This window comes from Erigeron canadensis, chromosome 2, assembly GCF_010389155.1.
Source record: "Erigeron canadensis isolate Cc75 chromosome 2, C_canadensis_v1, whole genome shotgun sequence".
In the NCBI taxonomy this organism is placed as follows: Eukaryota; Viridiplantae; Streptophyta; class Magnoliopsida; order Asterales; family Asteraceae; genus Erigeron; species Erigeron canadensis.
The window spans coordinates 32484705-32541636 of record NC_057762.1 but is presented as its reverse complement, the minus strand read 5'-3'; the positions used below and the strand labels follow the sequence as shown (position 1 = coordinate 32541636).

The window sequence follows — 56932 nt, the reverse complement described above, 5'->3', positions numbered from 1 at the left end:
TAATGAATTTCGTGTTGCTTATTTAAATAGAAATAGTAACAAAATTATTATTTTGAATTTATTTCTTGTAATAGATGTACTATAGAGTCTAGGGGGGGTGTGCGAAGATCTTATCTTCGAGATGAATGATCAATGTTGGCTGAAGAGCGTATGCAGGAACTCGATCACCTTATACTTATTCAACGCATTCGTAGGATGAAAGATTGCGCTGATAGTATTTTTCTTAAGTATCATTTGTCTTAAATACGAGTATCATGTTATTCGATTACTTTGGTATTGGTATAAGTAATAAGGTACAGTCTACTGTTATTTTTGGTGTTAATAGTGGTGATTAAATAAACTATGTTTCAATTGGATTATTATAGAACTGTGTTTTTTATGGCTTATTACAAGCATTAAACTTTCGTTTTATACTTTGTTTAATAACGATACAGTACATTATTGTTAGTATCAAAGTGGTTTAGTATATCATGTTATGTTATGCCTCACCATAATCATGGGTGAGGTGCACTAAACTTATATAAATACCATTAAAAATTATTTAGTCGATATCTTTGTTAGCTATCACTAAACGAGATGTTTGTAACTCCCATATTCCTATCATTCACCAGTACTTGTGTACTTAAAGTTTCTTGAGTCATATAGTGTAGTTATACCACCGGAAACATATTGACATCAAACAACGTATGGTAGGATCTTCTTAGTTGATTGTCTACTTGTATGTTGTTTTCGATAATAACGAAATGAGACGTAAATGGTATCCGCTGCAACGCGTGGGTACCATGCTAGTAATTCCTAATAAAGATAAGAATAGGGATTAAGAATTTCAACATCTTTTTTCTTCCAAAAATACCATTACTTCAAATTAAAACCCCTAATGACCTCTTTCCCCCGTTTCTGACTAATCGTAACACACATCCGACTCTTCATCACCACCGCCTTCCATCTCTACCTAAGACCTTCTATCAACACCGCCTTCCATCTCTACTACCGCAATCAACACCATCACGCGCCACCTTCCATCTCCACCCTCGCCGTTTAATATTGTGATCACCTTTTAAGCCGCTATAACGCGCGAGCACCAGGCTAGTATAATATAATTGGTCTAGTTTCTTATAGTTCAAATATAAAGTTCGAGGAGGTTCCACTAGCTTAGAAGGTTAGAATGTGTTTAATACCATGTACTAATTCTCGTGGGTGATGCATGGTTACCTTTTGTACCAATCGCGGTATTTGCGATAATTGTTTCGAAAATTACCAAAATGTGATACCGATCTCATTTCCATATAAGTTGGTATTGGTAAAAATTTCTACGGTCGTGATCCCAATTTCAAAAACCATCAAAAAGGTGCCATTTGAAGCTCGTTATGGGTTTTATTTACTTTTGGTAGCGTTTAAGTTGAGCTCTTCAGGAGACTTAAAAGTTTGAAGCTCATTCAAACTAAATCAAGCTGCTATTGGGTATGAGTTCTTCCTTAGAAGTTTAAAGCTTGAAATTCTTAAAACTTGTAATTTTTAAAACTGGTTGAAAGCTTGTCACTAAACATACCGTAATATATAGAAAAGGTTAGAGAAGCCCAAGTATATGGCCTTCTCTTGTAAGAGTGGAAGTGTGCGCAAGTTGGCAAAAAAGTATCCCAGTATTTTAATCTTCCTCATTTCGGCCCACAAAAAATAACCCAAGCCCATCAAGAGTTAATAACCATTAATTATCGGGCATAAAGATAATGAATCAAATGGGATATGTTTAATTTTTTTTTAATTAGTATGTCGTTTATCGATCTTGAGGATAAGTTTGGAATAATAACTAGGTTTCAATATAATCAATAAAAATTTTGTTAATACATATTATTTTTTCTTTACTGACTGAAAGACTATTTTGGACTAGAAATTTCCTTGTATTATTTTTCAATAAAGATCTCTAGGAAAAACCGTTAAAAAGGATTGAACATGTGGGAGGATCAGAATAAATTCTGCTTTCATTTCCTACCTACTTAGTTATTTGTTCGTTTATTATCTGATTTGGTTCAAAAAGGGATTCAAATCTTTTGTTTTAAATTTAAAATAAATTTAGTCTGGTATATTGATATATTCGATTAAATATGTTTCTGTTATGAAGTTTAATCTTCAATAAAAGTAAATATTTCACATCATGCAATATATGACAATTCAAGAAACACATGCATATATCTTACAAAATGAATTAAGTCAAACCATAAATCGTTTAACAAATCAAAAGACGTACAAGATAATAACTAAAACCTTCACTTAAGATTAATTTTAGAAAAAAGGATATATAAAATAAATTAAGTATGTAAAGCTAGCCTATATATCGATACATTTATCCGTTTATTATAATAATTAGAAATATCAATATCAACATCAATAGGTACGTATATTATGAAAGAAAAAAAAAAATCAAAGTGAATGGTGGATATTGGTGGATGAGCTTCAAACTCGATGAGTGGTTCCAATCCTTTCTCACTAGATTTTAACACCCTCATTCCATCTCTTTTTCAACCCAATCTCCTTCTCCTTCCCCACCATATCACCACCACCACACCACACAACCATTCTAGCTCAAGCCATCAATAATGGCAGCCTTCACAAACCTCATAATCAAACCCCCTCAAAATCTTTGCTCCACAACCAAACTCAACAATTTTTCTTCCCATTACAACCCTAAACTCCAATCATTCTTTCCTATAAAACCTCAAAAATCTATCTTACCACCACCACTTTTTATAGCAAATGCCACTGGTAGCGGCGCTGCTACCAGTACTGGCAGCGCTGCAGCCAGTGGAACTGCAAAGACAAAAAAAGAAGAAGACAAAGTTGTACGTGTCCACACTATGGTCGAATTCGACCAAGCTTTACGTGATGCTAAACAAAAATTGGTAGTGGTTGAATTTGCGGCAACTACTAGTAAACAAAGCAGCGATATGTATCCGTTTATGGTGCAGTTAAGCCGGACATGCAGTGACGTGGTGTTTTTGTTGGTTGTGGGTGATGAATCTGATGATACGAAAGAGCTCTGTGAGAGGGAGAAGATTGACAAGGTGCCTCACTTTAGCTTTTATAAGAATATGGAGAAGATTCATGAAGAAGAAGGGATTGGGCCAGATATGCTAATGGGTGATGTTTTGTATTATGGCGATAATCACTCCGGCGTTGTAAGTTTTCCAACCATGCATCAATATATCCTCTTTATTTATGACATATGTGTTTTCCATTAATTGTTGGCCGGTTTAACGTTATTTTTAACTTGTAAAACAAAAGATGGAATTCGACAAGTTCGTGGGATTTTAATCCTGAAATATTTCTCCATCTCTTAAATCTGACGCGAATGACTAAAATTGGGAGGATCCCACACTTCCATTTTTATAGTGAGGTGTTTCTGATATCTCTATTCGACGTACTCATCCTAAAATAGAAATAAGATCGAGCTATATATTTGGATAGACCATAGTTTGGTTTTGGATGTGTGCTACAACATTAATTACCAAGGTTTCATTAGAAGTTTTTTGTTTTAAACTTTCAAATTCTTTTTTAAATTTGACCTTAAATAATTTAATGTGTATTAAACAATAACTTATGAAAGTTATATGAATTGATTGTGTTTTAAAAAGTGTTATTTTTTGATATAAATTTATTAACTTTTATATAACGCAAAATAAAAAAGAATTACAAGTCAAAGGTTAACAACGACAAAGATTTTGAATATCTAAAGTAAGATACTTTTAATGAGCGGAAGGAATAGTATATGTTACATGTAGTTAATTAGTAGTTTATCATTCAGTTATTTAGCTATTTATCTGGCCAACAACAACAAATATATAGCTGGTGGTTAGCTAGGTGATCGAGTTGATTTAAGATCCCCCTCATGGGTAGAATAATCAGAAAAATGGTCGGCAATAGTTATAAGATACCTCATTAGACTTATGTGAGTAAAAAGAGTCGTCATGCCGAGTAATTAGAGTAGGAACAACACTACCTACTATACGGATAAAGAGTTATAAGTAGGGAGTTAGAATGTGTTAAGTTCCTTCAAATTAACGTAAATTCTTATTTAAGTTTTCAATTTAAATGTTAGATCAATTATTTCTTTCAATTGGCCCGTTTTAATGTCAAATCTTAACTGTGTCCTGCTCAGAAGCGTACTAAAGGGGGGCAAGGGGGTCAAATGTCTCCCTCAAAATTTAAATTTTGTCATGTATTTTTAAAATTTTCATAGATTTTTAATATTTTTCTATAGATTTTTAATATTTTGCCCCCATTTAGATTTATTTTTTATGAAATTTTTAATTTTGCCCTCCTTTAAAATTTTTTTCTGGTACCGCCTCTGATCGTATATGTCCCTGCTTGTGTATACATACTTTTACACAGAAACTAAAGATGGGTGTGTTTGTAACACTTATCTACCTCTAAATATGATGGAGGGGCAATATATAACAGAATAACTCATTCCAATGGTTTTATATTTAAGGAGTTTTTCCGAGAAAATCAACTTTCCTATTTATTCTCTAAAACTGTTTTTTAAAATTAATTTATTATCTAGTTTATTACAAAATGTAAAAGTAAGTAATCGTTCAGTGCCGCCTTCTGCGGGTTTTGAGCCCCAATAGGTGTATGGGGGAGGTTTAGATGTAGGCAGACCTTACCTCTACCAAAGTAGAGAGGCTGCTTCCAGTTTCTATCTAAATGGTAGAAAAGGCCCTCCAACCTTTCCAGTATCTACCACCGATCAAACCATGCTGCTTTTTAGTTTATTGCAAAATGGTGAAGTAGTAATATAGGTATGAAGTAAATATAAAGTAAAGTTTTTAAATTAGTAATAGATGCTACTCGTATTATTTTAGAGGAAGAACATATACTATGAAAATACCATTTTCCTTCTATTTTTAGAAATAGAGGTAGTATGGTTGGAAATGACTTTAAAAACTTGAAAATACATAAACCATAACTCAAAGTCTAAGTTTGCTTTCTAAAGCTGTTATTTAGCAATTAAAGATGACGTTTAGGATTCCATTAACAGAAAATTAGCAACGTGCAAAAAGGGGGTTTGTTGTGGCGATATTGTGGTGGTGGGGAGATTATTGGTGATAGAGGCTATGTCGAGTGGTGTAGATAATTGATATAAAAGTAATTAATTTAAAGGGTTAATGAATACATATTTTAAAAGATAAATGATTGATAGTGTAATTTAATCATTAATGTTAGGGGATTGTATATATGAAAAAATTTTAAAGGGTGTGAGATGAAAATACTATATAATATAAATAAAGAAAGACATTTTAAACATTTCTTCATGTAACTATTAATAAGGGGTGTTATTTTTAATAATTAGTATAACCTTAAAAAAATAATAAAAAAAACTTAATATATGTTGCAAACCTTAATTAACCTGTTTAAGCATCTAAAGTTGGCACATTCTTGTTTCAACGGCTGCTAAATTGAACCCAAACCTTATGAAAGATCACCCGGCCAAGACCAATATATATGGTAATTCCTGAAGACCATTAGAAGAATATACATGTTAGTATTTTACTCAAAGTTTTGCTTCTTTTTGAATCAAATGTTTAGAACCTTTATTTAAGAAGTTGAATTTTGTATTGCGATGCACGGACTTAACATATTCATCTTGTACATTAATTTTTAGGTACAACTCCATAACAGGGAAGATGTCGAGAAGCTAATTGGCGATCACAAGGCGGATGGCAAACTTCTTGTGCTTGACGTTGGCCTAAAACATTGTGGCCCGTGTGTGAAGGTGTACCCTACCGTGCTAAAACTATCGAAACAGATGGATAACGCTGTTTTTGCAAGGATGAATGGTGACGAGAACGCTAGTTGTATGCAATTCTTGAAAGACATGGACGTGGTTGAGGTTCCGACCTTTTTGTTCATTAGAGATGGGGAGATATGTGGGAGGTACGTCGGGTCAGGTAAAGGTGAGCTTATCGGAGAAATTCTTAGATACCAAGGAGTTCGGGTCACTTATTAACTAGTTGGATACATCCATATTTGAAGAAAAACGAACCAAAGTCGAGATTGTTTACGCATAGACATTAAAAGGATTGTATATGTATGGTAAAAAATTTCTAGTTACAACGTTATACATTATAATGTTGTTTGAATCTTCATGGCGAGAGGATCCATCGATCTGTCAATGTATTTAGTAGACTTTCGTTTTAAAATGAAGTGTGTACCAGTTATATAAAAGATAACTATCCAATATTAAAGTAATATGGGCATCCAATCCAATATCCATATATTATTTACTCTAAACTTCGGTAATCTAAGTAAACCTGCTATGCGGGACCTGAGGGAGTTTACTCCAAAGTCTCGAGTTCGAGCCTTGGTAGGTTCTCTTTGACGGTATTTTCCAATAAAGGAGGTGGTATGGTGAGAAAGACTATTTAAAATCCGCTTAGTGCGGGACTCTTTCGTTGTGCGATTAGGACACATCATACGCGTCTGAGGTAAAATTCACTTGTAAAAAAAATAAAAATTATCTATAATATAACTAAAAGAGGGGGTTGGGGGTACACTTGGCACCCTTAATCCCCCTCATTTATCCTAATACATTCTCTTTATTAATCCTCTATTTTTTTTAAATATTAATCTAAATTAATTTACACTTTTTGGTTTTCCTATCACCAATTTATACTTTCACCCCAATCTAAAATAGTTGATTTACACTTTTTGGTTTTCTATCACCAATTTACACTTTAACCCAATTTAAAAATAATTAACTTACACTTTTTGATTGTCCATCAACAATTTACACTTAAACTCAATTTAAAAATAATTAATTATACTTTTTGGTTTTCCATCACCAATTTACACTTAAAAATAATTAATTTACAGTTTTTGGTTTTCCATCATCAATTTACAAATTCACCTAATTTAAAAATAGTTAACTTAGCTTTCGTATTAATTAAGTTGTTTTTAAGGAATTTAATTCTTTTATACACTTTTTGTTTCTGTTTTGTTAAGCTTAATCTAAATCGTTTTTTCTAAAATTGTTGGTTGTGTTTGTAATAAGTTTAGATATAACAAACTGCGGATTTTTTTATTTAACTAAGGTTGAAAAAAAAAGGTAAATTGAAATCAATATTTATATGGAGTTATTTTTCATATATATATATATATTTTTTGCTTTCGTATTGATTAAGTTGTGACATTAGTTATATTGATGGTTACTCGAATCATACTCTACTGTGTAAAATTTAAAATCGTCTAAGTTGTGCATCTCTTTTTCTTTCTTATCAAACAACTGTTTTTTATGGATATTAATATATTTTGAGACTACCCGTCCAATACCGTCCATTGGACGGGTTTGAACACTAGTAATAATAATAAATTTGAAAATATCAATTACCGGATTGAAGTTAACTTAATTATACATAAAAACAATCATAATAAAAATGGTATAAGGCCTGGTTGAGTCGTGAAGGGTTGACAACTGGTTAGGCCAGTTTGCCCAAAAACACCGCCGCCGACATGAATGGCTGGCTGGCTGGTTGAATTAAACGGGTTGAAGCCATGCGACAGGTCGGAGCTTTTTGTGGTCAAAAGTGACCGTGGGGGTATATATATATAGTCGTTATCCGACCGTTTGAATAATAATAAAAAAAATTCTCCTCTTTTATTTTCTATATATACACACCATAGTTTTTAAACTCACAACTACAAACAATTAAAACATATACATAATTTTACACATACTTTTGATTTAAAACCTTCAACATAAATACCTCACTTTTATTACAAAATGGATTCATTTTTCTCCTCGTCCTCATATTGTGTACCACATACTCTAACCTTCTCATAAACGGGGAGTACTTTTGAGTTATTCCAAAGGGTGTTAGACGTGTTTGAAGACACCAGAAGCTCTACCGACACCTGTAGGTACATCGATCGAAACCGGACCGAAGCTCACGAAACACTAATGCGTGACTATTTTGTTCAAAACTCAAAGTTCGACGAGCCATTTTTCCGTCATCGTTTTTGCATGAGCTAAATGTTGTTTTTCAAAATAGTTGGTGATATCGAAGCTAGGTTCGAGTACTTTCAAGAGCGATACGACGGTCAGGGGAATAAAAGGATGTTGAGCGGGCTTTTGGTGTTCTCAAGGGGAAATGGAAGATTTTGGAGCGTCCTTACCGGTCCACGACAAAGTAGAAGATTGGGAAAATCGTTGCCACATGTTGTATATTGCACAACATGATCATAAAAGACGACCCCGGGGGGGGGGGGGATATCACCAGTTCGTCTTATGGATCCACCTGCCCCTATAGTTTATAACCGGAATGTGTGTTGCGGGAGTTACATGATGAAGAAGTCCATCATCGCCTCCAGTATGATCTGACAACGTATATATCGGCTATGGACTTAGCATACATTTATGAATCAGCGTCGCAGCCACCACCGATCGCTACTAGAAAACTGAGTATTAGCGACGACGAAATTCGTAAGAAATTTGTAGGAAAAAGGTATCACCGACTCATTTCCGACGAAAAACACTCCTCGGAAACAATTTCCGACAAAACTTTCCGACAAATTTTTTATTTTCCTACGAAAAAGTTCGTCGGAAAATTGTGATTATCAACTTTCCAATAATTGCTAGAAAAGTCTAATGGCAACGATTTAACTACAATCTTTTTTGTAGGAAATTTGAAGCAAAATTCTTTAATGTTACGAGTATATTTCCCACAAATTTAGGAATGAATATTTTATTTAATTAATAAAAACTATCATTTATTCTATTCCTAAACCATGGTCAAATAATTATTAAAAAATAACAAAATAAAAAATAGAATCAAATAAGTAATTATACTTAAAATTTAGATTAAATCAACATAGATAATCTTTAGAAATTTTTTCTAATAATAATCATTAGAATACAAGATTACAAATGAAATTTTATAACATAAAAAAAATATACATTCTAAATCTAAATCAGTTTGTAAATATATGCAACTACATCCAACTAGCTTTTATTTCTTCATTTTCCGTCTATACCTCTAGATTCATTTTTTCATATCTGAAATTGAAGAAAAACATGAAACCATATGTTTGATCAAATAATCGCGCTATGACTCAACCGGAGGTGTGAGTAGGGTTGGTGGTGTTTTCTGGCGATTCCCTTACGGTCAGAGGGTCCGAGAGGCCACTTTACGCCTTGTTGTTTGTCTAAATCGATTTGTTCGACTTAGGGTTTAAGGGATTGTTTAGGGTTTATTCAGAGATGGAATAAACTATGAGTGAGGATTTTTTGATTATTGCGTGTTGTTTATATCCTGCCGTGAGGCTCTTCCTTTATTTATATAGAGGGTAGATAGTTTGGAGAGGAGGGTAAGAGAATTACGGTAAATCTATTCCTCCTTTGTAAATATCTTGTTTCCTTCTTGAGGAGATTTGTGGTAATCTTGTTACCAAGTCGTGTCTGAGTATATCGGAGTTTCAATATATGTTTAATAAGATAATCGTGGAAAAGATCTTTATCCGATCTCCCTCCTATATCTCCTCGGAGCTAGGTATTTGTTACCTTTGGGGCTCCAGGGTAATCATATTGATCGGAGGTTGAGCTCCGTTATAGGTATAAGTGTTTTTACATGTACGAAGGTGGCTTCGTATTCTGCTTCGGGTACGGAGCTAAAGCTCCGTATGGGTATATCATCAAGCCCCTCAGTCTGATGGGAGATGCTATTTTTAGGATATCGATGAAGACCTCCGAATCTGCTGATAATGTGGTCACCTCTCCGAAGCATTATTTTAGGGGTAAATACATCATTTTACTCTCCCGCGTATCTTGTAACACCCCAACTAAGGCGGAACAATGAGATGTACAGAAAGTCGAGTATCCAAAACAAAGGATTATAAATAACATTCACCATAGTTTCATTTGATAAAAAAATTTACAGTTGTACAAGCATGTGAATCAATTTCCAAGTACAATGCGTCCACCGTACTTGAATATTAAGTTCACGAAACAAATAACAAACACATGAAGTAGTGTACTACAATGATCAAGGCGGATTCCATTGCCTATCACAAGGTTTGATCTTTGACTCCAAAGGGCAATGCAAATATTCATGAAGCATATAAATCCTCAATGCTTAAGCTTATTCCCTGAAAAGCATGAAGAAAAAGTGTCAACTACGAAAACGTAGTTGGTGAGTGCATAGGTTTCTATATAAATCTTGGTACATCACCATTTTAATACTTAGAAAAACTGATTACTATTACATTTCGAAATATCCAAACCATATGATCGACAAAATTTTCATATCATGTTATCAAGTTTCCAAATACCATAATGTCATATCAAGACTTGGAGAATCTATAGTAAAATTTCAGGTTCTCATTTGTCAAATCATCATGAGAGAAAAAGTATATAAATCGATTAATCGTATATCATACCAAAATCATTCGATTACCAAAATCATTTCAATATCACCAATTTCAATGTATATTTCCAATTCCTCCTTTGATAATCGTTTGTTCAACTCAATTTTAACCAAAGTAAATAAATCCTTGTCATATGACCACAAGGGTCTAATTTCATTTTCTTAGATGAGTAAATGCTTGAGCCACTACTACTACCATTTTATTCAAGTCCGATTACAATCCAATAATTCAATTCATAGCACAAGCTGTCAATCAAGTGCCGTAATAATAATGACAATAATGATAATGGGTCGTGCCATGGAGACGCCCGATTATCTTTAGGTAGTTAGAACACCCGGGGGCCAGACTAGAAGTGGAGGTTGTCACGAAGGCAACCAACCTTCCAACGGTACGCTTTGGGTGGGCGGACGAAACCTAGTTGCGCAACTAACTAACTACAGGCCTCCACTTTCGGAGTAAAGAGTAGTGTACCGAACGCCGCGGTTTGACAGAACTCAAGCTCATCACATAAATCCTTTATTATCATTTCATACTCATATATCAAGAATCATTTCATATAACAAACTCTCTTTCAAGAAACATTGCATATATAGAAAGTAGTTTCATTTATCATGCTTTTCACCCCGAAAGTAAAACACATAAAAGAGTTTGAAAGGGGGCTATGACTCACCTTGATATACCGCATATTATATTCACTTATCCATAATGGGTACTTCCCATCAATCGCTCCATCATACATCCGTCACGTTTCTCAATCACATTTGAAAGCCAAGACTATCCCTACGATAGGACTAATACACGTAAGTTCCTATCTTAAGCCATCACTTAGAAATGCCACTTTCATTATGTTGCTATCAACTGTGGAATCCAAATATATTGCCAACATTCGCATTGTTTTGGTTGTAGCGATTGATGGTGTAAAAGGTTACTTTAATGACATGCGTAGTTATAAGTTGTTAGATTTTTGGTAACTTGGCTTCATTTGTGGTTTCACTTGGCACCTTAGGTCATCATGTAGAAATATCTTATTAAGTTATGTTATCCTTATCCATCATTTGTTGTGTAACCGATTTTAGCGTGAATTAACATTTGTGATATCAATATATATCTTGGTTAACATAATTACTTACGTCAATCTCACTTAATTATCTTTGTTTTATTTTGATTACACTTATCTCATGAAATTCGTTTAAGTGTTATGGGCCATTATCAATTGGGCCTTAGGTGTCATGGAATTTTAAATGTTTTGGGCTTACATTAGTTATTGGGCTTTACCTTATTTGGGTTAGGTGCATAATGGATCATAGTGGTTATTGGGCTGTAAGGCTTGTTGGGCCAAGTGGGCCTACTGATTTGTGTTCCATATGGGTTCATTATTTGGGCCGGGTTAGCCCATTATGGTTCTTAGTTCCTTACATAGCCCATTATGCCATTTATAAGATTACTTACAAATTTTCTGTTTTATACTTCATTTTTAAGAAATGTTATCTACTATTTTGGGGTCAAGACGAATTATTTGGACCTTCATGATTTTTACAAAGTGACTTATATGTATCTAGTATTTTTGTAAATTTTTGGTGAATTTTTAGATGATGTTTGGTGTCCTTAAAAATTATCCAAACACAAACTATCCCGAATAGGCACTGCTTGCGACATCAGAAGTTTTATAAAAGTTCTTGATGTTCTGATTGTTAGAAAAATCCCATGATTTTATTTTAAGTTCACGACACATTGAAATTACTTTCCACCAAGTATGATCTCCTGGAACCTTATGGATTAGGAGATAAAAATTGTTAAAGTTCATAAAATATTCAGACAAATTACAGTTTTGACCAGTTTGAGTAGAAAAATCATATCTTTTGTTTGGTTCAGTATTTTTGAGTAATTCCAATTGGAGATTAAACTTAACTCATTTATCTACAACTTTTATTTTGAAAGTTTTGTTTGAAAATGTCTAGAAATGCTCAGTTTATCCGTACCAAGTGAAAAGATTATTTCTATCAGAATTCTTCTTGATTATATCAACTCACCAATAGTGTTTGTTGCTTGCTTTAGCCTCTAAATTACCACTAACAGGATTAGTACTTTATTTTATGTTCCTTAACATCAAATATGCAGATTTCAACTAATTTTAAGATCAACACACATCATTCATACTTGAACTTTTACCCAACAAAATCAATAAACTTAGTTCTTGCAAATATCATCCAAAAATGTGATTGCATGTGACCATCTAATCATTTTATGAACAAATCTCTTGACAAATCTTTCATACAACATAAAAATAAGTTTATTTATGAAAAATCACAGAAAATAATCTTCATCCTTATCAACAAAAATCGATTTTGTAGAGATCTATCAACAAATTTGCAAGCTTTCTCATGAACCATCACTTTTGGGTCTTATTTGAGTTGAATCTTTGAATTTTTCCTCTAGATCTTGACATGCAATGACATGAAAGGAAAGATTCTATCAACATGCCCTCATTAAGTGTGTTTTCAAGAGGAGAATCAAAGAAAAATATGGTTTTTGATAAAGAACTTTTAGTATATACAAAAATAAGATAGATTAAACAAAAAGATGATAAGTTATACCCTTGATGAACTCAAAATGGAGGCTGTTTTGGACAGCCAAACCCACGACCATATGACCCCAAAATGGACTCCTTAGCTTGCTTTAACACACCCTTGAATGATCTAGCATGAACCCTTATTATTATAGTTGATTTACTTAAGATTTTTGAGCTCTATAGTTTGTTGTATGAACCGAAAATGAGAAGAAGAGGAGAAGAGAAAAGTGCAGAATTTTTGAGGAGAGAAAGTGGTTGAATGTGTGTGAAAGAGTGGGAGAAAGTGAGAGAGAAAAAGAGAGTTCCAAGACTAAAAGAAAGCATGAAAAATTTCAAATGGTATGTGTGTGTGTGGGTGTGATGGGGGACGGCCAAAGAGGGGGAGAGGGAAGGGTTTTCTCTTCTTTTTTTTTGTATAAAAGTAGTGTATATATTGTAGTGTAAGTATAGGTTAAGTGGGTATTTATTTTGTAAGTGTTATGTTAGTTAAATGTAGGTAATTAGTTGTTTTGGTTAGAGATATATAAGTGTATGTATATGTCATGTATATATGTATGTATGGATATATTCTTGTATTTTTAGTTGGTTACATAAGTTATTAGTTGTAAACTTGTATTTATTTTTAAGCATATATATACTTACTCATTATTTAAGCACTTTATGTACATATAACTTACAAATATTTTCGAGATAGAAATTTTTATTTTCATGGCCATATTTACTTAAATTTGGTTTGGTGTTTAATTTGTTGGACAATTTATAGGGATTTTGATTGTTATCTCAACTTGTGAGTCTTACATTATTGTTTATATAATTTAATTGATTAACAATAAAAATTTTTGTTCAAAGGTATTTTATGAAGTTCACTTAAAACTAGTTTATTGCTTGAGATTATCTCGAATGATTTTAGTTATTGTTTATGGCATTTCTAAGGCATTTCACCGTACTAGAGGGCAATTGTCAATTTGCCTAAATGTCTAGAAGGTCAATTTCCCTAACGAACCTCTAGGGATAGATACCTAGATAAATATAAGTACGTTGTCTTAGTCGGAAAATGAGGGTTGTCACATATCTGTCCCTTCGATGGGTTAATATGGAAGCGCGTATCCCAAGGAGAGACTTAATCGACGGTTAGGGTTAATTGTGCGCCATTTTTTCAAACCATCCGTCACATCCCTTTTATTTTCTGACGGCTCCAATATCTCCTTTTACTTCAACTGTTCCCCCTTTTCTTTTTCTCTCCCCTTTTTATCACTCATCGCTTTTCTCAAACGATCTCCATCATTGTTATGGATCGCAATCACTTTCGTATCATTAGTACCACGTATTCATATATGACGGAGGATGATGTCGCCTGGTTCCACCATTGTTTCTGCTGTCCTAATGATCCTGAGAATAGGGTTCCGGGTCGGTCAGAATCCATTCTCGATGCGCCGCCAGGCTTTGTAGGTATGTACACTGCTCTTTTTTCCGGTGGTAATCTTAGGCTTCCCCTATCCCCATGACTATTAGGGTTACTTGATTACCATGAACTGCATGTATTCATGGTTCATCCATTAGCGATCACCGTAATAGTGTCATTCATCATTGTTTCTCGGGCATTTGAAATAAAGCCCAGGGTAAGTTTGTTTGGATATTTTTTCAACACTTGAAATACAATATAAATAAAACTCATTATACAAAAAAAAAAAGTAAAAATCAAATGTCATCTAAACAGATTATTACAACTACTAAACCAAAAACGATTTCATGGGTATGTAATAATGCTATTAGAAAAAATAATATATAAATAAATAAATATTTATTGTCTTTATAACTATACAACAATAACTGTTAATATTTAACAAAAAGTTTTTTACTAATGGGCTAAGATATTGCAATTTTAATAGGCCCAATAATTCATGGCCCTAAACAAACCATTTATCAACCCCCTAGTTAGCACCCTCTCTAATCCTGTATGAAATGTGGAACAATTAGTGTCATGCTTAATAAATTTGTACATATTTAGTGCTTACAAAAGTTGTAAATTACTGTTAACATGGAAAGTTTTTAATTAGTATATATATATAATAACTTATCTTCTTTTTTATATAATAAAAGATAATTAATCCAATCACTTATTAACCAATCATATATCTTCATTACTCCAAATTAAACTTTTCTTATATGTAACAATAGGAACCTTAATTGTATATTTATTTAACTTTTTTGTTATTTGACAAGTTTTATTTAATTAACTTACACTTTTTTATTTTATATCACGAACTAGCGAATTTACCCGGGTTCAACCCGGACAGTTTAATTAAAATTATAGAACTATAAAATATGCATATAATTTTTGTTATTAATTATAAATCGATATGGAGATGATGAATTGCAAAACATAATAATTATAAAAAAATTTAATAACATAAAATTTAAATAAGTATTTAGTGAGCTATTTTTAATTAAAAATATTTTAAATTATTTGTGACATCATATTAAAATAAAGACCTTTTTAAAAAAAATGTAGACTTGCCACATCACAATTTTTTTAAAAATACTTTTGAAAGACAATTGTCTTTTATTTAGTATAGAGATTTACATTTTTGTAACCTTTCATTAAAAAAAAAATCTCACTAAATACTTAATTTAGATATCGGGAAACTTTTTTAATCTTTTCGCTCATTTAAAACATTAAAAATTTTCAAAGTATTTTTAGTAGTCAGACAGATAAGTCGAAGTAAATATACACTATTAGCAAAATTTATATTTCATTGATGAATACCTAAAAGTTGAAATTTCTTAACTATATCTGTAACACCCCGAGCTAGGCTCGAAGTGCACTGAAAAACATGACATAAGATGGAATTATCGTAGAACGAAGCTATATGAATATAAAAGGATTCTGTGAACCCAACAATTAGTTTTCAATGTCACAAAAGCATAAGGAGCATACAACCATCAAGAGTTTACAAAACAATATCAAAAGATGGCTCATGATCCTAAGCGAGGTCCCATCAACGGGTAATGAATCACGGATCCATGGTCATAGTCCAACTCCTAGCAATGAAATCAAGTTCTTGGATTCTCTTGGTTACCTGAAAAGTGTACTAAACAATGTCAACACTAGTTTAGTGAGTTCGTAGGAATGAAGGAACAAGAACACGTACCAATGCCACCCATCACATAAACAAACATAAAGAACAAGAATTTAGACTTCAATTAAGTATCTAACGTGACCAATGGTCAAACACTTGCACACAATGTCCCTCAATTGTTCTCATGTCATCCATAATTGTCATCAAGTACGTATCGTACCCGTTTAATGTCATCAAGCACTAAAATGCCCGTTTGTATTGTCATCATGCCCCTCCGTATTCATTGCACATAAATTGATCATCCATGACCATCATTGTCCACACATAACCAAACGCCGTGTGTATATACTTCGTATGATACTACTTTTGAAAGGCCCTTGATGTTTATATATAGGGTCACCCGCAGCCTTCCCACCACATCTCCAACCTTTCAAAGGCATTATCATCTTTCATATATACCCAACTATCCTAAACAAACTCATTATACATACACAAGTAACCATACAACGAATCACATATTTGCATGTCTACAAAACCATCACACAACATGTACATCACAAATGTCATCACACACGAAGTACACTTTTCAGCCCGACTCTTAAAAGAGTAAGGGAAAGCTACGAAAACTCACCTTGCTCGGGAAAAGAGGCTAATATCAAGTTAAGATGAGATTATAAATGATCAACTTGCTCCACGCACCCACAACCTAAGAACGTATTCAATATATGCATTATTAGCCAAAACGAAGCTTTAACTAGGTTCTTAGCTAGGTCTCATGACTTGGAAAGGTTTCCGGGACTCGACAAGGTCACTAGGGGGGTTATATAATAGTTTAGAATGAAGTTGAAGCCTTCCCAAGGTTGCCTTGTCCTCAAACAAAAGTTGTATGTTTATGTAGTTTATGTTAATGCCTCGAATTAGGTTCCAAAAATGATGCTCGACTTTGAACGACTCGTTTGTGATGTACAGGGCACCAATAACATCTTAAGAGTACATTCCGGAAAGGTCGGGACGATCCTAGGACATTAGAAAGGAAGCTAGGAATCAACTAGGTGAAACTGGGCCCACTGCGTCGCATCAAGTGGACTGCGTCGCAGTCTTGATGTCGAGAATTCTGCTGCTTCGCAGCTTCATTAAACTGCGTCGCAGTCAACCCAGATCAGCACCAGCATTAGATTTACGAGTCAAACACCCCCAAAACACCCATTTAGACCCCATAGTCGACCAAGGAGGATCTAGGACTCGATTTCAAGCTTGAATCCACACATTTGGACATAAGCAAACTCAAATGAACACAACCCATTCCAAGATTTCATTTCAAAACATCAAATCTAGTTCCAAATTAGTTTTAACCCATTACAAACCCTAATTCGACCCTTGGCTCAATTTGAGACCCAAATTTACTAGAAATCAACTAGAGACAAGTTAATAAACATAAAATGATGATTATGAGATGAGTTTCACTTACCAAAACCTTTACAATAGCTCAAATCCGAATTTGACCTAATTGAAACTTAGTCTTGCACTTTGAAACTTTAAATTTTTGATATGATGTTTAGATGAGGAAGAAGTAAATTATTCTTACATTAAATTGCCTTGAACAACCATAGATGGTGAATTAAATTAGAGAGGGAGTGAGTTTGAGTGTATTTAGTGAGGTGGGAGAGAAATGATAAGAGAAATGAATGAATGGATGAAAAGATGAATAGGTGGGGATAGGGTTGGGTTATCTTGGATGGGTCATGGGTTGGGTACAACCCATGGATAGGATCCATATTCATTTACTAGTTAAAGTCAAAGGTTATCTAAATGAAATCGATTAGCACCAACTAATGACCTCGACTAGTAAATAACTCTCGAATCGAACAATAAGTTGACCCATATGAACACATTGCACCCAATTGGACCTCATATTGCACTAGAACATATATTGATTAACTAATACTTAATCAAATATACACATAGTCAAAGAGTCAAGAATCACAATTGTTACAATATCATTTTGAAAACAATATTGATCATGAAAAACTTATCAATAACTCGGGTTGCACTTATAATTAACTTTAATTAACATTAAAATATCTAATGACAAAATTTGTTTAAAATGTAATTAATATATATTTTTTAATCAAGTTTATATTTCACTTTTAATCAAAGTTAAATAACTAGTGTATTTGACACACATGGAAATTTAGTAATGATGTATATAAAAAAAAGGTTACGAATTTTTTGTATTAATCAACCAAGTTAACAATATAAGCTACCTTTTAACAATATTTCTTTATAAACCATAATATTTTTTTAAAACCATTGATTTGGCTATAATTGTTCAATAAGCTAAACTTTTAATTTAATTGTGAGTGATGATGTTTGCTCATCAAGATAAAAGTAAAGTTGGTTGTTTAATAGTAATTATTATAGGATTAAATGTTTGTGGTTGTAAGAGGGAGTGAATCCCAACTTGATGGTTCTAAGTTAGAAATTAACATCTTACCTATTGAACTAAAATCAACTAAATCAACGATTAAGATTTAAAAATGATTATTGCATCTTAACTTTTTATTTTAATCCAAATGTCAAGATTTTTCTAACATGACTAGTTATGTTAGGAAACTTAAAAAAATCCATTTATGTCGTAAAAACTCATAAATGTTGTGAAGCTTAAAAATTATAACATACATGAAACCGCAAAAACAATAACAATATTAACATAAATAGGTATAGGTATATGAAAAGAATGAAGAATTGTATTTTATTTATATAGCTACAAGTTAATGTATATACCTTTAGCTATATTTATCCTCACGCTTTGCTATGGACATTGGATATACGACCTTACCAGTGGCGTGGTTACAAAGGGGTTGTCAAATACTCTTTCAATATGTTAGTTATGTGTATAAAGCCATTTAAAAGCTCGTGGTTAGTTTGATTGTAATTTTTAGTAGTTTATAGGTAGTTTTTTTTTCTTGTATACTAGATTTGTACTTTTGTATCTTGACCTCTAGTATTTTGCTAGTAGGATTTTTACATAATATATTTATTTTGTTCTTAAAAAAAAAAGAGAAAAGTGTAATATGTACAAAATGTGATAAATCATAAATATCATGTTCATTTTACATAGATGGTTTCCTATGCTACTGATTAACCCAAAAAAAATGCTACCGTACAAAATAAGCCTTGCATTTAAAATTCCTCTTGTGTTTGCACCTAGCAAGAGTAGAGCTATGTCTTGATATTGTATCCAAAGCTTTAGGGCGTGTTTCGTGAGTAGATCTTGTACGACAGGTATAAACACTTTACTCTTTTACGGCTTTTACATCTTCCTGGTCGGAGGTCTTTATGGAAGCAGTATTTCTACCTTTGGGTAGAGGTAAGACTGTCTACAGCTCACCTCCCCCATACCCCGCTCGATCAGGGATTGGGTACAGTTGTTGTTGTTGTTGTTGTATCTCGTACAAGAAAAGGAAAGAGGGAACATAAAGCTCATTTCTCTTGCTCACTTGTGAAACAAAAGTTGCTCGGGAGGTTTTCAATATTGCTTCATTGATCGGGTTGAGGCCAAATTTCAGACCCAATTCCAAGAATACTAAATTTTGCTTTCTTGGTCAGTAGTTAAAGAGACCGACCGGAGAGAAATAAGGGGATATGTTTCAAGAAGAAGAAAGGCGGTGGAAATTTTTATATAAGGTGGGAACCTTAATTCATCGGTAAACCTATGGCGGCCTTCATTGGTGAATCCAGGTGCTAAAGAAACACCGTTGAGTAACCACCAAGTAAGGATAATGAATTGATATATATACTTGTTGACGAGAGGAAGCCTGGTGGAGGCAACCGAGCGACTACACCTTCATTAATACCTAAAACTTAACTTATCGACACCACCAGTCCTAGTGCAATCAGTCTTGATCTATTAAGTAAACTTGGATTCAACAGCTAGCAATAATGATGAATGATGATGTTAAAGTTCTATTGATTGTTTCAGAAATAGGAGTAGACGCCACAACATCAATTGCAATATTAAGTTATTAGGCGTTTGATATTAGGAAAAAATATGCAAGAAGAATCCAATTTATTGTATCAAATATTTTTCTGAACTAGGTATAGTAGCTACTATATATATTTATGTATCAAATACAAAAACATTGACCTTGACATAAAACATGAATGCGTCTATCGTAAGCTTTGAAAACTCCCCTGCTTCATGCTTCTTCTGATTCATCATCCGCTCTGCTTCGTTGAACTTGGGAATAGTTAGTAATAATTCCCCTTCGCTAAATTCAGCCCGGGTACCTCTCATGTCCCAATTCAAATAATACATATCTTCCGGTAACAAACAATTGCATTCATACTTGCTATATGTTGCTTTGAGTTCATCATACGCTATTGCTTGTACGTGAAATTTGTTGTGGTCCACATACACCCTCACATTTTCATGGGATGTGACTCCTTTTATTTGAAAGTAGCCGTAGAGACCTTCATTGTCTTCCATCTGTGTATGTGGCCCAATTTTTCTCGTACATATACAAAAAACCCTCGTGGGGAATAGCCCGAATCGATTCATTATATCTAATTCATACAAATAAAACGCTTCATTATAAATTTATTACGACTAGTTAAGATAGACTATATATGGACTGTGCATGGGAGGCCCGGAGGAGGGGCAAGCAAGACCTCCGTCTGGGGCACAATTTTAAAGGGCACAAAAATATTAAAATTTTCTATGTATATTAGATATGTAAAAGTATAATATATATGTATATATTTTTTTAGAACGACTAACTAATCTACTCATACTCCACTACAAGATAAGTGTCATTTAGTGACTGAAAAAAAGAGTCACTAAAAGTATAATAACAGTCACTAAAAATCATAAGGCCTTCTCCTTCTAAACTAAAAACAGTCACTACTGGAGCCATCACTATAGATCTATTATGACTGAAATTTTGAGTCACAAAAGGTATGCAACCTTTAATGACTAATATTTCAGTCATTGTAAGTAGGCACCTGAGCAAGCAAGAAAATTTTTAATGACTAACATAACAGTCACTAAAAGTCATATATTTTATTTTCAATTGGATTTGCTTTATTACAGAATCTATATAAAATAAAAATTGCTCAAATAGTCAAATACCATAAAATACAAATAACATGAATTATAATGTAGTTTATTTCACATGGCAAACAATACAATATTAATCCAAAGTAGTAACTTCAATAAGAAACACAAAACAACTCAAATAGGCTCCTGGATTACTATATCAAGATAACTCGATAACTATATACATGCTTGATGGTGAAGTCTTCAAGTATTCTACTCTTGGCTTCTAGAACTTGCTTCTGCCAGAATTGCCATTTACACCTGTGCAAACCAAAAAGTGGCCAAGTTAGTTTAGAAACCTATATACAAAATGAAAGCTTAGCATTAGCAACACCCTGAACGGTACACTATTCGTTTCAAAAACATGCTTTAATTTGTTCTTATATCTATGAACTGCCATAAAAAGAACAAGACTAGCAACAGCCGAACAATAACTATAGCAGTACATGGCACGTTTCAAAAAATGCTTTAATTCGCTCTTATATCTATGAACTAGCCATTACACTGTCCATTTCAAAAACATGCTTTAATTTGTTCTTATATCTATGAACTGCCATAAAGAGACTAACACTCGTACACCATTTTTAATGATGTGATTTCAGTATACACAACGTGTTAACAATCCTAGAAGACATATCAACAGCCCTAATGTAGTTTCAATTACTAATTTCAATTAGAGACAATACAAAAATAAGTCATATCTATACAATTGTACATCTAATATTCTAGTATAGAAGTAGTTTGTGAACAAAGAATAAAGAATTCGAGTTTCTTAACTGTTAAGATAGGAGAAAACCATGTCTTCAAGAACTGTTGCATATAATACAATTCAAAGAATAAATTTTCTATAATATGCATAATAAATGTGGTACATTATATATATAGAACAAAATAACACTAACCTGTTATGACTTGCACGAGAAGATGTTGGGTTTTCTGTAGAAGAATGATTATACACGCTAGACGAATCACTAGCAACCTGAAATTACTTGGAGTTAAAAAGTATCAAATGCATTCAAATATGATTATACTTTCAAAATTGATATATCATATACCTGTGTGTTTAGACCTTTAAAAATGTTAGCAAGATCTGAATTAGGTAATTGGTCTTTAATAAGAGCCATAAATTGGATCATAACTTCCTGTTTATCTTTTAATTCCTTCATTTCAGCATCTTGTCTTTCTTTCGATTCATCCATTTCTTTCATTTTGTCTTCAAGCTCATTGATACGAGCCTTCAATACAGGTACTTGAGGATCTTGTGACAAACAAGATCCTTTATCTTTTGCTATTACAACTTTTCCCAAGCATCGAACACGACCTCCTTTCTCTGGTCCTTTGACCTTTGCCAAGTCATCATTTTTCCAATTAAGATCCCCTCCTTCAGTAGAACTAGTAGACCCATTCTATAACTTTTCAATTTACCCTGGACATTGTCTACTAGCTAAGAAAATATACTAAAAGAAATCATATATTGCAGCTTTAACAATTCAAAATTTAAAGATACTTACCACAACTTCTGCTGCCAACTCATTCACGATATCTCCATTTTCACGTGTACGGGTTAGACAATACACTTTCCCCCGTGATGGTCGAACACCAGTCTTTTTTGTCTACAAAAACTCTCATGATGAATTATCTAAAATATCCTCTGATTTATATACAGTATATCAACACTAATTTCCGTTAGATACAGCTCTTAACCAAATCTGACCGAATCAAATAACTATTGTAACATAAACAGGAAATTATATTAAATTAAAACATATATATAGATCTAAATGAAAATTGAGAGATGAATTAATGAGGCTCATTAAACTTGGTATTACCTCATCATGAATCAACCTAGCAAAAGATTTAGTTCCGGTCACATGAGGCTCTTTAAACTTGCCACGAATCTTTCTCTTCATCTCACTTTCCACCTGTTCATTTATATATTAGTTTGAGTTTTATAATTGTCAACGAACTATAGTGTCATTCAAAAACATAGATTACCTGAACTTTGTCTTTAAACCAATAAGTCACTAGCTTCTTAAATTGTTCTTTATCAACCCTCGGATCATTTTGGGCAGCTACAATACCATCTATCGTTGAGCTTGAATCAAACCACTTCTTTTTTAACTCATATTTCCATGACTTGAATTTTATTCCCATATCAGACAACACCAAGTCCTTAACTTTATCATTTTCAGCGGGTACAAAAATAAATCGGCCCTATGATGAGTTTAAATGAAGTTATTATTTCAAATCATGTGAATATAATCATTCCAGATAGATATATGTAACAAGAAGTACCTTCACGAGGTTCCACAAGTCATCTTTTTTATCTTCAGGTATTGTCCTCCAATGTAGATATTCTATTGAGAGGTGATTCGACATCTTCACTAATGTCCCCAAAAAACTAGTGAACTCTTTTCCCTCATCCCCAACTGGCTGTCCTAACTCGTTAAAAGTAACCTCAATCCGCTCATCACTTTCTAAATCCCAAATTGCTTGTTTTACAGTATGACGCCGAACCTTTTTTGGTGGACCTGAATCAGATTGTACATTGTCAGTAGCTTCATTTACATTTGCTTGTTGTTCTTCGGTATGAGGCTCCATTTCAGTGTTTTGTTGTTCAAGCCCACCAGTTTTGACTATACGCAACCTTTTACTTTTACCCATCTTGTGTACAAATCTGATAATAACAGAGCCAATAAGACAATAACCATATCAAAAAACACTCAACTGAAAAATGATATTATTTAATATATTAAACGACAAAACAAATTTCATTAGTATAAGTTGTACTGAATAGCTTCTGAATATTTAAGATTCTTCACTGACCTTGTTCACACATAACACAAGTTACTATTTCACCATACAATCTGAACTAAGTTTATGCATATGCAAGCTGTAGATTATATTGCAAGAAACTAATAAATCACAAGCTAATAAACTAACTTCATCTTCATATTTCAGCTCTCGAATATTTCAGATTCTACTATATATCATTTTCATCTTCATCTTCATACTCCATAATCGGTATGCCATCAGTTTCTTCAACATCACTACCAACTCTATCTAGGTTTGGTACGCCAAATGTGTCTAGAAGTGAATCAAGACGACTTTGATCAGCATCAGATTGCATGTTAAACGCATCCCTAACCTTCACATGCCTAGCAACAAACCAATCCTTTAACTTTGGATCTTGAGCATAATATACCTTGTCAACTTGAGATGCCAACACAAAAGGGTCATCAAGTAAATTAGCACCAGTATGCACTAAATGTGAGAAGTTTACCAGTGTGATACCAAATTCATCTCTTTTACAACCCCTATCAGTATCAACCCAATCACACCTGAATAAAACTACCCTAATCTTACTTGAATAATTCAACTCAACAATATCCGTCAATACCCCATAGTAATTAATTACTCCAGGAGTGCTTCCACCAGCACAACCACCATCCACTACAGTAACAACAACTCCACTGTTTTGGGTTTTCAAGGATTTTTCATGCTCTTTTGTATGGAAACGATAACCTTTGACAAGGTAGCCTGAAAATCGTTTCACAAAACTATGTGGACCACGAGCAAGCCACTTGATTTCTTCTGTGACCCTTGGATCCTTTTGTTCTTCTAAGCGCGCAACCTATGGACGATTATTAAAAAATATTTTAAGTCTAACCAAGATGAGATCTGTTTTAGTAAAAGGTATGATAAAATTACCCGGTTTTGAAACCATTCACTAAAGTTTTCAGAATGAATCTTCTGGAGTTGATTCTCATTCAGTCTTCGTGCACGATTTTTCCCTTTAACAAAATTTTTGTGTTCCCTTAAGAGTTAAGATATAAAAGAAAAGGATTTAACATACAATAAATCCTAATGGGATAAACTGAAATTTGAAAATAAAGTGACTTACTCTCGAAAAGGTGTGATTGAGTTAACATTTAATAACACATAACGATGTGCTTGTTTAAGGGACATCTCATCAATATCAGATTTAGGAAATCTCTTCCTCTTACGATTTGACGGTTTAGAATTCTCATGTTTACCCAATGGTCGTCCAGGTCTAAGAAAGTTGGATTCTTCTATCTCGTTTTGATTGTCATCATCATCGTTCCTTATTGGTCTGGAAAATAAGGTCTCAACTCCGGATAAATATCTAGAGCAGAAAGTTAAGCTTTCTCTAGCCAAGTACCCTTCTGCTATTGAACCTTCTGGGTGAGCTTTGTTGTTTACATACGATTTAAGAGTTGACAGGTCCCTTTCAATCGGGTACATCCATCGAAAAGTCACAGGTCCTCCAAGTCGTACCTCTCTAACTAGATGTATCACCAAATGAACCATGACAGTAAAGAACGAGGGAGGAAAAATTTGCTCCATCTTGCATAATGTTATAGCAACTCGAGATTCAAGAAACTTGAAATCATCTCCTGTCAGGTCTTTTAGACAAATCCGCTTGAAAAAGTCGCATAAATAAATGAGAATCATGCTAACATGGTCGGGCAAAGATCCACGTAATGTTATCGGCAAATATTCTTGCATCAACATGTGGCAATCATAACTTTTCATCCCCGTAAGCTTTCTATCTCTTAATTGCACACAACGAGAAATATTTGAGGAATATTCATCGGGAGGTTTGATAGATTTAAGAGTTTGTAAGAATAAATCTTTCTCGCCTCGGGTCATTTCATAACATGCTTTTGGCAAGTAAATATTACTGCTTCCAGGATTCTTTTTTGGATGAAGCTCCTCCCGTATCCCCCATTTCTCTAGGTCTAGACGAGCTTTCATGTTGTCTTTTGACTTCCCCACTATTCCAAGCAAAGTCCCAACAATTTTGTCGCATACATTCTTTTCAATGTGCATAACATCTAGATTATGACGCAACAACAAATTCTTCCAATAAGGTAGCTTAAAGAAAATGGTCTTCCTTTTCCACGGACTCTTTTCAACATTGTCAGCAAGAAAATCAACATGTTCTAACTGATTGAGAGAAACAACCCCGGATGGTGGGATTGGAGGATCTCTTAACTCCTCATATCCATCAAAGGATAGAGTATCTTTACGTGAACAATGATTTGTGTGCAAGTATCTTCGATGACCCATGTAACACCACTTCTGCCCATGATCTAGCCATCTTGATGACTTATCAAACGCACACAAAGGACACGTATATTCTCCCTTGGTGCTCCACCCAGAAAGGTTCGCGTATCCTGGAAAATCAGATATGGTAGAAAGAACGGCAGCCTTCAAATGAAAGTTCTCACTTATAGAGGCATCAAAAGTTTCTACACCATTATCCCACAACTCTTCTAATTCCTTGACTAAAGGCTGCATGTAAACATCTATTTTATTCCCGGGGCCTTTTGGACCAGGAATTATTTAAGAAAGAATGAAGTTTGGTTGTTTCATGACATACCATGGAGGCAGGTTATAAGGAATGACAAAGACAGGCCAAATACTATAGGCTACATTCATCGTCCTATATGGATTAAAACCATCACTAGCTAGAGCCAAACGAACATTTCGAGGATCATTTGCAAACTCAGGATATTTCATATCAAAGTCCTTCCATGCTAATGCATCAGCGGGATGCCGCAACTTACCATCTTGTACTCGCTCCAAATGATGCCACTTCATAAGATTGGCCGTCTTTGAGGACATGAACAATCTTTGAAGCCTTGGTTTTAAGGGAAACCAACGCAAAATGTTTGCAGCCTTCTTTTTTTGTGGACCTACCCCATCTTCTGAGATATCTTCCGATGACGATCTAGCGACTGAGATTCCGGTGATGGAGATCTGAGAAGAAGAGATGAGATCGAGAGAAGATCCGTTTGACGATTATTTTCCGGTGATGGAGTTTTTCCGATGACGAATTTGGGGATTATATTCACATTTTGATGACGAATTTGGGGATTGTTTGTATCTGTAGATAAAAGGAATTTGGGGAATATATTTATATCTTTTATACTCTTATAGATATAGATAAAAGGATTTTTTTTTTTACGGAGTGATTTATAAAGATTGAAGGAAATTGACTTTTCCTGACTGATATGGAATTCAGTCATAAAAGGTTACAGTCACAAATTGTCATTTGTTTTGTAGTGCTCCTACTCTTAAATTACACGTATGCCCGAGATAAAACACAAGACTTTCAAAAAATACCTATTAATCCACCTCTACAAATATATTTGAAACAAGTTAATGCAACCATTGCATCTAGAATATTATTGACTATTCCAATCACGGTTGCATCGGTTGAAATGAGTTTATCGAGGTTGAAGTTATTGAAATGTTATTTATGATCAACAATGTCCTAAGAAAGACTTAGTGGATTGGCGATGATTGCTATTAATAATGAATCTTAGAGAGTATAGACTGCGAAAAGTTAATCAACCAATTTGCTATGAAGAATGTTAGACGAACTTCTCGAATCATTGGTTATATGTATTTCTAATAGTCTAATACTATTATTCAGTTATTGTTATAACGTCTCAATTTTAATAAAAATTTTTGCTGATATAATTAGATTCCTAAGAGGTGAGGACATTTTTTTTCGGCTCGGACTGGGCACTTGAATTTTCAGGACCGCCACTGGGACTGTGGTCAATATGTTCAAGTACATTATATTTTTGTGCATGTAAAATAGCAAAGTCCAATAATAAATTACTGGTAAAAAACAATATAAAATTACTTTCATATATGAAGTTAGACATCCTATGAACGGCAACGTTACGAACACGGTTGAGATTATTCTTAAAATCATGACCATCCCGGCTATCATCGTTGATAGTGGTGGTGCTACAGAAGCAACGTTGATGAGTAGCCGCCAAAGCACGTGATGATGATGAGATGAGACAACGGGGAAGCCTGCTGCTGCTGGAGGCTACAACCTTTATTAAGGAACCCATTTCTCCTCCTAATTAATAAATCAAGATTTATAATTTATCAGACAAGACCTAAATAATAAATAAATACTAAATAAAATATGAGTTTTGTTAATGACGTATTAATTAATTTGATGCATTAAAATTTTTACTTTGTCTTGTTAAAATTCTGAGTGTTTATCATTTAGTGTAAAGAATTAATATGTAAATGAGACAATGTAAATACCTGGAAAAAAAAAAGGGGCTCCAATAATTCTGTGTGTTAGAGTTTGGATGGCAAAATAAATGAAAAAGCCCTACTAACCCTCCTCCACTTATAGGGTGATTGTAGAGGTGCAAAAACAAGTTAACCGGTTCTGGTTATTATTACTAGTAACCGAAATCGGTTTTTTTTTTAAAAAAAATTAACCGAAATCGGTTAACCGATACCGGTTGACACACCAAAAAATGTAAAAAATGTTAAAAAATGGTTATAATATTTTTTTAACCGATACCGATTGACACACCAAAAAATGTATTTTTGTTGTAGATGGTTAAAATATGTTGTAGATATATCACTCTCATTTTTTAATCTCCATCTATTATACCTATAATAGTTTTAATGAAGTAATTTACAATATATATCTCGTAACTTATAAAATAAGTTCAATGTCCTTTTACATCAATTAATTTTAAATTAATAATCACACAACTACCGTCACCGCCGCCGCTGTTGCGTACGTGATCATCCATTGCTACCACCACCATACTGTCGCCACTACTGTTTGCCACTTAATCGCGCAGGTATGTATACCTTTAGTTAAATGTAAAGCCTGATTTATTGTTTAAAAATTGCTTTTTTCTAATGACAATATATGGTATAGTTTGTTAGGATATGGATAAACTTACTTTTCTAAATGTAATTATTATTTAAACCAATTGGGTAAACACAAAACAGATTTTTATTAGATAAGAGTATAAGACGCATAAAATAGAAGTGTTATATATATTTGACTCTTGAAAATTATCTTTAGGAACGGTTTATCACGTGTTATTTGATAGCCATATCGGATAGCCAAATCCAACAAAAAGAAAGTAAAAAATGAGATAGTCATTTTTTTTTATGTAATTCAGTAATTCTTTTGTACGCAAGTAGTTTATAATATAGATTGATATAAACCGTCAATATTTATGGATGGATTAGGATTAGTAGTTATTTTGTTTGAATGAAATAATTTTTAGAGTCCTATAAATACATAATTAGTGTATCTAATATCAAGATCGTCGTAAATAAAAAAAGAGAGAGAAACTTTCCTCTAACGACTTTGATCGTCTCTCCGTTATCTCTCTCTTTCCCCGGCGCCACCAGGGACGGTGACGTTGCTATCATCCACATTTTAACTAATTCCTGATCAGATAAATTCATAAACCGTAAGATAATCACAAATTTCTTTTCTCTTGTATACTACGAGTATTTGTTAGGATATCTTTATGTACGTACATTGTTATATATTTGCATGCATATATGGTCGTTCGCATCACATGATATGATGATCATATTTTGTTAGTCAGTTTTTTTTGTTTTTTTTTTTTTTTATGTTGTTTTTATGTATGATAATGGTATGAAAACGGTTTATTTAGAAACCGTCATAATCTGTAAACTGATTTATTTTATACTCGTAGTATGTTAATTACGTGTTTGATGTGCGTTATGGACATTAAATTAATTACCCCTCATTTTCAAATCCAATGTGTTAAATTAGGTTTATACACCTCAACATGTTGGATAAGTTAGACTATGAGATTGGATTTGGAGGATAATAGAGATTAATTTTCTAGTTCAATAGAAGTGTTTTTATATCCAACATTTATGTTGCTGATCATTTGTAATCATTTTTCATTTTACTAGATCAATTTGACTGCAATGTCTAGTAACAATATCCATGTTAAATCTCAACGTTCGAAGTTAATTCGTTCGTCTTGTTATGCTTTATGAACCTGTTTAGGTAGGTTGTGGGATTAACTACGTATATTAATCCTTAGAGTTGCTTGTGGCAGGGCAAGATGTTAGGATACACGTTGAACCGCCTACTTATGTAAGTGTTTTGATCAATTCCGGCCTCTTTTCATTGTATATAAGAATCTTGACTGTCGGAATTTCTGTAACTATGACCTATATATGGAATTGTCTGTGCAGCTTGCTACTTGCATATTTATATCCAGCTTATGAATGCTTCAAAAATATAGAGAAGAATAAACCAGATGTGGACGGACTGCGCTTTTGGTGCCAATACTGGTATAATATCTATGCAAGTCACCCTTGTGCCAAAAGACAAGATAATTAATTACATGTTTAGAGCTTAAAAGCTTAATAATTGTGATGTTAACAGGATTGTAATCGCTTTAATGACCGTTTGGGATCCATTTGGTGACGCACTAGTTTCATGGTAAGGCATATTATTTGGATATTGTTTTGAATGATCCGATAAAAATGGTAACCAATTTTGATCTGATTATGCCTTCCTAACCATTTTTCCTTTCATTCAGCTCCTTCATTTTTCAAAAAACAAAAAAAAAAGTCTAATCCTTTCAAAAGTTACGAATCCAAATGTTATACATATAGGTCACTTGATTACCTTAAACTGGAACGTTTGTAAGTCGTTTTAAGTCTTAAGAAAAAGGGTAAGTGAGTGGGAATCCTCTGGTCCCATGCACTGTCGTTAATTTTTATGGTTGAAAAGGAATATGGTTTTCAAAACATAATCAGGTTAAAGTTAGCTACATGAATAGTAACCCGTATTTATATGATGCACTTTTAAGTTTAAAACTCGATATCTTACGTTGCTGTATTCGTGAAGGCTGCCAATGTATAGCGAAACAAAATTGGTATTATGCGTGTACTTGTGGTACCCCAGAACGAAGGTAAGGTTTCTCGAGACTGTTCAAATGACTGAAAGTATATATATGCACTTGGCATTCATACTGTTTGTTTGATTCAATTATTTCAGGGATCGATATATATCTACAGCACGTTCGTGAAACCATACCTCTTAAAGCACGAATCAGAGATAGATCGTACACTGGCAGAATTAAAGACCAGGGCTGGAGATTCAGCATCTCTTTACATCCAAAGAGTTATAGTTTATGGTCAAACAAGGGCTTTTGAAATTATTCAATTAGTTATGTCACAGTCATTGCAAAGACCCCAAGCTGCGCCGGTACACTTCTCGTTATTTCTGCCTTCGCATTAATCATTAAAAATTTTTTTATATATATTTTACGTAATTTTTACGCTTATGAGCATTTAACATAACAGACCTCAGGTGACTCTGAACCGGTTTGACTTTCTAAAATTTTAGATAATAAAAACTTACCTGACCCGTTTGAGATAAAACACGACCCATATTGACCCTTTTATAAGGAAGTGAATGGAAATTGCCTCCTGAATGATAATATTTGTTGTTTTGACATAAAATTACAGGCGGCTGCAGCTCCAGCTCAACAAGGGGATCAAGCGGCACAATCAGCTACTCCTGCGGCTTCTGGAGGTCCTGAAACTCCCACGGGGCAAAGCAGGTTGAGGAAAACTAGTGCCACTGTGGCTCGATGAATCTGAAGTGTTACAAATTGGACATTTTCTCCATATGATAAGTTTTGAAGCTGTGAATATTTTGGCATATTTGGAGATTAATGTAACCTTTCTACTCTATGTATAGTACTGTATAATTTATATATGTATATATATCTGGTGCTTAATTACTGTAATGTTAACGTCTCAGGTTTTTTCAAACTACGTTTAATATAAAACAAAGTCATTTAACCAATAATTGTTTATAATGCCTACTCAGTTTGCTTTGTATATCAATAATAAAAGAATCTAATAAGACAAACTTCAAATGTACTTTGATTCGAAATAGTCGATAAACAAATTACATGTAATGATTATTTATGTAACTTTGGTGATTGCTTTATGATATAAATCTAAAGAATGTTTAAAATATTAAATATATACGTTATAGTAAAGTATAGTAGGATCGATTCTATTAGTCTTTCTAACGTTGTATGAGTTAAAGGTTAGGGTGTAAGTTTAAATAGAAAAAGAAAACATTGATGTAATAGTTCATGGAACTCTGAAGAATTGTATGTATAATGTATTATATATACCCCATATACTTCCTTTTCAATGTCATCCTCTGAAAATATGAAAAGTGAGTATTGAATCTGTGTGATTAAATCCAAGGTATTAAGATCTTATTAGACTGACCGGAGCAAGGCGCGCTTCCTCACTTCCCCCCCTCGGAACGCCCCGGAACAGTGCCCCGAGGAGCGTTCTTTGACAAAAAAAATTTTGAAAAGGCGTGAGAAAATTGACGGAGAAGATTGACGTTCTATGTGTGGGACCAAAATAAAGTAAGAAACGCCTCATGAACCCATATATTGGTTGATGATGTGTGAGTTATGATATCAAAGTGTATTATACACAAAATATTCCTTATGTTTAATGGATAGTCACTTGTGACTATCAATGAGTTCAGTCAAATATTATACACAAAATATTTGTTTGGAAAAAAGAGGTTTATGGGTTATGATATCAAAGTGTATTATACATGAGTTCAGTCAAATATTTAAAACTTGTTTAAGATTAGTAAAAGAAAAATAACTTCAAGGATCCATCATCCATGTGATAGAAGGTAAACTTATTTCCCATCTTTATAAAAAGAAGAAATTGCATGAAGCCACAGTTGAGCAAGGCATAACTCGCATCTTTTGAATGCAAGATGTACTGTAGTAAGGCAAATGTTAAAAAGGAATTCGGTAAAACTCACACTACATTAACGATAATAAAAAGTGTTTTTCAATGAGATTCATAAAACTCATCGATCTTACTTAGAAAAGATGAATCTTATCACACATCAACGATTGAAATTAAAATCATATTCATAAAAAATCATACTTGATGTTATCATTTAACTATTCTTAACATAATTTAGTGGTAAAATGTCTTAAAAATTTCAAAGAAACACTCACATTTGAATTTTTCCAGTAACATTTAAAAAATTATATAAGATGAAATGACCATATTATCTCTCTTCTTTAATCACTAATTTGAACATCTTCACCTATTTACCAATAGTACCCTTAATGAAATAAACTATAACATAGATTCTTCAACCCTTAAAGAACTATATTAATCTTTCTTACATCAATTAATTTACATTCACAATTATGCAACTACCACCGTCACCGCCGCACATCGCCGCCACCACTGCCGCCATCGCCACACCTTCGTCGCTACCACCATCACTGCCGTATCATACAGGGATCCATCTAGTGATAATTAATTTAAATTGAAATTACAAATACATTTACATCATAAAGTTGATAAGAAAAAAATAAAATAAAAAAAGGGAAGGGATCTATATTGGAGACTTTACATAGCTTAAGTACTGTTACTTTAAAAAAAAATTACAAATTAAATCTTTAAATTTGATAAACATACATAGTCTTCTGAATTTTACATAAACTTCCTTTGAATTTTACATAATCATATGCTTAGGCGTGCTCTAACCCTTCCCAGCAAAAGAAACAAAACATTTTTTTTTTTCTCATTACATTGTCATCCTCCAATCCCACCCTTTCCCTGTGCTCTCTCAATAAAACATATACATACATTATAGATACATCTTCATTTCATATATATATATTTTTTCTACCACCGCCACTCTCTTTCTCCTTTTCTGTTTTTCGTTATTCGCCCACAAATCTTTACCCACTTCACTTCGATCCCACCTTTTAACACCCAATTCCAAGATTTTTAGGATCTAACTCATATTTCCCAATTTAGGAAAAAACCATGTGATTGATTCATTTTTTCATATAAATATTAAAAAAAAAGGAGGGCTTCTTTCTTCTTCTTCTTTTTTTTTTTTTCCTTTTGATGATTGGTTGTTTTTAGGGCTAATTTGCGATCTGGGTTTCAAAGATTTTTCAAAAAAGATAAGAAATTTGGGAATATATATATACATATATAAATAAATATATATATATATGGATATTATGATGGATAATAATAATAATTGGGAATTGGGTACTCTTGACCCAGAATTATTACAGCTAAATGAAGTCTATATTTCATTGGGAAGTGGTAATAATAAGTCATCAAATCTTTCTTTTGCTCAGAAGCTTTTTGATCAATGGCTTTCTCTCCCTGAAACCACACCTTTGGTAAATATAATATATATCATCATCTATATATGTATATATATGTGTGTTGTATCTATCTATTTGTATATGCTGTATCTTTTATAATAATGTGATATAAGGGTAGTTGATTTATGATGAAATTACATGTCATAAACTTTGTGTACAGTGGCAGCTTAAGGTTTTTGGAGGCCTCAAACGAGATTAATTTTGGGGGCCTAGTTCATTACCATATAAACTAAAGTAAAAAAAAAAAAAAAAAGTAGCTCGTCTTTTATTATTGAACTACAAGTAATAAAAAAAAAATATGCAGATGTTGATACAAAAATCAAAAAGGCGTTACCGCAATGCAAATTATATAATGATACTTAATCCAAAATTCAAACACTAAGTCTAATATACAAGATTTGGAGGCCTTAGAAATTTGGGGGCCTAAAGCGATCGCCTAGTCCCATAGTACTGTTGAGCCACCTCTGTTTGTGTATTATATATTGTTATGTTACATTGGACATATAATGAATATAAATGATTTGTCACATTAATAGGAGGTAAATTCCTTTATATCAACGGGTTATAGGTTTATTACGATAATGCCTTTAAGTTGTTGAATTTGTTAATGCTAAGCAAACACATGTAGGCCGTACACTTAGTCACACTTTCGAGAGTTTAATTTTGTGTAAGTTTAGATATTTGTATCTATCAAGCAATAGTTGTAAGTGGCATGGTGGTTGATACTAAATGCATACTGAATACGGCTACAGATGTTACTTGCCCCACGAGTAATCAAAACAATAAAGTTCTCTCTGCATTTAGCTTACAAAAAATAAACAGGCTGTAGTATTTAGGGAGTAATAAGTATGCTTAAGTCTTCGAGAATAGAAAGGAAAACTGGAAAAGTTTTAAGAAAATGATTTTTGTCTTGTAAATGTCGTCACAGAAATGGAACTACATGTGTTTTGCAGCTAATAAAGAAGCAAGAACATATGCTTTAGGACTTCCTGAGTTATTGATTCTATTTATAAGATAAGCACTGTTTTAATATTGATTGGTATTCTTTCTTACAAATTCCTTGGTCATTTCTTCTCCGATTGACTTAATGTTAGGTTGCTACATCGCTTGTATCTTTCCTTTGAAAGTTTGATACGTTAACCAAATGGTCCTTAACTTTTCTTTACATCAACTTTGCTCACTAGATATTTACTCTAGTTCATTGCTTCTATGAAGAAACCTGGTAACCGCTTTTTAAGTTATATCAACTAGCCATCTTACAAGTATCCTGTTTTTATTTGTTATCACTTAAATCCTGCAAACGTTTGCCTTATGTTGATACATGGTATAAGTTTTACCATGGGACATTGGAATTTAGGATCCTTTTGACCATTTGTACCTAGTACGGCTGTACGGTCTTTAGTATCCTTTTGTACAGTATGTTTCAATATAGATGAAATCAGTATGTTATGAAGTCAGTCTGGCTAGTGGCTAATGGAGTGAGGTCAGCCTTTTATAGACTTCAATCATATAATATAATTGTAACAAGTTGTGTCAATCATATATCCAAAACTGGCAAACACCATCAACAGAATATTGATTTGCCACAGCGGAAGCTACATACGTGATTTGCTTAGTCAAGAATTCAAAATTGAACCACTAGAGTTGCTTTCTTTAGATGCAATGTCCATACAAAACTACTGTATCTAATGTATATCTTTTCTTTCCAAAATATTCTTTCTTGCTTTCATATTGTGCGTATGGATTGTCTTTACATTTGTCACTAGTCGCTGCTTTTAGATCATCTGGAAATACCTATGGTTATAGTAAACATAGGATGAAGATCTATGTTTTGTGAGAACCATAGTTAGGCTGATAACTTGCATAAAGATAAAATCTAGCGTGCATTCTTATTTTCGAAATTCATGTGGTACTAATCTGGCCTTTAGCTTTCTATTACATGACGTCATGACTAGATACTAACACATGCTTCCAAACCTATTCACACAGCACTAGTGCATAATGGTAAATCTTATCACCCCCCATGTTAATTAGCTGCTGACTATAACCCATTACTAAAACTACCTTGCGTCAGCTTTCGTTATGATACAAAGTATGGACTCGTAAGGTTTTTTTTGTTTCTGTTGCTAATTATCTTCTTAGCAATCATATGTAAGATCAGTCGCACATGTATATGTTTCATATTATCATGTTTTTAGAATTTTAGTTGAGCTCATCCATCTATTGGTTCATTTTGTTCATTTATGGTAAAACAGTCGCCGACATGAGAACCTGATGCTCTCAACCATTCCTCTATAAATCTGTTTCTTCTGATGAATTGTTTCTTACCCTTTTCGTTCACTCTAGTTCCCTTTTTTGTTAGTCGTGTTTTCTGCTTCGATTTTGTATATTTTTCTTATGCCAATTATATACTTGTTTATATTAAAAACCTGAAATCAGAACATCCCAAGATATATATCATCATCATTTTGTATAATTTTTCCTTCATTATATAAACAGCCTAATATGTTTGGGCTCTCCACTTTATTTTGAGCTACATTTACTCGGTTTAATTATGTATTAACTTTTAAAGCTATCAACCACTTCACCGAACAGCAAATAGATATCATAAGTTATACCCAATAGAATAGTATTTTATCCAGTTAATATAAACTTTTGAAATATATACAGTTTTATATTTTTTGGAGGTGCTAAAACTATAAGTGGGACCACCACCCAATAGCATGTTGCCACTTAGAGAATCTTCTAATTCATTCTTGATCTCATTACATGCTGTTTGTGTGCTCGATTTGTGTAAATGTGGATCAGATTGTATGTCACATATAACTGTAACTTAACATACTGTGTTTTGTATTCATGTTTTTTCCCGTCTGGAATGTAGGTGAAGTCTATGCTAAACAAGGCTAAGTCAGGGGTTGCACTGAATGTTTCTGGAGCAGCTTCCAGCCCGAAATCTGCTTGTAGCAACTCTGTGCCTCCACTTTCGCCTAGAAGCTCTTCTGGTTCTCCTCGTATAACAAAGCATAGAGGCCCTTCTGTTTTAGGTTCTCCGTTGAAACTAGTTACCGAGCCGGTCAAAGAGATAATCCCTCAGGTTTGATAGGCAATGAAGCTAAATTTTGTTTCGACCCCTTTACTTATGAATGGGTTGGTTCAGGTTATGTTTAATCTTTAACATACCTAATGAGTGAATTTTAAAGAATTAGCATAAAAGGAAAACGAGGTGAATGGGTTAAATTCACCTGGACTATATTTTTTTAAAAACCTCATCATCTATGTTAAAGTATTAAATTATTAATGAAATGTATGTTCTTTTGTATCCTTATCTGCACACCTATTAATATAAAATAATTTAACAGTTCAGGACTAAAAGTGTTTCAGGTCAACCCAGCCCTACTAGATCTGTTTTGACCCGTGCTACAAAATACCTGTTTTGGCTCGTTACCCAATCTGCGTATTTTGCAGTCTGTGGCTAGTAGATTGCAGCAGTATAGTTTCTTTCATTTTTTAGATATAACTGAAGTACTTGCAATGGTTGCAGTTTTATTTTCAAAATGGGCGCCCACCACCTAATGAACTTAAAGAACGATGTTTGTTTAGAATTAACTCGTTCTTCTATGGTCATGCCAGTGGACTATCATTGGATGGTGAGATATCTATTAAATTTTGTACTTTGTTTTCTGCGGCCATGCTAATGATACTGAAGTTATTGGGATATATAATTTTTTGTTTTATTTTGAATGAATAGAATTCAAACCTGTTACCAAGGAAGTATGCATGCTCCCATCATTTTTCTCAACCACTCTGTTTAAAAAGATAGATGTTGAAAATACTGGCTTTGTAACCAGGTGATCTTTTATTTAAGCTCTTATGAATCTTTTTATTTTTACAGCTGGCTGTTATTACTTAACTATTTTTTTTCCTGATATATCTGAATCTACGTCCAGGGATGCATTTGTGGATTTTTGGGTCAATGGTAACATGCTGACAAAAGATATAGCCACCCAAGTTTTCACATTATTAAAGCAGCCTGATTTGAGATATCTTACTCAGGTCAATCCTTGCTCAATTAAATGTCAAAAATGTTACTTTCTTTTTTCTGTTTGTAGTATCTACCTAAAGCTGCTGTCAATATCTTGGATGTCTACAAACAAAAGTTACGTAATGTTAGAACTTGGAAGATATAGATATATCAAAATTCATGACATTGTTTTTATTATTAAGAGAAAAATTTGTGTTTCTTGTTTTCATAACTGCTTCCTTTTTAACACATAAGGGGCATCTTATCAAATATTAGTGTCGCTTCTGAAGGAGTTAAGAAGAAAAAAAATTTTCTCATTTTTTTTACCACCTACCTGGTTTTTGTGGGTAAATTAGCATTTCCCCTTAGCTTGGAAAGTTTTGTGTAACATTTGCAATCATATTGAATCTATTTGCTGGTTCTTTTACTTAACGGGTTTTCAACTTTGCAACAGGAGGACTTCAAACCCATTCTTCGTGAACTTTTGACAACTCATCCAGGGTTGGAATTCTTACAGAGCACACCCGAATTTCAAGAGAGATATGGTATATTCTTTATACCTGTAGTTCTGTTTATGTATTATTATTTCTTACATTCACTAACTAGTAATAACTTATACTTTTATCGTTATGGCCAGCTGAGACGGTAATCTACAGAATATTTTACTATGTGAACCGAGCGGGTAATGGTCGTCTCACCCTGAGGGAGCTCAAGCGTGGAAACTTAATTACTGCAATGCTTCATGCAGATGAAGAAGAGGACATAAACAAAGTTCTGAAGTAGTACTCATTACATGTCCATGTATTTAATTTTCATGATCAGAATTCAGAGTTTGCTGAAAGAGTTTTTTAAATCATGTTTTTCATGCAGGTTCTTCTCGTATGAACACTTTTATGTAATATACTGCAAGTTCTGGGAACTGGACACAGATCATGATTTCTTGATTGATAAAGAGAACCTCATTAGATATGGTAACCATGCACTCACCTACAGGATTGTTGACAGAATATTCTCCCAGGTTTGTAAATTTATGTGATAATTAGATTATTATTTAACATTCTCTCACTTCGTTCAGTTGTTAGTAATTTTGATGCTTCCACTTATAAACGGGTCGACTCGGGTTATGTTTTATCACCAACGAACAAGAAGGATAAAGTAAAAAAAGAACTGGCTACAAAGGAAAAGGGTCAAATGAGTTGAAAGGGGCCCAAAATGTATTCTTAATGCATAAAACCTTCTAAATCGTCTTATTAAAAAGTTGGATCACCATTGAGCTAATATAATATTTAATCATATTTTGTCCAAATGGTATTTGGAACAAACAAGATAGTGCAAACATCCAATTCGATCTGTTACTCAGCCCGGCTGTCCATTTTGACACCAATACTTCTTTCTTATGCTTAAATAACATCTCAGGTTCCACGGAAGTTCACCAGTGAAGTTGAGGGGAAAATGGGATATGAAGATTTTGTTTACTTCATTTTGTCTGAAGAGGATAAATCATCTGAGCCTAGTCTTGAGTACTGGTATAATTGTCTTCTTGTACTTTCTAGTAACTACACCCTTATGGCATTGATAAGTTTTTCCTGAAATGATATTATCTTTTAACCAGCCATAACGAGAAATGAAACTTTGTGTTCAGGTTTAAGTGCATAGATTTAGATGGAAATGGGGTGCTAACAAGGAATGAATTACAGTTTTTCTATGAAGAACAGTTGCATAGGATGGAATGTATGGCACAAGAGCCTGTTCTTTTTGAGGATATATTATGTCAGATAGTCGACATGGTTAAACCACAGGTACTTGATTCCTTGGTGTAATGGTTAGGCGGGTTGGCTATTGGGTCAAAGCTTTGAACTCATAATATTTTAGTATGGTGGGTTGAAGAGGACTGGGGTGGGTTGATCAATACACATACTCTCTTCATTTGGTCGTAGATAATTAATGTCTTAGTTACAAGTACAAACAATATTATTGCAATAGCCATCAAATTATCGAATTATTCAGGAGGTTGTTTGACTTGTTTCCATTAAAAACTAGGTTTGGGCGCCTTTCAACCCGTTTCACCCTTTCTTTAACTATTTTTTTTTTTACGTTACTGGCCATTTGAGATACAACACAACCAAAGTCAACTTATTCACAAATCGGCCCATTTATAAGCAAATGGGTACAAATGCCACCTCTACTTTCATATTGTTAGTTGTGCCTTCAAATTTTAGACTAACATTAATATTTAATGGAAAATCTTACAGGATGAGGCATATATGACTTTACATGACCTGAAAGGAAGCAAACTTTCTGGCAGTTGTTTCAATATCCTCTTCAACCTTAATAAGTTCATGGCTTTTGAATCTCGTGATCCGTTTCTCATTCGTCAAGTATGCAATCTTTCCTTTACTAATATGGCTACTCTAATAATTGTTAATAACTTAATAGTAGAATTAACAGTTTGTTGCAATCAGGAGCGTGAAAATCCAACATTGACTGAATGGGACCGGTTTGCACATCGGGAGTATATCCGACTTTCAATGGAGGAAGATGCAGATGATGCCTCTAATGGTAGTGCAGATGTATGGGATGAGTCTCTTGAGGCCCCATTTTGACCTCAATTCAGAAAACTACTCATATAGGTATATTCCAATAGTGAGCTTCCTAAACCTTCCTTCGAAGGGCAACATGGGCAGGTCAAAATATAGGTCGAGATTGCTAAGTTTACTTCCAATCGTTCAGGGATTCTTGGCTCCTGTCAGTTCTTCAGCGCATCTATTGTCTGAATATTCTTTCTCGATCCTTTTTTTATGCAGGTTAACTAGGATGCGATTTTTAAATCAAGTTGGGACTCCTTAACAGAAGGCTGTAAAGTTTTTAGAAGGCATTACTGAGCATGATTAATCTGGAGTATAAATCTCCAGACAAGTAAAAGGGGGTTCTCAAATTGCATGCTCGATAGAACTGTCACATCATAAATCAAGTCGACTCTCAAATATTTTTGCAACCTTTTTCTTACAAGCATTTTCGTTTATTAGTTGCTTTTGCTTAAAACCATTAGCTGTTTTTTTGGTTCTAAAATGCATTCATTAACATTTTCTCGATGGGTTCTGATACGAGTAATAGATGTATGTTTCAGTTGATCTTTTATATGTAGGGGTTTGCTAAATACAGCCCTTAGGGCTGTGTTTAAGGTGCATAAATTGTTTGTACATTTACCATGAAAATCAAGGGGCGGGCTTTTAATATAGAAGGTACAAGTTTTTTTATGCACGTTAAATAGTTTGTTGGGATAGATTACTTTGACCTTTAAATTTTGAAAGCAGGAAAATAGTTTGTTGGGACAGATTAAAATTGAAACCAGTTTAAAGAATTGAACTATCAATAATATGCCTCGAGCTTGTTTGTTGCACAGAAGATTTTGATTAAAAGAATTCACTTTGATATGAATTACTATCAAAATCTCTTTTATATCCATCTTTAAGCAAAGATGATCACATAATGTATAGTTTACTTTTATTGCTAAGCATGTATCCAAAACGATTTTGATTAGCTAATGAAATACAAGTAAATTTGGTGCTTAACTTTTAAATCATTGGCCAAATTAAGTTATATGTGAATGATAAAATTTTATAGTCAATTAGGTGGATGCTCACGGATGTGACGACAATAATGCACATAGTATGAGATGTCCTGATGATTTTATGTTCAAACCAAATAGTTTTGGGTGAAAAAAATAGCGTAATAATGTTCTAATGTATTCAATGCTTATAAGATAATGTAATATGCAATTTAATATAGTAACAGTTCAATATATTATTATGTATACTATTAATATCAATAATGAAATTACATATTTTTTTCATTAATTTGAATTTCATAGAATTTATTGTATTGTATTTAATATCAATAAGTATATTAATGAAATAACCCTTGAAATCCAATTTCAAATTAATTGGTTGAATACTTGAATATATTAAAAATATAATCATGTAAGAATGAACTCAAATGTATGAGGTCTAAATATAATTAGTGGTTATGTTACATTGTTACTTCTATACGTTCCGGTTAAATATAAGATTTAAACCGGACATATACACAAATGTATGAGGTCTATGTACTTGCACACATGTGTAAGATCTTATGTTTCTTAAATAATAAAAATTCATACTACCCGTACATCGCGGAGATAGAATCTCCTAATAATTACTTAAAGTGGTTGAACTTATAAATTAACGAATATCTGTAAATGACTGGATTATTGTTTAAAACTATAAGGTGTTTGGTAGGATAGAATCGTAAAGAATGGAATGATAATAAAGAATGAAAATGAAGAGAAAGAGAATAGATTTGAAAGAATGAAACTTATTCTCTTGTTTGGAACCAAGAAAGAATTGATTTGAGATATATAAAGGAGAATAAAAATCTTTTTGTTGCTTCTGTCAAATGGAAACGGAATGAATGAATGTAGCAAGCAGCTTTTATCTATAACATTCATGCGATGATATACTCAATAATATTTTATATGATTTCTAAGAAATTAGCAAAATAAATTAATTTAATTAATAAAATATAAGAAAAAAGAAATAAATAAATAAATTCAGGTCTAATACAATAAATGAAAAGATCGACGTACTGAAAGTGAAAAAGTGTATCGGCAAGCCAGCGGGAAGAAAAGTCGGTCGGATTTATTTTTTACTAGAATGCTGTAAAAATTAATGATAGATAATGGAAAAGCTATATTTAGAAAAGTGAGGATAGTTTTGTACAGCTTCCTTGATTCCATTCAATTGCGTTCTTCATTTTTTGTGGGGAATCAAAAACATGGAAAAGGAATGCTAAATTGGCCTCTGTATTTCATTCTCCACATGTAACAAACAATAGAAGTAATTCACTTTCTTTTTCTCCCTTTCCCATTCCATCCTACCAAACACGTGGCGGACTTTGGGGCACCCCACATGGGGGCGACTTCCGCTATATGGAGGAGGCTCCCCCAAAGAGTTGCCCCTCTTTTTTTTTTTAAGTGAGACAACTCTTTAGGGGAGCCCCTTTAATTTTAATTTCTCTTTTTTTTTTACGAAACACAAAATAAAACTTAAATAATATATAAAATTTTTTAAACATTAACAACTAGATGGATGTGAATTTAATACAATTCTGCCAAGATTTTAAAAGTTTTAAAAATAAACAATAAAAAAAACACCCCCACCACACACTCTAATATAAAAAGTAAAAACACAACTCCCAACCTTATCTTCTTCCCCATTTGCACTCACCCATTTCTTATTTCCAGATTTCATCTTCTTCCCCCTTTCTCGCAAGAAATTATATATATATATATAAGTAGCCAACGACTCTTTTTTTCTTGAAAGTCACACTCACGAGGGGGGAAGATATTTGCCAGGTGGGAAGTTTTTGGCCGTTGCCGCCCTCCGGCGCGGTGTACTAGGCGGATGTGGGGCGGAAAAGGGCGGCGCCGGGGCAAAAGTCCCCCCACTCCGCACAGTCTAACATTCAAGTTAAATATACATCGATATGGAAATTATAAATTCTCCAACAAACAATACATACGTGGTTTGGTACCCAATTGCTTAAGATAAAAAATAAAAAGAAAAAAAAGAATTGTTTATTTTGAACCGCAGATATTTTATTAAATAACTACCATTTAAGAAATATAGTAGCCAAAATAAATTAAAAAATATGTTATTTAGTAGCCAAAATTTAAAAAAAAAAAATTTGTTATTTGCTTCTGTGGAGTCAATATACAATGTCCAACAAATGAAAACTGAAATTGTACAAAAATATGGTGTACAATCTTGTATCTATATACAGTCTCTATGATTTTTCAAAAACACTTAGCACTTTATTTCTCACGAGTTATATACCCGCACAATGCAGCAGTGATGGTGGCAGCGGCGATAATGACGGGTGGCGGCAACAGATGGTGGCAGTGACAATGGTGGTGAATATAAAAGTAATTGATGTTAAAGGAAGTAATGTAGTTATTTTAAGGATTGAGAGATTTATGTTTTAGATTGTTTATAGGTTTATTAGTTGGAGATGTTTAAATTAATATGTAAAAGAGATGAGTGTTTTAGGTAGTTTAATTCCTTATTTGAGATTTTTGGGAGTGAGTTCTCCTTTATACGGTATCATTCATAATGCAATTTTCTTAATTATCTCCCCCAAAAGCTTCCATTATGGTATTTAATTTTGGGTTATATTCAAAATTTTTCTGCCGCCAAAAAAGTTTAAATGATTAATATCACTTGTTATGATCCTACCTACGAAGTAGTATTTTACAAAGGAAAACTCAATCACCGTATTCAAGCTTTCACACAAGAGACTACTCCATCATATATACTCATCTTCTCATTCATAGTATGCAACTTTCACCGACAACCTATATTAAAAATTCATGGTGTTCACTTTCTGTTCGCTAAAACAGGTTGTTAATTACAAACTTCTTTAATTCACTTAACTGTTTTGTGTCCTTAATTAAATGGACCGTGGAAGGCTATATGCGATACCATTTGTAACACCACAATGCCTAAGTCATAGACCTTTTTGATATGTATAAATCACGATGTTATACCCAACATTGAAACTTTGATTCCGCTTGAATTGATGTAGAATATGACAATGTTAATAATGACGTTCTCTAAATTTAGAAAAACGCGTTAATTCAGACGCGTTTGTAAATATTTTTTAGAATTTTATAATCCGGTAAAGCTTGGATTTCATAAATTTATCTTAAATGCGTTATTAATTCGTTGACCATGTTAATATTTGTAATAATTTTATCAATGTATGAGGGTGGATATAAATACTATACTTGGTAGATATATATTTGTGTATGTTTCTTTAGTTCCCAAAACACCATGACTCGCTCAATGGTTAAGTACAAGTTTATGGAGGATGCAAGTGCAAGGAATGTGACTTTGAAGAAGAGGAAAGCAAGTCTCTTGAAGAAGATGGATGAGGTGAAGACGCTATGTGATGTTGATGCTTGTCTTGTGATGTATGAGAAAGAAGGTGATCCACCCGTTCTTTGGCCTTCTGCTTCAGAGGCACGCCGTGTGGTTGACAAGTTTGATAAGTCAATAATATGGGGTGCAAATTCTAGGCTTGATCACATAGGTTTTCTTAAAAACAATCTGACTAAAATGAAGAAGCATTTGAAAAAAGAGAAGAAGAAAAACTTGAAAAATTCGATGCTGAAATGCTTGTTTGATGATAACGAGTTTAGTGAGATCAAGCAAGAGGACTTGGAAGGCTTGCATGCTTTCATTGATAGTGAGATCCAAGTGATAGATGAAATGATTGAGAAAGCTTCTGAAAAGGGCAAAATGAAAATGGCTTAAAAACTTTTTCTTTTATTGAAGCTTTGATATGTGTGGAGTCAGTTATTAAAACCTAAATAAATAAAGAGGTCTTTTGATCTTAATTATCATGCATAATGTTTGGATTGTTTTATGTTGATTGCAAAGTCCTTTAAATAATCTAATTACAAGTTATCAATTTTAGATTTGACAATCTATTTGAGTTGAGTTGAACAGATTGCTTTCTAGATGACAATATTGGGTAATGCACTGATTATTTAGCTTCCTATAAATGTCTGAAGCTATGAAAGGAAGAATGAGATTGTTCATAATTAATGTTATTAGGAACTTCTTCTTGTTGATCTTTTCCTTCCAGACTTTCAGTTAGTACTGATGATATTGTATTGATATGGAAAATGATTTTTCCTCCTAAAACATTAGATTAATAATCCTCTTAATACCACAAAATTTTGACATGTGTATCCACTCATTGTCTTTAGCAATGAACCTTCTTGATTTTTCCATGTGGTTTTATCTTATGAGTAGGATTATAATTAGGCTAATGTTTTAGGAGGATCTATCATTTTTGGAAGAGAAAAATTCATAAAAAGGTGATTTTTTACTCAAAATTCATAAAAAGGGTAACCGGTTTAGATTTTGTCTATCAAAATGATTTTAAATCTAAAAAATTTTCAATAAAGGTGTTGTTTGTTTTCATGTGTTTTCATAATCCTTTCAAAAAATAAAATCCTTTTAATAAACAAAACCTAAATAGATTCTCCTTATTAAAAATTTTGAGTAAAAATATATATTTTTTTTATTTTATCCCTTTTTGGAAATTAATAAGAAGCAATGTACCCAAAAGGCCTTGGGCCTAGAGTTATTTGAAGTAACCCATAAACCAAAAAGTTGTGGGTTCTGGGTAAACAAATTGTAACTATGTATGCTTTTGTATAGTGTATTGATTTTTTGTCTTTCTAAAAAAAAAAAATCAATGTACTGTGTTTTTAGGGTCAAAAAGATGTCTATCAATTGAAGAAACATATTTTAGAGACTAGTAACATGAGTGACTGTGGTTGCGGTCCATAGCAATATCAGGGCAAACGGAACTATTCGCTATTGTCAAAGAACCGAAAACCAGAAACAACTTTCTTTATGTGAACTTGCTAATATGAAATTAATGGAAGTACAGACATTAAGAATACAGTATGGATACAGAATCTTAAAGACTGGTTCCGTATAGGCTTCTATTCGTATATAAGTACGTACAAAGGTGAATTATAAACCAAACTAGATGACGCATACAGAACATAAGGCGATATTTTTTTGGTGTATAAATCACATCCCATAAGCATAGTATGTAATACACGGGCATTTGGTTTGCGTTTATTTTGTTAAAATAAAGTTAAGGCTTCTATATAACGATGAGCTTCAGAGGATCTGATTCTTCCATAAAAAACGTTGGTAGCATCAAATATTTGTTTGAAGTTCTTGTCCATGATATTGTACCTTATGATCTTCTCGGGAACTCTCACCACCATGAACGTATCTTCTTCCTTTTCACCCCTAACGACATCCAAGATATCGAATTCATAATAATGAGGGCTTGATGGATGTAGGTAGCTATGTGCCATACCCGGATAAGTTCCTGGAAGCTCAGCAAGATCCACTTGGTACTTGACAAACCAGCCCGAATGATCATTTAACATCTCATACACATTCAACTGTAAGCGATTTTCATGATGGGGTTTCTCCACCAAATGAAGATGGCCTCTAGATTCCCCAAAGTAAATGGGCATTGGTCCGTCATGATAGTCTCCGAGTGATGCCATTCTTATCCGTAATGACAACTTTTGCAGCTGTTCTGTGTCGAGCTTAAAGTACATAGGGTTACGACAAGAGGGAACCCAATGTATTGCTCCATTCCAGTAAACTCCACATTTGAAAGCCGAAAAATATGGTGCATAAAGAGATTGGTCTGTAATCTTCCATTTTCTTGTATCAGAAGAGTAGATTTTAATGTGATACAGATCCTCAGCCGGAACGTTAACCACAACTTCCGGCTTGGCACGATGAATACAAACAACTTTGTAGTGAACACAGTCTGTTCTATGATATGCAAGACCCATAAAACAGACACTCCTACGAACATCCCTGCCTCCTGGGACAGATGGGATGATAGCAAATTGTTTGGTGGTGGGATTAAACACATAATATTTACGAGCACGTTCATTTCCAAGATCACTACAGCAAAGGAGTAGCCCGTTACAAGATTGCACAATTCTGATACCCTTAAGATCAGGATAGAAATCAAGACGACGGAAAGGAGGAGTTTTTTGGCTTTCAACATCAAATGGCATATACAAATTGCGTATAAAAATACCAGGAGAGATGGAAATGTTGTCATATGGGACAGTGAAACGGCGGTGACTCAAAAGTGACAGTAAGCGTTTAGAGACAGATTTGAATCTTAGGATAGAGGTAACAGGGAGTCGGCGAAAGATGTCAGTTATAAGGTCATCATTGGAACCGATCAAAGCTCCAGACCGAGTCATTTCTTGATCGTTATCCGCCACAGAAGCCTCCGAGAAGCAGATTTTACGAGTGTGTTGGGCTTTCCTGATTTTGCCTCTAGTGTTCACCATTTTTGTAGTGGTTTGAGAATCATGAAGATGAGGTATTTATAAGGTGTCTTTTTATGATGAAAGATTGTCATGGAAGATAATAAAAAAACAAGTTTGCTAAGGAAGCTTTGGCGAAGTCTTTCTTATCGTTGACTTGATTTAGTCAACTTTTCTAAAAGAAAATTATTTAGCCAAAAAGTTTTGAGCAGGTAGCTGATTGAATGGATCAAACACAAAATACAGATGTCCAATTCATGGGCGAAAAAATAAATAAATAAATATAGTAGCTAAAATCCAAAACATTCTTCAAGACAAACTTGTTTATTATGGACTTATATTATTTCTACTAGTTGTATAGTAACAAAATGAACAAAAGAAAAACCTAACATTGCTTGTTGCACCCTCCAAAATCCATCTCCAAATGCAAAAGCCCTAAAAAGATATTCAGGGACAGGAAGAGAAAAGGGACAAACATGTTCCAAATGTAATCACACAAATCAAAACATGGGTTATGCCTGGTCGGCTCTGGCACGCTTTGAAGGGCGGGGACTACATCCACTATTGATATTAGATATGTTAACATCCGGTTCTTCTATTTGCGTTGTTGACTTTGAATTTTGGCTGCTGTTTTCCGTTGACTTTTTGGCATCTTTGTCTGATATGTGTTGATCATCATTTGGTTTTTCAGTTGCTTTTGCTAGAGGGGCAGGTTCTTCATCTGGGTTAGATGATGCGGGCTTTAACCTTTCGCTTTCCATCTTCCTTTGTTGCTCAAACATCATTTGTAAATATTTACCTTGTTCTTCTATTCGTAACTGTAAGCTTCTTTGGATCTGAAAGAAAAGATGGGCACTTCAATTAGTTGATTGTTGTTAATTTTTGGCATGACAGAACATTGTGCGTACAATGCTCTTAGTTTCGATGTCTTGATATAGAATCAGAAAAGGAGATTTTGGAATGACACTTAAAGGAAAGATATATATTGAGGACTCAAAATCCTATATAATCGGTTCTTAATATTTAGATCTTCACTCATTATCCTTCTTCGAACCTTTTGGTATGTATTGCCCCCTAACTATAGATCAGATCCAGCAGACGAGAAATTTAAACAAAAAAAACTCAACATCTAATGAGTATATGACTGGTTATGGGTGGAAAAAAGAAGTCGCGGACACCGAGTTACATAAGAATAGAACTGATTATCTAAAGTTAAAGAAATAATTACTTTGCTTTCAGATACTTCCTACATACATAACCAAAATGTACCAAACAGGCAAACACCATCATCATCTGATCATTCCAACTTCAACCAGCATAAGTACATCCACACTCTATTTTATACAGCTCGTTTTATTACAGTTGATTATCTTATTCTGTTATTCAATGTCACGGTATAATTTCATAAGGCGCATTTAAACATCCCCTATCAAAAAACCAAGTTGATTATCTTATTCTGTTATTCAATTTCAATGTCACGGTATAATTTCATAAGGCGCATTTAAACATCCCCTATCAAAAAACTAAGTGAAAAAAAATAAATAATAATCTGGCATACCTCAAGCTGTTCATGAAGTTGCTTTTGAACTTCCATCTGTAGTTTTAATGCATCAGTGAACCCCAAAGCCCTGTCATTTTAATTCAGATAAGATTTAGATTTTGGCTATTTACGTGTAAAAAGTAAAAACACACGCTAACATCACTAATATGATCTATGACATCTATATTAGAAAGTAAAATTAAAAATTATGTCCTTAAAATGCATGCACTGCCAGCTTGTGGCAGGAATAAGTAGCCCTCTATGAAAAAAAGAAGCATTTGACACTTGTTGACCGTGGCGACATAGCTCAATGTGTACAGTCGACTCAAGATAACCTTGTGTAAGCAAATGAAATTTGCAACAAATGTAAGGCAGAAGATTATATGCATGTATGTGTTGTACACACACAGAGACAGACACACACACACACACACACACAGAGGAGAGAGAGAGGAGAGGAGACTAACTTGGTTTTAATATCCATAGATACCATCTCATCAATATTCTGCTTCTTCTCTGATGATCCTATATAATGAATATTAAGCATAACAAGGAAATTTTAGCCTTTTCCTATCAACAGAGAATCTTATAAGGAGTAGTACTCAATCGACAAGTTAGACATTAGACCAACTTAGTCAATTTATATGATGAAGTTGCATAAAGATGGCAAATCTTTAACCAATAAAAGATCATGACTCTATTTTTATGCAAAAGATCTACAAGGCATGTGGTTGCTGGATAAGCGTAAAAACTTAAAGACAACAGTCCATGCTATAATGTTAGTTTTAGCTCCACGCAAAGTGATTTATATTTATAATAAATATATATATATATATGAGAAAAGTGAGTATGTGGCTGTTAGACACCTCGCTTGGGTGTAGAAACCCTCACATACTAATTTTTTAATATTTATTGTATAATATATATTGTATTAATACTTTCACCATTTAAAGGAATTGAATATTACCTTCAGATAACTCTGGCTTATATCTGGCTGTTCTATATTTCTGAAACCAAGATAGCAGAAAAGCATCAATCTGAAATGCCGAAGCAAGTCCTAATACGACTTTCATGGTCATACCAACAAATTTATCATATCAAAATTTTTTGAATTTGGAAGACTTTGGCAATCAAAGCAACTAGTTTTCAAGGGTCTAACAAAATCTTTAATATTCAATCACAAAAATTCTAAACTCATACAAACATAGAAGTCAAGACTCAAGACACAAGCCACATATCTAGGTAAGATGATTGTCACAAATATAATTTTGGCATATACCTGCAGATGGCTTTTCACATGATATATTGTCAAACCTTCAACATTCATGAGCTTCAAAACGCCTTTTGGTGTAGCTCCTATACACCGAAGACAAAAGTCAGCAGAAATTTATATAGTATCGGGATTTGCATTCTGATTATGTACGGATCATAAATTCATTTTGAAGTTATGGTAACCAGTTTCATAATGTTTAAACAGATCCTGCTTCTGATTATGTACGGATCATAAATTCATTTTGAATGATTGTCTCATACTAACTGCAACTAACCTTTTCCTCTCGTTTCACAAAAGCTTCTCCTCTTTATCACAAAAAAGGTCATTTATGGTCTTTGAATGTATATTTTTTAATCAATAATAATTTTCCAAACACTGAAATCTGATCATTACAACCTCAAACAACAAAACCACATGCAAACACTAACTTTTGCAGCCTATTCTATTCCGCCTGATTATTTGATTCTATGATTCTGATTATTTAATATCCAATCGCCCCCTAACTAGCAATATTTTCAACATTATACATAAAGGCTGAGCAATACGTACGTTCACTACCACCCAGCTGGTTGACTGCTTCAACAAAGGATTCATGCAGCTCTGGTGTCCAACGCATGCGAGGTTTAATAGAGGTTCCATTAGATGATGGGCTACCGACTGGACATGCTTCCACGCTTGACACGGGAGGACGAGTAGTGATTTGCATTTGCTGCATATATGACATCAAAAGACTAAGTAAAATTTATAATATCAAACTTATTACAAGGCGGACATGGATAAAAGCTATTATAATTGTTTTCACTCACAAAAGGCTCAAGCTCTCAAAAATTTTATTAGAATAATTTTTTAAGTTAAACCAGTTTCCAGGTGCCACGCCACGAAAATAGTCAACACGATCAAAGTTAAGGACACATCAGCTACAAAATCATCATTTTAGAAGGTTTCCATCTTATTTAAAATCTGAATTCAAACAAACTGCGTTGCCCAAGATAGAAATCAGACCAAAGTCCTATAACTTTATATAGTAAAACCCTAATATTATTGCTTCAGTATTGCAGTTATATGACACTCCTTTTCCTATGCAAAGAGTCTAAAAAGTACCTTTGGTTCTAGGCTTGGCGCATCAACATCAGCCAACATCTCACTCCAGTTTGAGTCAATATTATCATCAGCATTCATTAAATGTTCCCAGTTCTGCCAGTTTGAGTCAGTTCCCCTACCAAGATCACCAGATGGAATCATGGCATTAAGAGTCTCGATTTGGGAGCTGCCGCCAATGATACTGTCAGGAAATTCAAGAAGATCCTCAAGAGATTCTGTAACCCACGACATACCATTACTTTGACCTACTAATGGCACTGGTTGTGCATTTACATAATGAGACGGCTGGCCGACTTGGAATGGCACCGTATCACTTGAAGACCTAGAGACTAATGAAGAATTTTGTGATGACATGGCTCCCGAGGCACTCATATTACTTAGCTGTTTTTCACCAGATGGCTGAAGACATACAGGGGTGTATTTCCGATTTTGTCCATTCATAAAAACAGCTTTGCGATTCTAACAAATAATTAATTAAGTGACCCTTTGGAGCCAAGCCAGCGTTCACACTGGTCAAAATCAAGCTCCTATTATTACCATCTCTCTACGGCAATGAACGTCGATCAAAATGCAACTGAAACAAAGTTCAATCAATAGTCAGCCTATTATGAAGATGTAAAAAAGAAGTTAGCGAGTTATGACAGACGTTAAAAGAAAAAAGGAGTGGGTTGAACAAAATAGCTTAACAGAAAATGGGTCAAAATAGCAATCATGATGAAACTCAAAATTTGCCCAAAGTGAGAAATTAATGCTTAAACCACCCAGAAATCATTTTATTTAAAAAATAAACTGATACAGGTTATAACTGCATGTTTGACAAAACAAATTATTTAGAGAGAGATAAAAATTTGACAAAAGATCTTTTAGGTCAAACCATTCCCACGGCAAAAATAAACCATTTGACCAAAGGCCATGTTGGTATCTTCTTACCCAACCCGCATGTTTTGCCACCTGTAGATAATAAAGAAAAGGTGTAAATATACTGAAGATTTATTTTGAGCAACAGATACAATTTGCAGCGCCAAATTTTACTTCACGGCTTGCAGTGCCAAATTTTACTTCACAACTCACAGTCATTGGTGTAAATATGTTATAGTTATTGTGCACCAACAAGAACACTAAACAAATAAAGCAGTCTATTTCTTCAAATCTTCGATTAACTTGGTTAAAAGTTAAAACACACTACTTGAAAGTTCATATGGAAAGAAAAACGCAATGTAATCTAGTACAACATCAACAGACTAACTAGTAGCTACCAAAAACATTAAAAGAATGTGTTTGTGTGTGTGTGAACAAGGATAAATATGAAAAATAAGGGAATCATGGTGTAGACATCATAGTATGGGAATTCTATAAAGTTTATAATCAAAAGGAATGTGCATATGCCAGTGTGTCTATAACTCTATATACATGTCTAAGATCGAATCGATAGAATAAGTAATCATCATTCATACTCTAATATGTATAACACACATTAAAACCTAATAGTTCATCGAACTACTTTGTTAGTTTGTTTTTAACAATCAGCATACAGCTTCTTACTTTATCTTTTTACCCATTGTATCTAACTATACATAAAAGACGTCCAAACTGACTCAGCATCCCGTAAAGCAAAGTGTCTATCTGACTAGGAAGCTTAAATCTTCATCTAACTTTTAGAGTTTTAGGTAGAAGAGATACCAAAACTGTACAGATATACTACCCACCACCTTTAATGCTTAAGCTCAAATCCACAATCCACACAGTAGATTAGCCTCAAACAAAGGCAAACCTTTATAAACAACTACAGCTATATATATATATATATATATTTCTATTCCAACCCAAAGAACATCATGATGCTAAAAAGCAACCTTCTTGATTGAAGATTCCAACACTCGAATCAAAAATCGCCATAAACCCACAAAATAACTATATAACAAACAACAACACTAGCTAATTCCGCAATGAGCGAGGTATGGGAGGTGAGATACTGAGATGTAGATAGTCATAGCTGAAGATATTTATATAACAAACTCAACTATATATCAAATACAATAACTGAAGTAAGCCCATAATAATATTTGCATCAATTAAACTTAACCCAAGTCAAATTTCACAACTTTATCCCTAAAAATTACAAATTAACAAATAAATATATAATAATCATAAAAAAAAAACACTAAGCATCAATAAGATAAACACAACCCATGTCTAATTACTAAAAATAAATCACAATCCAATCATATTTCATCATGCCCACATAAAAAGATTCAAACTTTATCAATTTTAAGATTTCAAGAAAGTACAAAAAGATTACAAACCTTGATTTCAACGAAGACAGATATATATAGATACAGATAGAATCAAAGATTTGCGGGTAAAAAAAAAAAAACAGGGAACGTACGGATATTGGAGTCCCCAAATATATATATCCCCAATGAAAGAATGAATGAATGGGGTATAGCAATAGCAATGATGAGTCACATACACAAGAAGTAAACACACACGTTTGGGGATTTTTTTTTTATGTTTTTCCTTTATGTATGCATATATCTGTATGTATAGTTTTGGTGATCGAGATGATCTGAACCACTGGATTAGAGGAAGTGGAAATTGGATGGTCAAGATTAGAAGGGGCGTAGAAGATAAGGAAGGGTGGGAAGTAGGGGATTTATGTTGCTTATGAAAGTGATCATTTCAAGTCGAAAACTGGAAATTGATTTCCCAATAAAAAAAACTAGGGTGAGTATGGATCGATTTGGTTTGGTTTTTGCCTAAAACTGAAACTAAATTCGATCTATTCGGTTTTTAGAAAATCAAAATCATTGGATTTGGTTTTTATTCGGTTCAGTTTCTTGGTTTTCTGGTTCGGTTTGGATCGGTTTTTTTTAAATATTATGTTATAAATTTAACTTTCAATTGTTAAGAAAAAAATATGATATAAAAATTCAAATACAGAGAAGCTTTTTATTAAGTAATTATATTTTTTAGGTGTTAAAATTTATATAATTTTTATAAAACGAATTGTTTTTACTGCACATTTTTATTAAAAATATATAATTTGTATAGATTTTTACAATAAAAAGATAAAAAGATTAAATTATTAACATATTTATAAATTATAAGTTAAATATAAATGTAATATGATATAAAAATAAAATAAATTAAAATATATTTAGTTCAGTTCGGTTTGGTTTTGATCGGTTTTTTGGCATATGAAACCGAAAATCGAACCGATCCGTTCGATTTTTAGAAAACAAAAACCAAACCAATGGATTTTGTTCGATTTTCGGTTCTTTCGGATTGGTTTTGTCGGTTTTTTTCGGTTTTTGGTTTTCCGGTTCGGTTTTTGCTCACCCCTAAAAAAAAATGGGCTAATCATCCCTGCAGTTGACTGCAGGGACACTGCTGTTACCATGAAAATCAAGTGGAATTTTAAATAATTTATAAACTAAAAGGGTTAAAACGTAAATTGTTTTTAATCTTTCTTCTTTCTTGGCTGTTGTTTTCCTCCAGTCAACTGCAGGGATCATTTTCCCAAAAAACATAGATATGAATCCTAAAATAGGAGTTTAAGAAATGAACTGAAAAACCGATCGGAACCGCATGATCCGAAACCAAAAAAACCGAAAACAAAAAAACCAATGTGTAACGGTTTGATTACGGTTTTTAATATTCATTACCCGCAGTTAACCGAACCGAACCGAATTTTGATATATACCTGCATATAATCATATATATGTATATTTACACATATATGTATTACATCAATACATCATTTACATATCTATTTAACTAAATTTTTGTATTTGTTGCCTAAAATATTAACAATTTTACTAATTTTCTTTCACAAACTATGATTAGTTTTGGATATTCTAATTAATTGTCTTATATATATATTCTTTTTTAAGAAAAGTTATTAACTTTGTCTAAAATATCTCTAAAAATATTAGTAATATCATATAGAAAACATTTTAAGTAATAAATCATGATACTTTTAAATAGGAACTTGCATTGCATAGTTAGAAAAAAGTAATTCAAAATTAGATGTAATGTATATTTTATTTATAAAACAAAATATTAATATAGTTAAATACTATTATACATAGAAAAATTAATTAATACAATGTAAATTGACTATTATAATTGAAAACTTAAACTTTATATTAGCATAATTTTAGTAAATTGTTAACCGAAAATAAAACCGAAATTAACCGACTTTTTCAGGTACCCGATTTTTGGGTAACCGAAATTATCGGTTCAAAATATCTAACTAACCCAAACCGAACCGAAACCCGAAAAACGGTTCAAAATTTCTAGCTAACCGAACCGTTTACAGCCCTATAAAATAGTTTTATTTGATTTGATAATAAATCTAACAATAAATATGAAAGTGTAAATTTTTCTATTAAAAAAAAATCTATTTCACTATAAATTTAATCAATAACACTTATACTTCCTACATTTTAAATCAATTATACAACAAAATTATAAAATTAATATTACTATTATAAGTTTATGCTCCGTATGTTTTTAACCTTTATTTGTGTCGTAAAAGTTAGAAAAAAAAAATCCTATTATAGGAAAGTGATAAAGATATCACACAAAAGAAAGATAAATATATATACACAAATATATGATGCATTGTTGTGGTGGATTTATTCAATTTAGTGGTACTGATATCAGCTTCCATTAATACTATAACCTATAAGTGGAAGGAGTGTTGCGTAATGGAGAGGGGCATCGGAGCGGTATTGCACCACACACCACCCATCACCTTGAGAGATGGCGCAAGACAAAACCGATAAAGACCAATAATGAGACGGTGATCTCGCAACCATCCATCACTTACAAATG

General features: G+C 33.2%; 7 protein-coding genes and 1 long non-coding RNA gene across 9 annotated transcripts; 4 read left to right on the top strand and 4 right to left on the bottom strand.

Annotated features, from left to right (window-relative positions):
- The first annotated feature begins 2508 nt into the window (after positions 1-2508).
- On the top strand, positions 2509-6246 carry LOC122586499 (thioredoxin-like protein CDSP32, chloroplastic). The gene is made up of 2 exons (XM_043758482.1): positions 2509-3173; positions 5660-6246. The coding sequence occupies exons 1-2, from the start codon at positions 2595-2597 to the stop codon at positions 6002-6004; spliced, it is 924 nt and encodes a 307-aa protein (XP_043614417.1). The 5' UTR covers positions 2509-2594; the 3' UTR covers positions 6005-6246.
- Positions 6247-21262: 15016 nt separating this feature from the next.
- On the bottom strand, positions 21263-22302 carry LOC122586319. Its single transcript, XR_006321954.1, has 4 exons — positions 22219-22302; positions 22066-22142; positions 21941-21973; positions 21263-21424 (listed from the first exon to the last, which is right to left on the bottom strand). It is a non-coding gene; the product is annotated as an uncharacterized LOC122586319 (long non-coding RNA).
- A 1844-nt stretch (positions 22303-24146) lies between these two features.
- On the bottom strand, positions 24147-26488 carry LOC122588102. The gene is made up of 3 exons (XM_043760242.1): positions 25068-26488; positions 24875-24980; positions 24147-24797 (listed from the first exon to the last, which is right to left on the bottom strand). The coding sequence occupies exons 1-3, from the start codon at positions 26486-26488 to the stop codon at positions 24147-24149; spliced, it is 2178 nt and encodes a 725-aa protein (XP_043616177.1).
- Positions 26489-30050: 3562 nt separating this feature from the next.
- On the top strand, positions 30051-31627 carry LOC122588101 (putative HVA22-like protein g). Its single transcript, XM_043760240.1, has 6 exons — positions 30051-30113; positions 30215-30313; positions 30408-30464; positions 30876-30939; positions 31026-31235; positions 31499-31627. Exons 1-6 carry the CDS (start codon positions 30082-30084, stop codon positions 31625-31627), a joined length of 591 nt encoding a protein of 196 aa, XP_043616175.1. The 5' UTR covers positions 30051-30081.
- A 2338-nt stretch (positions 31628-33965) lies between these two features.
- Positions 33966-41386, top strand: LOC122588940 (serine/threonine protein phosphatase 2A regulatory subunit B''beta-like). Its single transcript, XM_043761160.1, has 13 exons — positions 33966-34242; positions 37109-37321; positions 37769-37874; positions 37976-38075; positions 38175-38280; positions 38703-38793; positions 38886-39027; positions 39119-39266; positions 39665-39774; positions 39891-40047; positions 40501-40626; positions 40711-40878; positions 41053-41386. Exons 1-12 carry the CDS (start codon positions 34066-34068, stop codon positions 40849-40851), a joined length of 1617 nt encoding a protein of 538 aa, XP_043617095.1. The 5' UTR covers positions 33966-34065; the 3' UTR covers positions 40852-40878; positions 41053-41386.
- Positions 41387-45117: 3731 nt separating this feature from the next.
- On the top strand, positions 45118-45600 carry LOC122588100 (agamous-like MADS-box protein AGL80). Its single transcript, XM_043760239.1, has one exon. The coding sequence runs from the start codon at positions 45118-45120 to the stop codon at positions 45598-45600; it is 483 nt and encodes a 160-aa protein (XP_043616174.1).
- A 1121-nt stretch (positions 45601-46721) lies between these two features.
- Positions 46722-48339, bottom strand: LOC122589940 (F-box protein At5g07610-like). Its single transcript, XM_043762272.1, has one exon. It carries the CDS (start codon positions 48201-48203, stop codon positions 46953-46955), a length of 1251 nt encoding a protein of 416 aa, XP_043618207.1. The 5' UTR covers positions 48204-48339; the 3' UTR covers positions 46722-46952.
- A 145-nt stretch (positions 48340-48484) lies between these two features.
- On the bottom strand, positions 48485-54580 carry LOC122588758 (protein PHOSPHATE STARVATION RESPONSE 1-like). 2 transcript variants are annotated; one of them, XM_043760947.1, is made up of 8 exons: positions 54480-54580; positions 52094-52667; positions 51542-51701; positions 50999-51075; positions 50687-50726; positions 50187-50244; positions 49738-49807; positions 48485-49015 (listed from the first exon to the last, which is right to left on the bottom strand). In XM_043760947.1, exons 2-8 carry the CDS (start codon positions 52532-52534, stop codon positions 48692-48694), a joined length of 1170 nt encoding a protein of 389 aa, XP_043616882.1. In that variant the 5' UTR covers positions 52535-52667; positions 54480-54580; the 3' UTR covers positions 48485-48691. The 2 variants fall into 2 exon arrangements, with proteins under 2 accessions (XP_043616882.1, XP_043616883.1); XM_043760948.1 differs by lacking the exon at positions 54480-54580 and adding an exon at positions 54397-54470.
- Between the last annotated feature and the right edge of the window lie 2352 nt (positions 54581-56932).

Coding starts and splice junctions, on each gene's coding strand:
- LOC122586499 (XM_043758482.1), top strand. CDS start 2,595: ATGGCAGCCTTCACAAACCTCATAATCAAACCCCCTCAAAATCTTTGC. Junction 3,174..5,659: donor GCGATAATCACTCCGGCGTT/GTAAGTTTTCCA, acceptor ATTAATTTTTAG/GTACAACTCCATAACAGGGA.
- LOC122588102 (XM_043760242.1), bottom strand. CDS start 26,488: ATGCAGCCTTTAGTCAAGGAATTAGAAGAGTTGTGGGATAATGGTGTA. Junction 24,981..25,067: donor TCAATCACACCTTTTCGAGA/GTAAGTCACTTT, acceptor TTAACTCTTAAG/GGAACACAAAAATTTTGTTA. Junction 24,798..24,874: donor GTGAATGGTTTCAAAACCGG/GTAATTTTATCA, acceptor AATCGTCCATAG/GTTGCGCGCTTAGAAGAACA.
- LOC122588101 (XM_043760240.1), top strand. CDS start 30,082: ATGTTAGGATACACGTTGAACCGCCTACTTAT. Junction 30,114..30,214: donor ACGTTGAACCGCCTACTTAT/GTAAGTGTTTTG, acceptor TTGTCTGTGCAG/CTTGCTACTTGCATATTTAT. Junction 30,940..31,025: donor TGTGGTACCCCAGAACGAAG/GTAAGGTTTCTC, acceptor CAATTATTTCAG/GGATCGATATATATCTACAG.
- LOC122588940 (XM_043761160.1), top strand. CDS start 34,066: ATGGATATTATGATGGATAATAATAATAATTGGGAATTGGGTACTCTT. Junction 39,028..39,118: donor GACATAAACAAAGTTCTGAA/GTAGTACTCATT, acceptor TTTTTCATGCAG/GTTCTTCTCGTATGAACACT. Junction 40,627..40,710: donor ATCCGTTTCTCATTCGTCAA/GTATGCAATCTT, acceptor TGTTGCAATCAG/GAGCGTGAAAATCCAACATT.
- LOC122588100 (XM_043760239.1), top strand. CDS start 45,118: ATGACTCGCTCAATGGTTAAGTACAAGTTTATGGAGGATGCAAGTGCA.
- LOC122589940 (XM_043762272.1), bottom strand. CDS start 48,203: ATGGTGAACACTAGAGGCAAAATCAGGAAAGCCCAACACACTCGTAAA.
- LOC122588758 (XM_043760947.1), bottom strand. CDS start 52,534: ATGAATGGACAAAATCGGAAATACACCCCTGTATGTCTTCAGCCATCT. Junction 51,076..51,541: donor CCAGCTGGGTGGTAGTGAAC/GTACGTATTGCT, acceptor TTCGGTGTATAG/GAGCTACACCAAAAGGCGTT. Junction 49,016..49,737: donor AACTTCATGAACAGCTTGAG/GTATGCCAGATT, acceptor CTTTTCTTTCAG/ATCCAAAGAAGCTTACAGTT.